General features: G+C 40.9%; 1 protein-coding gene across 1 annotated transcript; it reads left to right on the plus strand.

The window, feature by feature from the left end:
- Positions 1–22,302: 22,302 nt before the first annotated feature.
- wnt7bb (wingless-type MMTV integration site family, member 7Bb) lies at positions 22,303–60,292 on the plus strand. Its single transcript, XM_034684695.1, has 4 exons — positions 22,303–22,597; positions 30,588–30,814; positions 54,180–54,451; positions 59,070–60,292. Exons 1-4 carry the CDS (start codon positions 22,527–22,529, stop codon positions 59,547–59,549), a joined length of 1,050 nt encoding a protein of 349 aa, XP_034540586.1. The 5' UTR covers positions 22,303–22,526; the 3' UTR covers positions 59,550–60,292.
- Positions 60,293–60,948: the final 656 nt, after the last annotated feature.

The raw sequence follows: 60,948 nt of genomic DNA on the forward strand, positions 1-60,948 counted from the left end.
CTTCACCCCTCCTCCTTCTCCACACAGGCTGAATCAGCACACTGCCCCCCCGAATGTCCTTTGCAATGGCATCACCACAAATCTGCTTTGGTGATCCGGCCCATGCATCACTGACAGAGAGCTGTCTCCCCCAATGACAGAGCCAGAAGCGGCCTTGTGGGCGGGAAATTAATTTGAAACTGTGAGAAAAATCACCAATGAGGAGGGAAAAAAAAGTTTTGGTCAACTGAGATTTAAAGGGAAAGGCATAATAAATCAAAGAACTTCTCTGTAATGTTGTTTTGGCTTGTGTTCTCATCTTGACATTTAAAAGACATCTGTATTCAGTTTTTGTGCTGCGAAGACCACAGCACATTTGTCATAATGAAATACATGTCCAAAACGTAAAGCTTAACGCTGCGTAAACATGCAGAGAAGGAAGGAGATCTGAGTAAATTGGCACATGTGAATATTACTCACTGACTTTGTATCTGACCCGTGTGATTAGAAGGAAACTTCAAGCTTACACGTGCAGCGAGTGGAGGAGTCGAGCGGTTTATGGCTCTGGGCTTTGCGCTATTCGTAGGTGCAAATTGGTCCGGACGCAGCAAAGATTGATTGTATACGGCTAGAAAATCTGCTGCACACTCGGTCAGTATAATTTACTGGGTCACTGGATCTTGATTTTTATCTATCTCAAGATCTTTGGAGCATTTGGGGAAAGATAATTTAATTAGTAACAGTATATTTTATGGTAGTTTACATCAGGATGCTTGCTTACAAAGGTTGACAGTTTCTGACACTCTTTACAGAAACACCAGATTGAAACATCCTGAGTAAACTTTAGCATGAAGCACTGGTGGAAAAAATGCTACAAGAACTTGTAGATCTGGACTTAATTTTGATTAGCATAGACTTAGATGATAGTCAGGAGCACATTTTAACATCAGGGGACAGTACCTCGTTTCTTATACAGGCTACTATTGTAAGAAACACAAATCTTCAGACACAGCACAGGTTGCAAACGAGCCAACAGCACGACCAGAATATCTGTTTGCATAGAAATCAGAAATATGCTCTGCTAAAATGTCTAATGATAATAATTTATCCACAGTTGAGCAGAATATGCTCTACAAAAGTAAGCGTGGTACATTGATGAGGAATCACAAAGAGTCCTAACTAAAAGGGATGTTCTTAAGAGGTAAGTTAAATATTGATTTTACATTTTGCCTTAATTTACTTTCTTAATAATTTCTGCTATCCTGTGTGTTCAAACTTAATAGTCTGAGTGTGTTTTTGTGCAGGTGTCTTAATGTTTGCAGATCTCAGAAAGTGATGTTAGTGCAGTTCTATTATTAAGTATGTGTGGGAATGTTGGCCAAATTAAATTATGCATTTATATCTATTTCTATGTCTATACCTATACATCTATCTATTTAAAAAATATATTATTAATCCTCTATTTAACCAGATAAAAAAACCCATTGAGATCAGGATCTCTTTCACAAGGGTGACCTGGCCAAGAGGTCAGCAGCACATGTCATAAAAAAACTGTTACAAGAAAATGACAGTACAAGTTAAAACATACAATTTATAGATGCATTGTGTATCTATATCTATATCTACCCAAAAAATCCAGTGTAAAGACCAAAACCAACAATGTATTTGTCCTGTACTTTCTCACCTTCCTGTCCTTTTTGTGGCACAGGCCCTTTTTCTATAGGTCTCTTTGGAGTCAAATTTGTAAAAACTGGTCATGAAAAAATAACTCAACCATTGAAATCATCATTGAAAACACCAAATAATTCACTTTAGAAGCCAGACTTCATAACTTAAAGCAAAAATGAGTCAAACAGAAATACAATGTATCTTTCTAGGAACTATTTTCTTCTGCTGACTCATCTGTGTGTATGAGGAAATGCAGATGGTGTGTAGTTTTTGGGTGGTTGTCTTTGGATAATAATTTTGGGGGCAGTTTTAGACTTTCATTGGAAATGCTGACAGTAAAATCAAACAAAGCATAGGATGTAGCATCAGGATACATATCCTTTAACATTGCAGTGACCATATCTGACTTGGAAGCAGGGGCATGTCAACATTTTTTTAACAGAGGTGGCTCAATTGAAGAACTGACTTGTACAGGAGGGGGCGTGAAGTCACTGTGTATGAAATAACAGCGTTTACTGTCCTTACCCTTTCTGTCTCCACTGATCATTTCTATTTAACTTCCAGTTCTAAAATATCAATATATCACACAGATTTTATATTCCTGTGTTTAATTTGAACTCTAAGAAGTAAGAGAGGCAACATGTGAATTCTAAGAACTCAAAAAGGTGTTTGTTACAATTACATTTTAAAGTACACTACCAGTCAAAAGTTTGGAAACACCTTCTCATTCAAGGCTTTGAAATTATTTTAATTATTTGAAACACTCTAGATTAATACCAAAGACATCAAAACTATAAAAGAACATATATTGAATTATTAAATTAACAAAAAAAGTGTTAAAACAAACCAGAATATGTTTTATATTTTAGATTGTGTAAAGTAGCCCCCTTTTTCCTTCATGACAGCTTTGCACACTCTTGGTATTCTCTCAGTCTGCTTCATGAAGTGGTCTCCTGGAATGTTTTCTAATTAACACGAGCCTTGTCAAGAGTTCATTTGTAGAATTACTTACCTTCTTAATGTGTTTGAGACCATCAATTGTGTTGTTCAGAGGTAGGGTTAGTGCACAATGGATAGCCCTATTTGATTACAGCTGTAATCCATATTATGGCAAAACCAGATTTTTTTTTATAGTTGTGATGTCTTAAGTATTGAACTACAATGTCAAAAATAGTAACAATGAATAAAACCCATTGAATGAGAAGGTGTGTCCAAACTTTCGAGGACAAAAGTCCTCCATAAGAGCCTGCTAATAAGAGCCTGTAGAAAAAATGTGTTTCAAGGATATCCAAAGACAACTACCAGCACCCTGTTGCACATTTCAGTTAGTTGATTTGAATGCCACTCCTGCCTCTGGCAGCCAATCTTAGTTTGGGATTTTGGGGTGGCACCAGGGATGGCCAATCAGATTTGCAAGGGGCCCACACCACCCCTGGCCACCCCTCTTGATACGCCCCTGTTTGGAAGTACACTCTTTTTTTCCTGCAGGTTGAAGAGCTCTTCAGCAGAGTCCTAATGGTAGGTGGTGACAAACACTCTGTGCTTATGCCGATATAAAAAACATACAGCTGTGCAAGGTTGAAAAAGTTTCTTCCAAGCAATCATGGACATGAATGACATTTCCTCACAGGGGAATAATCATCTCTCAGTGCACTTGTGAGTATTATTCATTTTGTGTAAGTGGCGTACACCTCTATGTATTCCAGACTTTTAACGTCACTCCACGCACAACGAGAGGAGACAGTTTTGATGACTCATTCCGCTCCAGATCGGCCTCAGATTCTACAATTAAACGGAGTATTTACATATGTTTGATGTTTAAGTGCTTTGTGTTACATGCTCAAACAGAACCTGGATGTTGTAATTCACTTTGACTTGGAGCATAGGGCACAACATCTATCTTTGATCAGGCTCTTTTTTGAATCTTAATAGGGGCACCGTTACTGTACGCTGATACGTCTGATGGGACTGTAAGTGCGGGGTGTCCGAGCCAGACACTTTCAATCACACGGCAGGGCTGGAATTGGAGGAGATGTGTTCCTCTGGATCTAGAGGGTGGTGTGCAATCAAGAGTCGAGAACCCCCCTCTTGCAGCCCTTTTACACACTAACTTACTCACACACAGATACACACAATCTAGTCGGCAATTCAATCCAGTGCAGTGTTGGCTGTAGTCAGGAAGTGCTAATGAAGTTATTAATGATATTCATGTGTGCAGTGGCGTGCAAGCAGAGACTGGGCCTCCATTAGCCAGCTGGTAGATCTGTCTCAGCTTTAGTTCATGGTGATTAATAAAGTGGAGGAGAAAAAAGAGAGGGAGAGAGGTTAGTCAAGTAAAAGTGAGTAGAGAAATACTGCAGAAAAACAGATGAAAATTTCAAAATAAAATGCCTTTTCCCAGCATTAAGAGGAATGTGATTAAAAAATAAGGCAATTCTCTGGCAACATGTTTGTGCTTGCATGGCTGTTAACACGCAATATCATGTCATGTGGTTAAAATGAATGAAAGCAATAATAAGTTTAGGTTATCTGTAAATATTTAAATAAAAACTATCATGGGAGACATATCATTTAATATAGCATTATGTGATCAGATTCGATGCACCTGATCTCTATCTGGTCGTGTCTGCAGCAATAAAAGTTTCGTTCCCACAGAGATGATTCTGAGTCGGATGCCGCTCCTGCAAAAGATGGCAGCAATTAAGATGGCGGAGGTACTGGGGGGGGGGGGGGGACAGTCAGACCCCGACTCCATGCAGGCTGGATCCACAACCAGGGGGCTGCTGAAAGTAACAACCTCCTGCACACTGCTGCCTCAATGCTTGTGCAACAACTCCCTCTGCTGGGTGCTCACGTCGCTCAGAGTCAGGAACCAGAGTCGGTTTAATAAAGCCTCTCAAATGTTTTGTGTACACAAAGAAGTGATCCACGATCAGTCTCTCCTTCAGCACCTTTTTTGCTTAAGCCTGTTTCAGAGTTCCTGTCTTGATGAAATATTTGATATAAATTGCAATAAGACTTCTAACTTTACTTACTGTGTAAACATATTTAATGGTGAAATGAGGAGAACAGAAAATAGATGGTCAAAATGCCACAAGCTCATTGTGTTGAATTTGTTCTGCATACTTTGTCTCCATCTACTGGGAGGACTCAGCTGTCACTTCCAAAGTTTATTCAAGTATCTTTACAACAGCAGCTTATTGTGATCCTAGAAGCATCAAAATGTGGCTACTTTACAGTTTAGATCACTTGAGATCTTGATAAATCATGTTGGCAATATTCAGGAATATTACACTCTGCAGCACAATTCAAGTCGAACAAAAGCAGATCTGCAGATCCAACTGGGAGGTAGAGTCCTGCACCAAACTCACATTTTTTAACAGAATGTTTCAGTCAAATCACACATAGATAATAACATGCTGCGCTGATCCTTTGACATATTGCTCTGATTTATCATACCACACACAGATGGGCAGAGATTCCTTAAGACATCATTAGAACGGATTCCTGATGACAGCGGTCAAGTCTGAATACCATGCAGGAGTGCCAGGATCCAACCACCCATTTACCACCAATATATCCCTCAATATATTTAATCGCTTGGTTATGAATGATTTATACGTCCAACTGCGTGCGGCGCCAGCACTGTGCACGTTTGGGAGCAATTATTCCGTTCAAGCCAAATGAAGATAAAGGAAAGACAAATTTACTGCCCTGCCGCACCATTGGATAGAAGTGCATTGTCCGCATTCACTGTGTGCCACTCTCTGTGAGTTTTCTGTACGTCTGCGTCTCTGCCAGCAAGCATTTGCTACAAAATTCCACTAGATTCCAGTAAGTGGTGTCAGACAGCTTTCCTGGGCTTAACGGGAAATCTGTCTTTGGGGTGCAAGATTATAACCTCTGCAAACCGCTGGTCAATGGAAAAGTCTTAATCCACTCAAAGGCCAACCACTCCCGAGTGTAATATTGGCTCCGAGAGATACAGAGGTGGCCGGTTTGACCAAAAACAAATAAATTCTGTGAAGAATAAAATAAATAGTCAGAAGAACAGCATGTGGGGAACGGAAGAACATTGCAGTTTCTGTTTTCTTACAGTCACTTCTGGTTATGTTACGACTGGATTCGGAGACCAGAAAACGCTGAAGATGTGGGTTTTCTGTGTCCCCTCTGAGAGGCCTAAAATCAGTGCAAACTCTTTGACACTGAAGCAGTCATGTGTGTTCATTTACTAATCACAATTTAAAACGGGATCGGGGAATTCTTCAGAGCTAACATCTTCCATATAAATGCCTTTTATGAGACCATTCTCACTTACAGCAGGCTCTCATCAGAAGCCGATAATGACTTTTACTCTCGCACTTGGCCTAAATTTATAAGACAGTCCAAACAAAGGAGATGTCTTTGAATTCTCAGAGAGTATGCATGCAGTAAAAAAGTATTCCACCGCAGCAAAATAAAACCAAATGCGAACCCTTTCATGTCTCTGCAGCTTTGGTTTATGACGGGGTTTACGCTTCGACTGAAAATATAGTTGACATGCTGTTGGAGGCTGAGGTAATGGCTCCTCTTCTCTGTCTGCCAGCCGCTGTTGTCATCTTCACCCAAAGCTCTAACACCAGACAGAACAAGGTGTGGAAGAGGTTATGAAGAAGACAAGCAGAGGGAGAACAAGATGATAAAAGAAGAAGCCAGTAACAGTGGCTATGGTTCCAGAGCAATGGATCCTTCAAATGCCCTTTGACCTCTGTCGTCAAACAACCCAGAATGCTTTCTGTTTGCACTTCCAGTGGAGCTGAGCCTGCCTGCAGGGAGCTCTTGGTTTGGCAGCTCTTGCTGTCACTCTCCTTGTCTCCACGGAAATGTCTTCTTCCTCTTCGCGCCGAGGGGAAGCTCCAGGGCAGACACCCAGACCGACAGACAGACAGACAAACCGCAGGCAACCCAAGCAGCGCTTGCCCTGGAGTTGAAATAGCAGTCACTTCCAACAGGAAGTCATTGCTCACTGGGATGCTTCACCGCTCAGACACAACAAAGTGGGCTTTTACAGACCCAAACGCACAGGGAGGAGAGTGCAGGGTGAACCGGAGGCCAGGAGCAGCATGAGAACTGAAATAGAGTTGGTGTGTTGACTGTGCATGTAAATCGTGTGGGATTCATGTCCTTAAAACAGGCTTGAAAGAGATGAAGCTGAGGTAAATAATCTTCAAAGGTGAATGGCCAACGATGGTGTGTTCATTCAACATTTTCACAAGGCAGCCATTTTTTTCTGACGTCACAGTCATGGAGGGAAGCTCAAAGAATGTCATCATGTTAAACCTGGCTGTAAGTTGAATGAAAGTATCTGATGATGTTCTTGCTTCAGTGTTGATGATGAGAAATGAGTTAGCCAATAATTAACTTCCAAATCAACAAGTTAAAATATAGAAACAGACATCTGTGCTATTTTGAATAGAAATAGCATATGTGATCACTCAATCGCTAGCATTAGACAACAGCTAATGTTAGCATTTAATCACTTCCTTGTACACATTACATTAAAGTCAAACAGCATATTTGATAACCATGTGACAAGAGTTAGCATTCAACCACTGCTAAGCAGTGTTGCCAACTTAGCGACTTTGTTGCTATATTTAGCGAGTTTTCAGACCCTTCTAGCAACTATTTTTCAAAAAAGCGACTAGCGACATTTTCTGGTTTCAAATGAAGACTTTTTGGGGACTGACGTGAAAGCATGTATCGTTCTCAACAAGCAGTGGATGCTGCTGTGAGTCCCTCCTAGGCTGCATTCAAAGCAGGCAGCGTTCATCCCTCAGCATTCAGACTGCAGACGTATAACGCATGTACGAAGACACCGCTGGCTGATCCCACCTACTCTCTCTTTTTGGTCCATTTAGATCGTTAATGTAGATTGTATACAATAAAAATGTGGAAAATGTTATGGTTGAAAAATGTCGTGCTTTACTTTCATTTGTTGTAGGCTCCTAAGTGTAATTATGAACATATTTAGGGTGTTTTTTAACCTCTTTTTGTCTCTCCCTCAACGTTCAATGTCTCTCCTGCAGCGTCCATTATAATTTAAATTATGCAAATTAAGCGATGACGTCATTTAGCAACTTCTAGCGACTTTTAGGACAGCCAATAGATACTCTCCTCAGTGAGGAGTTGGCAACACTGCTGCTAAGCTAACACTATATTAGATAAGAACTACGACTACCAAACTGAATCATAAGCTTGAAGCTACTTCTTAGCCTACAGAGTTATATACTAGTAAGTGGCTAAATGCTAACATTAGCTATTGTCTGGCCATAGCTTTCAGATATTATCAAACATGTTAGCATCAGCTTTTAGTAACTTTCAAATTTTGGCTACAGAAACATAAGCTAGCAAATGGCGGCTGCAAACATTAGCCGTTTTTTGAGTTGCTTTCCCCTTCAGATTTTTACTACTGTTCTTTCAGTTTCTGATCAATCAAGAGGCATTGAAATGATATAAAGTATGAAACTATCACCACTCACTCTATCTCTTATTCTCCTCTATCCCTCTTTCCAGACCCAACTTGGTCAAGGCAGGTGTCTGTCTAACATGAGTCTGGTTCTGCTCAAGGTTTCTGCCTGTTAAAAGGAAGTTTTCCTTGCCGCTGTAACTAGCTAAATACTGCGAGATGCAATAGTCATGGTTGATTAAGGTGGGGTAAGACTGAGTCTTACCCCGTCTTGGTGTTGTGTCTCTGTTCATAATTTGACATATAGTGGTCTACATGTTTGTAAAAGCGTCTTGAGATAACGATTGTTCTGATAAAATAAAGATTGATTGATTGATTTGAGCTCCTACCTTCGACTGATGACGTTAGATGAAATGGTCATTGTGGGAAAACGGTCGATAAGAACTGGAAATATTTAGTTTGGACATAAAAAAATACATAATTGTCTACAGTCTGTTTGTCCTTTTCAACCCATCTTGGTATTTAGAATGATAAGCTGTCAGTGTCCACGTCACCAAGACAACTTCTTTTCCATATATTGTTCTTGACAATTTAAGCTATCCTGACTTTGACCCACCCAACCAGAACAATTTAGCTGTCCTGCTATCATTTCCTCTCCTCTGTCTGCCACCATATCCACTGTCCGACCTCTAAGCCCTACAAGAACCTCCCCGACCCAATTTAGATGTCAGATTACTGTTGTGGAGTCAAACAGGCAAACAAGCGGTGTGTGTGGCTGTGTAACAGATCCATCCAAACATTCCTTTGTGTTCATGAGGCCCCTGCGAGGTTCAGTGTGTAGCTGACACAAACAAAGAGAACCTGTGTTTGACGAGCAGCCTGATGCCAGGCCGACCTGAGGCTGCCAGAGAGGCCCGAGACTCTCTGAACTCACCTGAGGCTGGAGGTCCAGCTCAGAGGATCAGTGCAGGTGCACATGGAACACAAATTCAGAGTACACTCACACATTAGAAAGCATATCCTAGCATTCATTTGCGATTTAATGATGATCTTGTGGCATATGATGTCGGATCCCTTTGAGCATGGTTGACATTAGGTGTTTTATGCCTTCATTTTAAAATTGGATCATATGTTGGTCTGGAAGCAGAAACAGCAGGTATTCCTAACTAGCTTTTAAGACATGAGGTATTTTTATTTCTCTTGCTTATATATGGTTTATAATTCCTTTGTAATTTCAGATGTTGGAATCCTACTTCACCTGACTTGTAAACAAACATTTAATCTCATTATTCTCATTATAAACCTTGTCTCTTAAAGGTTTCCTACCGTAGCTTTAATCACTTGTGAACAGATTGCAGGGAAATGAATTCACTCTCTCTCTAACATAACAACAATCTAATTAATGTGAGATATTTGCATACTGCAGAGCTCAACACAGTAATTACTACAAAGCCCCTGAAGTCCTATACAGTGATCATATCTTGTGCACAAGTCATGAATCTTTGTGAATACAACAGTGGTAATGATACTACTGCCATTAACTGCCATCATTTGTCATTAAATGCCATTATTTGCATGTGATTTCCTTTTTTGATGTGTGTTTATGATGGAATTTCAAGAGTGCTGTACTGGGACTGATACTTTGTGTGTAACATACCCTTCACTGGGAAGAGTTGAGGGGTGCACCCCATGTTGTGTTGATAAAAAAATACATCATATAAGGCATTTTTTATCTGTAAAAGTGTTATTTATCCATCTGATATGTTTACAAGAACCTCTAAATTCAATATCAAACACTGTTATGATGACGTGGAGTTGCAGTAGAGTAACTGAACCTCACCATGTCATGCTTCACTAGCTAAATCATAGCTAATATCTGCTGTATTTCACAGATAGCTTAATTATTGCTTTATGCGTTTAGGCATTTCTTTAGCTTATCACTTCTACAAAGGTGGCTGACGTAATATGATTCTGTTGCTATCGGAGTTAACGGCATGTTGAAGCCAAGAGTAAATGTTTATGCCTAGTATCTTGTAAGCACAGGATGATTAGCTTATGTGCATGATATACAAATTGTTACCTTTTCAGGACTTGGGGAGCTCCAGAAACTATACAGTCATGACAGTTATGGCTGATTGTAGGGGCCATAATGTTGATTTACTGTCTTTGTTAATCATGATTATTTCCTTTTTTATTGCTTACTTGATTTCTGGTTGTGGGTTCATGGGTGTGGTTAACCTTTTAAGTACCTGTTCAGTTGGGTGGCGGGAGTTATACAAAGAGGGTGAGTGGGGTTGAGTATTTTTTGTTGATCGCCACCGTCATCGTCATTGTCATTGTTTATTTCAACCTTTTGAGGTATTGATTTATTTTGAGTGTTTTGTTAATAAATAGAAAACTCACTTTGAATTTTGATTTATGGCAACAACCCCATTTAGTCTCTGCAGCACCTTTCAATCTGGGCCACTTCACTGATATTCAACACTGACTAACTTATTTCTGAGTTTTGCACTGCATCTTCAGTGGATATAAAGTTGGTCACATGTTTTCATTAGGGTTAAGATTTCTTATGTATACCACCTGTTATCACATGAGCTCCATACTTTGGTTAATACCAAAGTATAAAGCTCCATCTACAAAGGAGGTCTGTGAGACGTGGTTATAAGCTCTGGAAAGGAAGCTAACTAGGTGATCCTTCAGTCCAAAATGTTATTTTTTTGTCAGTACTCATTGGTTGTGGTCTGCACATTCCTTCCTCTGCTTTCTCTTGGTTTTGTAGCATGACTGAATGTTGCTTCATCACTGTCATCAAATCAAATGTAAAGAGACAGAAACAACTTCCTCAGCTGTGTTATGCAATTTGCAAAAGTAACATCAAAATAACAAAATGTACCCAATATTTCTTGTGTTCAAAACCTGCAGGGAGAAATATAACCATTGCATAACCCAAAAACTTGGACAGGCTGTGATGTGATTTGAAGGATGATTGGTCGGGCTAATTGCCCCCTTATATCAACAGCAAATCTAGCTTGAATATCAGCCGTCCTGAAAAAGGCAGCACCGTAAGGAAACATTTCTTTATACCACAGTATGTATATGTATCAGGTCGGTGTTATAGGCCTCACCATACAGCTGCCAAGTCATCAGAGAGCAGGAGAGAACGCCACAGATGGCCTTTACATATTACATATCCACTGTTTGATGTCAGGATGGTATATGAAAAGATACTCTGACCGTGCCAAAACAGGAAAACCGCCTTCTTATATCCAAACATATCAGGCCATTGGTATAGAAACCTCAATCTGCCAAACGCAATGCTGAAGATAAACAGCACGGCTGGATGAAGGGGAATGGCAAACGCAGAGACCGAGTAGATTGGGGAGAGGAAAACACGTTTTAAAATGATTTAGGCATTAAGCTGATGCAATCATGCAAAGCGATTTATGCTGGGTTTAGTAACAGAGGACAGAACATGTGAGAATAAAAACCTAACCGTTGTATGGTCGCCTCTTATTTATTCTAAACTGTACAGTGGCTGATGAGAGCAAACGTGCATCAGCAGGCTCAAAAGATTTCCATTCATACAAACAGACTGCAAATTTGGTGGCAATGTTAATTCTAATGCACAGTTTTTTTTCTTCTCAAAAGTGTATGGGCTCTATATTTTTTTCGAAGTTAAATTTTTGTTGCTTTTACACCTTTATTCATAGAGGACAGGACAGTGGATAGTGTAGGAAACCAGGAGAGAGTGGGGGTAAAGTAAATTTAAAATTTAAAATTTGAAGTGAGTTAAAATAAGCTATGAAAGGAAGGCAGTGGCAAATAAAAAAGTCTTAGTCTTTGATTTAAAAGAGGTGAGAGTTGGAGCGGCCCTACAGCTTTCAGGGAGTTCGTTCCAGATACAGTATGTGGTGCATGATGACTAAATCTGCACCGTTATTTATACATTTTTGAAATATTAGCTGTCAAAAAAAATATTTTGGCTTTATCCAGCACATTAAGATAAGATAAGATAAGATAATCCTTTATTTGTCCCACAATGTAATTTAGTTTAACAGCAGCAAAGTGGATGGTGCAAACAGTACAATATTGAGCATTTTAGAATAGTAATTATTAAAATTATTACTAATTAAAAAGGAAATTAATGTATCTTAAGAAAATATATACAGAATTATTAAGTACATTTACAGTATATTTACAGAACCAATGATACAATTAAGAAATATGCACAAAATCTTCCAGAACTAGACCACAATAACTCAACTGTAACATTTTAGAGGTGTTTTTGACTTTGCTGCCAGTTTCTTCTAAGGAACATCTTTTAGGCTGTTGTAGCATGTTTGCCTTTCCTGGCTACTGTAGATTTTGCATAGAAATGACAATGACATGTTATATTACATTTTCTTTAAGACATTTAAAATGTATTGTGCTTTAGAAAAGGCTTTTTGTTCCTTTTATAAAGAGTCTTGAGTTCACTGTCTCTTATTAACCTCGCCATGACTAAGCAGAAAGCAAAACTTTGTCAACCAGCCTCGACCCAACAGCAGGGTTTGTATCTGCAACACCATTGTTAAATGAAATATTGCTTGACCATAATCTATCTGACCCTGATTGGAATGCCAAAACACTATCAACTTCCCCTGCTGAATTTATCAGGTGCATTTCTGTCATTCTGCTTGATTTCTCAATGAACTTGGCCTCTGTTGTCTCAGTGCGACCCGAGGCCAAGCCTTCCCTTTTTGACTGAGTGTGTCTTCACAAAAGCAAGCGTCACAGTGTGCTTGAATGGCGAGGGGACGGAAACGCACGCTGTTTGAGCTGGGAGCAGTGCAAACACAGACAGTGCATGGGTCAATGTGCGAGACGGAGAGGAGAGCCAACAACCCCGCTCACACTGCAAACACTCCCAGCTGTTCAGAGGGAGGTTTGCGTGTGTGCGTGCGTGTGTGTGTGTGCATTTCGTGCACTTGAGCCTGTCCATAGCTGCGGTCACACGCAAATATGGAGCCACACCTTGAGTCAATGCTCTCTGTTTAACTTTCACAGGTATGTAAACTCCAAACGCCAAAGCATGCATTTGATGTGTCCGCAAAGTTTGCCCAAAAAGGAGAGCAAAGTTAATACCTAATTCAGTTTTGCAATGTGTTTTCATTCATACTCCTGCCTATTGAGGCAAGAAAATGCTCCCAACACTCACTAATAGACCTCAGCCAACGGGGTCAGTGATGCAAGATGGTTATTTACAGAACTATAGGCCATGTTGGAGCGCTAAGAGTACTTAAAATGTCATAAAACGAACCTCAAACTTACTGTTTTATGTCATTTATGCTTTATTAATGCTCCTGCTTTGCTCCTTTTTAAAAGCTTTTTTTGAAAACAAAACAGCAATTATCCAGTTGAATTGTTGCTCCTGGACAAAGGAACATTCATGATATTAATATTTCAGATGAAATCTCATCCAAAGTGCCAAACTGACGTGGCCTCTGTGTGTTCTCAGACCTTTTCTTCATATCCTCGGGCTTATTAGAGGCCAGCAAGAGAGTCTTGCTTGTGTTCGCTCCACTGCACTCGAGGTCCGGGGCCTTTGCTGCAGACACAAGCCATATGTCTGTCAGATTTTAATGTGAATGTAAATGCCTGGGTCCCATTCTCTGACCGAGGAGACTGGATGTGGTTTGTGCATTTTTTTTATTGTAACATCAGTCTTTTTTGTTGTTGTTGTTTTTTTGTTGTTTTCTGGTGATGAAATGCATTGTTCTTTCTTTTGGCTATGCCTTCTTCTGAGCTTTGCAAACTTGGCTGTATCCATAAGAAGTTAAAACATCAGTACCATTCAAATACTCCCCAGAAACACCACACATACACCCTTTTCCTGGATATCCCCTTCTTATTGCAACTGACAATTTGCCTTTTCAATCTGTTGCTTGTTTTCTGTTCAAGCATCTGCATACAAATCAACCACACCAGAATCGACAGGCCAGCCAAACAGTCAAATCTGACTGAAGGATGACATGGAAGCATTGTTGTTTTGTTTTTTAATGTCCTCAGTTTTTTTCTCCTGTATGTTGTATTATATTTATGTAAAGCACTTGGTGACATTTAAAAAAAAAAGGCATGGACAAAACGTACCTGAAGTCTTTGGCTACATTATGTTGTTTAAAGCTTTGCCGACATGTTAAAGCCTGGATATTGGTGTTGTGATTTCTGGAAGCAATAAAGCTGTACTTTTAAGCAATCAATCAAATCACAACAAATGCAATCTCAAGACGCTTCACAAACAGAGCAGGTCTATATCATACCCAACAAGACTCAACATCAAGACCGGGTATGATCCAGTCCCATCTTACAGATAAGTAAGTAAGTAAGTAAACTTTATTTAGTATAGCACCTTTCACAGACATAGTCACAAAGTGCTTTACAGAGAATCAATGTCGACAAGACAATACAATGAGCAATAAATAAGATAATAAAGAAAGCAGACAAATAACATCAAATTACGATGGAAGGTCGAAAGCCATAACAAACAAATGTGTCTTAAGCTTCTTTTTAAAAGTCTCAGTCGAATCAGCACAGCGAACTTGGTGTGGAAGACTGTTCCACAGAGATGCAGCCACATGCTCAAAGGCACGGTCACCCTTAGTTTTAAGCCTGACACGAGGCACAGCAAGCAGACCCTGATGCAACTTAACTTGGCCAGGAAAAACGTCCATTTAACAGGTGGAAACCTCGAGCAGAACCAGATTCATTTTAGACAGCCTTCTGCCTGGACTGTGTTGGGAATGGGAAGAGGGATAAAGGGAGATGCAGAAAGAGAGATGAACATGTATCCCTCACACCCTGCCAACCTGAATATTCTATGTTTTTTCGGTCTGTTTGCAAAAGAAAAACAATGGAGGCTTCATTGAGATGAATAGACGAAGTAAACAGATACACTGGTGGTGGCATTAGGCTCTGTTCTAGAGAGATTTGTTCTTGGGATTGAGCTTGTGCTACATGATGCCAGGGGAAATAAACGTTTGCATCTACAGTCATATATACATATATATATATTTACTCATGAGCCAAGTCTAGACACATGGCACAGTAGCTACAAATCCTAATCTTGCTCATTCTCGGGCCTCTCCAACTTGAAACTGGACTCTTTTCTTTCCTTTAAGCCATTTCATTCACTTTACCGAGCAGGCTCTTGAACAGAGCCTACAGCTTTGGCGTTGAGTCCAAGACTGTCAGATTTAGGTAAATTGATCCTGCCTCTCTGTTCTGTCTCGGAGCCCTGGCCTGATCAGGAAAACACCCATGACAGTTTGGCTAGCAGCCTTGCGAAGAAACGAGTCCCTTATTTAAAATGGCAACATCACAAATGAGTGTTTGAGGGTTTTATACATGAAGAAAAAACAAGCTGCTCTTCCTTTGATTTTCAACTCAAACTTAAAACAAACTCACCAAGTGGTAACAGCGGACACTAGTGAGGCCAACCTTCAGAAAAAAAAAACCTGCTTTCCATTGAGAGGGCATGACGCAGAATTTCAGCCTGGGCTAATCAGCCACTAAGAAGCAGACTGGGACACACATGGACTCTCTCTCCCTCTCTCTCTCTCTTTCTCTCACTCTCTCACTCTCTCACACACACATACATAAATGAGTCACCTAGGAACTGATATATCAGCGAGCATGGTGGGGAATTAATCAGATCACACTCTGTTTTCCCATCCACAGCTGTGACCGAACAGGAGAGGGGAAAAAAGGTCAAGCTCATTGGTCAGAACAGAAGGATTGGGAGAGTTGGTTTAACCTCTGACCTCACCGGTTAGATGTACGAGGAGACGTCTGACATCGGGGTCTAGAAGGTCACTTTCTCTCTCCACAGATCCTCCTCCTGAGGGGCTGCATCCTGTTACTGTCATGTTCTCTATCTGAACAGGATTCATGGAAAGAAGAACAGAGACTTCAATGAACCTGCATTTATACTCAGAAGATCACATTGAGACAACAAATAGGATATTATGTGAAGCAGTACTCTAGGATACACAACATGCTACTATATGCTGTATTACAATGTGATGCAAAATGATACGATAAGTGATGCTGCAAACTGAAATGGTAAAATAAGATACAATACATTGCAATGATACAATATGATATGCTGCAAAAAGGAACCGTACCATACAATACAGAATATGATATGATACATTAGAAATCAAAATGATATGATTGCAATATACTACAATACTATATGATTCTTTACATTACGTTAAGTTACGTTACGATATGGTATGATACAGTATCATCCAATACCATATGATACAGTACATTATGAAACAAAACAATACCATACATTTTTAAACTAAACCTTATTAAACAACATGATACCATAAGGTACCATACGTTACAAAATGTTGAAAGAAAACAATACAGTACAATATGTTACGATACGACATGACAGGATACGAAACAATAAAATAAAGATGATACAATATGATACTATTTGTAAAAATATTTTGCGATGTGGGGTGCTGGTGGCCTACCTACCTACCTACAACAGCTTCTACTACTTGTCTCATCACTATCACCTCTCTCTCTTACTCCCCTCTATCTGTCTTTCCTGACCCAACTCGGTCAAGGCATGATGGCTGTCTAACATGAGTCTGGTTCTGCCTGAGGTTTCTGCCTGTTAATAGGAAGTTTTTCCTCTCCACTGTAACAAGCTAAATACTATGATGTGCAATGCTCATGATGGATTAAGGTGGGGTCAGACTGAGTCTTACCCTGTCTTGAAGTTGGGTCTCTGTTCATAATTTGACATAGAGTGGTCAAGACCTCCTATGTTTGTAAAAGCATATTGAGATAACGTTTGTTGTGATTTGGCGCTATACAAATAAAGATTGATTGATTGATTGATACCTGTCTAAGCGCCCCACGTACAGAGGCTACAGTCCTCACAGGGTTCGCCGGTTCCATTCCCGGCCGGTTGACCATTTCCTGCATGTCTTCCCCTGCTCTCTACTCCCCACATTTCCTGTCTCTCTTCAGCTGTCCTATAAAATAAAGACCAAAAAATATAACTTTAAAAAATATAATAATAATTGCAATGTGAAAGGAAAGGAAATGATACGATGCAATACGATACAGCATGCCTCGATATACTTTGTTGTTCCCAGGGGGATATTTGTCATGGATTTGGAAGCTGAATTGACCTGCCTACAATAAAATAATTGAAATAAACAATCAGACAAACAAGTAAATAAACCATCAATAAATAATCTGTATGTACATAGAGAAGCACATACCATTGACAACCACAAACAGCATATATTGCACATTATTACCCACATTGCATATCTTCTGAGTAATCAAGAACATAAATAAGTGAAAAAGATAGGAACACAATGAAGCTACTGCCCAACCCTCACACCCTCATGTAACATTATTGAAGATTTGAATAAAGGTAAGCTCAAATGATTTTTTAAAACGGTACAGTTTGCATTACCAAATGAATGAAAAGACACACAACATGCACTTAAAGACCCAATGATGGATTGATGAAATTCCATGTAACTCACCTAACAGAGGAGATTTTCATACAAAGATAAGACAAATGTGAAATAAAATACAGGAATTTCAGAAAAGGTGATTTTAAGAATAGAAACATTATTTAGTATATTCAACGAGAGCTGAAAGTGATTACAGACAATACTTCTAGAGGCTGATGGAGATGGAGATGGAGAGGGGGACTTTTTTTGAGCGTGTTATAGCCGTTTCCCCCTCTTGCCTGGGGCCCAGTGTAGATGTGGTGGACCCAGCCCCAGACGCCACTCCATGGTTTGGCACACTGTTCATTTCAGCCCTCTCACTGTTTCCAGCTGAACCGGCTCCCATGCAAACACATGGGCAGCCGGTGGGTTTTTCTTATTTAGTTGTCGGTCAAGAGTACTTAATAATATTCAAAAAGACAGTGCGACATATCATCCCCAGCTTGCCAAAATACGATCCCACTTCTTTTTTTTTTTTCTCTTCCCGACATTTTCCCCTCTTGCAGATGAAAAGGAACAGATACACAATGGTGCAATCTTAAAAAAAAATATTTGGCTGACAGCTTTTAAAGTAATGGAGCAGACTGAGTGGAGGGTAAGAGGACAGCGACCGCCTTTCAGGAGGAAATATTTCAAATACAATGGCCTGTACAGCAGCATAAAGCACGAGCGTGATGTGGCGTATGACTTACTCAGATTGATACGTCCTCCCTGACCCAGATGCTCTCATCCCTTCCTCAGCTTTTTGAAGTTAAATAAACAGTGTGTCACAAGATCCTCCACATACCACCCAAGTGCTTCAGTGTGTGTGAGAGCCTCTGTGTGTGTCCGCAGTGCTTGTGTCTACGCTTTGATTTGTGAGTCTGCATGCGTACTTACTGTAAGTGTGGACGCTGAGAGACAGATTTTGTGTGTTAGCGTGCACGAGAATGAGTGTGATGTTTGAGCGTGGATGTGTGTGACATGTCTGTAATGACAATGGCGGGTGACAAATAACGCTGACGCACTCTGTCCCCGGTCTCGATGCTGCTTTAATAAAAAAGATGTTGTCTCTTTGAACATTTTAATTAAACTAAAACAGGACCATCCCCGCCCAGGCCTCCACGATGAGCTCTGTACATTTGAAGACAAACAAGACCATCTGTTGCAGGGTAGACATCAAATACATGTCTCTTTTTATGTCACCATGGGCCTGCATGTTGACTTTCATTATTCCTAAAATCCATCTGGAATTTTGATGGGCATGTTTTGCAGGAAAAGGCCTTGAAACCACAACGCAGGGATGTCTTGAAACAAAAGGTCTCTGCGGTTTTGTCTGTTTCTCGTGGTCCACAACAGCCCGGCAGTCGCTCTCGATCTCTCCCTCTCTCTCTCTGTGCGCTTGGATAGCTCATGTCTGTAATTTTAGTTTATGCCATCATTATTACAACACGTTAGGCGTTTTTCATGCAGTTTCTTGGTAATGTATGTGGTCTTTCAAGAAATTGATCTATGGCTGTTAAATTTAAAGAGAAGAGAATGGATTTCTTTAGGGTTTCTGACTCGTCAGGCAGAGGAGTAAACTGTCCGGATGAGTGTTTTTTAATGCAGGAGGACTTTTTTTCTAATGCAAATTGGAAGGAGAGGAGCAGCTGCATGATTAAAACATTACTTTGATTATATTTTTCCTACAGTAGTGGAATTTCTCCTCACTTTTAATTAAAAAAAACAGATAATGATAAGCAGCAAAAAGCATATTTTTTTTGCAAGGAACCAAACTTGTGATCTTGTTTACAGCCAAGACAGTACATTTTTATGAAGACTGTGTAGGATGGATCATGACTGCCATGTTCTTATTCCTCAGGCTCTGTCAAGAGGGCATAGTCAGGTATGAGATGTCAGGATTATATGGCAACCTTTCTGCACAGCTACAATCTAAGCATGCTCGTTTGGTTCAGACTGCCATGAGGGTTGTGAGGAGGAGTGTTGTCCGACCCATCACACATCCTCCACTCTGTGTATGAGGTCTTCCCTTCAGGCAGACAAACACAGCCCTCCAATGCAAACTGAACTGCTTTAAGAACCTGTTTGTGCCAACTTCGATCAAAATTATAAATCAAGTCTCTGAGGCTGCATGGATGTTCAATAATCTCTTTATGTAATTATCTTTTCATTTTTCTCTCTTGTTTATGTTGTTTTGTTCAGATCTTGTGCAATATGGGTAATGTGCTAGTATATGTTGTTTGTGGCTTCCTTTATTAGGTTGGAGTGTGGATTGATCAGAATCAGAAGACTTTATTGTTATTGTAGGAATACAAAGAAATTAATATTGACACTCAAGTGAGGCATTCCCAGATATAAACTAACGTACATACAGGACGATCAATAAAATAGTAAAAATAGGACATTCCATAAAACAATATTATATTCGTTTTTTGTGTTTTAGTGATTGAGCGTATGGGCTATCACAATAGGGGACAACAGGTACTGTATATCGTATCGTATTGTGTCATAGCAGGGCGTATTACATCCTATTATGATATATTTAATCGCATCGAACCTAGTCGTGTTGTATTGTATTGAATCACATAGTATCGTATCATATCATTTTGCATCCTATTGTTTGGTATAGTACTTTATCTTATCATATTGTATTGTATTGTATCGCATCGTAGTGTGTCGCGTCGTGTCATATCATAAAGTGTTTTATCATAATTCTTGAATTTGCTCTGCATTCAGATGTCTTCTTTTGCTTCTGTTTTTTTTCTTCCCCCTGTTTGCACAATTTTTTATGCTTTTTTAATTCTCTGCTTTTTTGTTGTGAAGCACTTTGTAACCATGTTAAGAAAAGTGCTATATAAATAAAGTTTATTATTATTATTATTGTTATTATTATTATTATTATTATTATTATTATTATTATTATTATTATTATTTATTGTATCGTATTATTCACACCCGAAGGAGTTTGGTTACAAAAATGCTACCCAAGGAAGAAATCTAGTCTGGTTTAATGAAGCTACTGTGAAAAAATCGTTTGAAATTATATTCTAAATAAATAACAAATACAATACAAAAAAAACAAAAAAGTAATATTCCAAAAAAAAATATGCCACTTGGTTAAAAAGATCTCAAAACTTGTTCACAAGTCAATATTTACTCCAAAAAATAAATACTTTGACTCCATAAGTGCAGGAAATATTATTTTCACCACACTGTATAAATTATCAGCCAACCTAACTTCTAAGATATCATTCAAGCACTCAAAAGCTTTGGAAATTCAACATCCAATACATATCTTAACAAGTCAGGATTTAAAACTAAATCCAGGTGGTTTCACAGGTGTGTTGAGAATCCAGTCGCCTTGATTCACCAGAGACCTTAACACACTGACACAGGAAAGAGTAAAAAATATTCAACATCCACCTGTCTTTTTTTTGTTTAGCCTAAAACTGAAAGTAGTGAAACAAAGTTCACTGCACAAAAAGTACCCAAAGAGGAGATTTAATATTATTCTCACTATGCCCAGGGGCGACGTATGGGGGAGGATGATCCTAAGGGCCCACGACTGACAGGGAAATGCTGTTAAATACTTTCATCATATGAAGTTTAGAACTCCCTATCACTGCTATTTATCAACCAAAGTAACATCTCAGGAAATGCTTCAGCCATTGCACTGATCTACTGCACATTACAACATACCAGGTGGTTGGATTTAATTGATAGTGTCTGGAAGGAAAATCCCCTTTATTCCATTGTGATATCTTCTTATGCAGCATCCTATTAATCTAATATCATAATAACCCTCATTAATGCATCGTTATCTCCGTTCAGATGTAATCTTCAAACTGCTCTGCTCTGTTTCACTGAGGATTATGAAAGGCCTGTGATCCTCCTGCAGTGAGGAGGACTGTCTCTGCATGTTGCCACCAGAGGGAGTCTTCTCAGTCAAATAATGGCACCCAAAGGAGTTGACTCTGTATTCTCAACATCTGCACAAAATTCACATCTCTCTGACTCAAGCCTAAGTAATGGGAATATTAATGCTTTGTTTATGTTGTTTTGTTCATGCATCGCACTGTAAATCAAAGTGACTGACAGAATCCCACTGACAGATATTTATCATGACGCCAGTTCAGTATTATTAGTCATTATTAGTCATGCAATGGTAATTTTTATCCATGCAGCTGGAAAGCCATTCCTCGTCTGTTTGGCTTTATGGGGCTTACTGTTGTGGTGAAGCACATCACTGGTGGGGCAATGCCCAGTGTTGCAAGCGACAGGAACCAGTCTAGCCCGGGCTGCAGGCCTATAAAAGGCCATTTCACTTGGTTCATTTTAGTTTTCTGTACAACAACTACACGTGTTGAGCTCTGACTTGAAGCCCGTCCCATTCCCTGCAGATCCATGCTGGAGGAGGAGGAGGCGTTGAGCCCCTTTGTTACCTGTATTAGAGCACCTGGCTGCTTAAAGTTAGTAACACGGACTGAGTTTAAGATGCCTTTAGATAATAGAAACTGTGTTACGCAAAAGCTTTGAACAAAACAGGGTTGGCAGGTCACTACAGTGCAACTTTTTCTACCTGCAAGGCGCAGCGAATGGGAATGTTAATTAGGCTCCATCGTGAAAGTAAGGACGAATAGGAGGCACTTCCTCCAAGAACTCATTCACCTTCCAAGTCCGACCCTCTCTCAAGTTTCATTTTGGACTCCTAATACACCTTTCAGCTCGTCATCAGCATCTCACCTGTGCGGCTGGACCATGGATTTCACACGGTCGAAGATTTCAAACGCGTTTCAGCCCCATGTCGCGGAAAACAGGCGCTCTACGTGCATCTGGAAGGGTTAGGAAAGCTGCCAATGTGAACGGAACGCGTGACCACTTTATGTTACAGTGCATGGCCTCTGGACAAAGTGGGAACGATCATGCACAAACCCCTCCGAAAGCGGAGTCTCTACGTGTTGCTGTGTTTTGGCATCATTTACCTCAGGCTTGGGTGAGTTTTCATTACCTGTGTTTACCTGCGTGCACTGTTTACTTCACATGCGCACACCTGGATGTCTTACTTCGATACTTTGGTTATTTAACTCTTTCCAGGAGAACACTTTCAGCCAACTGACCTCAGACATAAGCATGATGTTAAAAAGCAGTTATCAACAGGTGTATTTAAGAAAAAGTGTACTATTTATTACATCCTGAACTCCTGCACCCGGGAACGCGCGGTGCGTAAAAGCAGCAGATCAGCTCTCATGCCAACACACAACATAATCGATTCGTGTTCGCTGACAGAGGACGTTTCAGTTCACCTCAAGAGACTCCTGCTCCTTTGTGGCGCAAGATAATTTGAGCCGCTGTCTGTGCTGCAGATCCAGCTCAGCCCTGCATACCTTCCTTAATAGCGGCAGACTGAGTTGCATTTCCACATTCCATCGCCGCAGACAGAGTTTTTACCTGTTTTGCAATAGCTCACCTTGATGCATACACACAATCAAGGACCTCAGTGTAGTCTGTGGTGCTCTAGAAAGCAGTGCCTCTTACGCATGATCGTTTCAGGAAGGACAAATTCAGACAAACCAAAATCTATGATACTTTTATCATTTTTATAGTTTGTCTTTTGTGCATTCACAAACAGATCATGCACAGATTTTCTCCAGTACAAAAAAAGAATGCAGCTCTAATGTAGATTCTAATCATCCAAAAAACAAATACATAAACTATAATTTAAACTGGTAACAAGCCTAAGAGGCTTAATGTTTAGCAGGTAAACATACAACTATGAAGAAGAGGCAGAGAACTCAATTGTTTTCCTTTGCAATTAAGTTTTAATTACAAATGTTACAAATAATCTTCTATGCAAACTACTTGTGCATCAATGTGACTATTTCTGAATGATGTAGAAATGTATTATCTGAAATATTTAAAGCCTTTCAACAACAAAAAACCATCTACTCTACAAGCTTCTTTTAAAAGTATAGGAACACAAATGAAACTTGAAGCTCTTGAGCTGATTTTATAGTACTTTAAAAAAAAAAAATCCATAAAGCCACAAAGAGCCACAGAAATCAAAGTGTGAGCCCTCCCTCTAAGGACCTCATGTGGAGTGAAGCGTGGAACTGACAGATGCTCATATCACATGACAGCAGCTCCAGTATGGGGGTGAAAGTCACCCAGCTCTTGTGTTTACTGAGCGCGAGCAGTTAGCTTATTCCTCCCATCCTTTGACTGTGCTCTTCATCTTTCATGGTACCCTCTTCATTTACCCAGACTGCAGCCTGCAGGTGTTGAGTGAGGGTCACGATGCTGAGGCGATAAAAGCTTATCCACTCACTCAAGCCCTGCGACAAAAATCTCCCAAAGTATTTGATTTCCCTGCTCACATGCCGGGCAACAAGGAACGATTTTTTTCCACCTTCACCTTTTGGCAATCCCTCCATCAGAGGAGATTATTATCCAGTGTAACATCAGGGTATCGAAATGAATATTTGGGTATTACAGGATGATTGCTGTGAGATTGTATCAGCAGACAGGCAGACAGAGCAGAAACATTATAGACGCCTATAGGAATATTATAGGGCGACCACAGGAAATAATAAGGCCACTGAAACTCATATATGAATACCACAAACATACTTTATGTCTCATAGGAAATATTATAGGGAAACTTGTTTCCAGAGAACATAATATTTTAAAGATCCCAAGATTTTGACAGGATTATCTCCAGGAATAATCATCATAATTATACATTAAGTTTACTCTCAGATTGACACAAGCACAGAGATATTATGAGAGCCCTATCCGTCTCAATATGAAGGCTTTTGTGCGTAAATCTGACACCAACTTGTTGATCCAGAATGACGCATCCTCCCAGAGAAATGTGCTGATTTTTTACACATGGATGGAAGTGTGATGATGGTGTGAGGCTCGAGCAGCCAGCGTCCCTGTTTGTTTATTTTTGGCTGGAGGGATGGTGGTGCAGAGTGGTGGTGGTGGTGGTGGAAGAGGGGCTGGGTGGGTGATAATGAATGAAAACCTCCTGCACGTCCAACGGGGATCAGATCGGTGTCACCCTATTGTCCCACTGTGGCAAAGTGGGCGGATAGCAGTGTCTCTCGCTGCCCAATGGCAGGCACGACTCTCATGAGAGTGGAGAGAGGCACTTTTCTGCCATGCGAAATCCCTAAAACCATCATCATTCCGGCTCGGGAGCCCACAGTACTGTGTAACAGCCTCCGCCGCTCAGAGATGTCAGAGCCAATCTCAGCGCACACACGGCCCTGGGAGCTTGGAGCTGCGTAGAGACGAGGAGACGCACAGCACATCTTCTTCATTTTGTGCGGAAAAGGGACTTAAAACCAGGAATTAAGGAGTTTTTTTCATCCTGTCCGCGCCGTCGATCGTGGCCATTTGCTCAATGTCATCATGATCATCTTCTCGTCGCGCAGTGTACTGCTGTCAGTCTATTACCCGCAGATCTTCCTCATCCTGACGAGTGGCAGCTACCTGTAAGTTTGAGCCAATTAACGGGGTCCTTAATTAACTTCAGAGAGCGCGCGCGCTTATCCTCTGCAGCACAAAGACGCACGGGTTTGGTTTTGGTTCCGTGCAGCTTTCCTTACCGGACAACGAGCTTTAAACCTCTTTTCCTCATCATTAAACACAGGTTATGAGACAGTTTCATCATTTTGACGCTTCCACAGATTAGGCAGAGATGTAAAGTTATGGTTGCTTATCAGAGAGGGAGCAGTCAGAGCGAAAAGAGCGTAAAACTAACGCTTTAAATGTGATTAAATTCTTGGATCATTTTTCTAAAAACTCCTCCATGTCACACAGGCGTAAAACTCCGCATCAGTGGAAATCAAGCCGGGAAATAATCCACGAGGGAGTTAATTCATTAGGTGAAAACCTGAGCTCGGTAATGTGCTGATGAGGATGTCCTAGTGATGGTTTGTATTTAGCGTGTTGCACATTTTTGGTAGAAAATACTGAAGTATCAGCTACAGAGATTCATTTTGGCCACAGAGTGGCAGAGATGTTCAAGACAATCGGATGCTGAGACTCCTGAGAGAAGAATTTAACACTCTAATCTGGGCACTTTTTACGCATGCAAGCACCGTTAACCTGTCAGAGCGTGTGAAAGATCATCTCTGCGCATTACCTCATCCTTGGTTCATTCTTAGTATTTCGATGTTATCATTTGAACCCACATCTTTAAATATCTGCCAGCAACATGCACGTGATTGACGCTCTAATGCGCTGCGGCTTAGAAATCAAACGAGAATTGCTCTTGCAGGAGAACACTGGCTTTCTGAAAGCTTCCAAAATAATTACTCAGCCATGCTGCCTCGCTCCTTCCTCTGCTGCCCGGAGACCCCAAACCTGATGCTGAAATAGATGTGGTTTTTGGTTTTCTGTTAAAAGTGGCCTACACAGCTAAGTATAGTGATGGCGTGCAGATTAAAACATACCATTGTTTGTTTGGATTATTTAAGTATGTTTTCTGTTCAGCATTAACCACAACATACGTTTCATGGAGCACATCTAGATGTGGAAATAATGCAACAACGCCTTAAAGCTAGCAGGACTGATGTTTTGGATGTTAGACTGTAACGTTTGTGGAGCTGTGGGTGGCAAGTGAGCCGTCAGCAAAAGGATCTGACCATGGAGAGACTTTAGGCTATTGCAAAGCTCAAACTCTATTATTAAATCATTTCACACTTAATGCTCCAAAGGCAATAATCTGACCAGCTTCACTCTGTTGTTGATATCACATTGCTCGCTTGTACGAGTGCAGGAGAAGTCTAAAAAAGAATCTTGTTATGAGCATGACATCTCCACTGCTCATCTAAAGTTCTTGTTTTTTGTAAATGTGCGACAAAGAGGAAAATCATATTCAGCGCTTCAATAACTTAATTTCCTGCTCTTGGAAAAAGAGGCGCGTTTATCCACTTGACTAAGTTAAGTTGTGTCTCAGACATTTTTGTGAGTGCATTCCTTGGTGAGAGATGCATGCCTGGGAGCTTAATGGTGTGTCAGTTAGGTTCAAAGTGTTCCATGTGATGGAGTAGGTGGCTGTCAGCACACTATGCTGTAACACACTACGCTCTCTTTTAAGGCCCAAAATACCATGAGATAGAGTCTAGGCTAATTTATATTTTTTAGTGACATTTCCCCCAAATTCTCAAATTCATTTATTTTATCAATGCAACACACAATTATCCTTTATATTCAATTATTCACTAACATTTGAGGACATGTACTCAAGGTGTCTCTGCAAAACGTCATGCCACCTGTTGCTTGGACCCTCCTCCACCTGTCTCACAGCTGTGTTATCACAGAATGGCATCAGAGGCCAATCAAACACTGCACACTTTGCATCATTTTAAACCTCCATTTATTACTGTGATATGTCATTCATGAATCCTACTTGTTTTTCATGCATGAACTTTTAATAATATCTGGAAACTGCAGCATCTATAAGACATTTTGCTACATTTTAAAGTGCTGTTAGATTTTCTGTGCCGTTCTATCTGATCCTCAATCTGTGACTGTGGGTGATGTGCCCCCAAGCTGCAGCCACACACACACACACACACAAACCTACACACATACACGGCACATGCTAAGCAAACAGAATCGCATTTGTGCACTTTGATGATTTCAGGGATTTAAAAGCTTAGCTGTGGAATTCTCTGTTTGCCGTTGTCTAAGGTTTGCGTTGCTCACAGCAGACTGTGTTTCCATTAATAAGCAGGTGGATGACATGAGAAAGTGCCAGGAGAGGAAGCCTGTTTGTTTAACTTGAAAACATCATTGTGCGGGTGTGTTCACTCTAAAGCGTCGCACTGAAACATCAGAGATATAAATAACTCAAATGCATTTTATTGCCTTTGGATCTAAACACACAAACCAGTTTTGCTCCCCTCTTTTTCATGCATTGTGCAAGACTGAATTTGTCTCCAGTTGCACATTACTCGTCTTAATGAGCCTGACCTTTTTGTTGGTACAGACTTCATGTCATTGTTGCCATGAACAACCGCATATACAGCAGAGGGTCACAGAGGGTCAGAGGAGTTCAAGCTTGTTTAACAGCAGAGAGAGCAAAGAGGGTCTCAGAGCAGCAGCAGACCAGAGTGTTTATTGCAGACACTGAATGCACCTGATGCATTCCGGGTCTTCTTTTTCTGTTGTTTCATATTTTGGGAGTTGACTGAGAAGTGATGCACTAAAAGGTTCTCTGTCTCAGTTTATGGTTCTTCAGTCTTTCAAAAATGCATTTGCAGGTTCATGTTTCCTGCAAAAAGAGTCTTATTTCTGCAAGCTTGTGAAGGAGTTTTGAAAGCAGTGCTTCTAATTCACATATGAACAATGGCACTTTTACTGTAGTATGTTCCCCTGACTGCACTGGGAACATCAGGAGAATGTGTGCGGTCCTCCGTCTGCTGACAGATACTGGACTGGCTGACGTTAGGATTTATTTGAACTTGTTTATTTGAAACTGAGATTTGTTCTTCTGTCTTTGAGGAAGTTAAAAGACTCCCTGAAAAAAAGGAGAACATGGTTTTCTGAGAGCCATTTGTAATCAAAGTTCACATCTTTGTTCTTAGTCTGGGGTCTTCTTCGAAAATCACAGCGATGTACATTCCACAGAAATCATTGTTTCAGTTTCTCATCCTCTGTGTCTCTCTCTTCCTTTTCCTCTTTATTCTGCCATCACTTTTCCTCGAACACAAAACTTGCCGTCGTTAGTTTGCCCCGTTTGTGGTGAAGCCTTTGGAGGTCGACGTCATACTTCAAAGCCAGCGCTCATTTCTGGCTCCCCTTCCCTGACATGTTTGAAAAGTATGTATCTACATGGTTTCCAGGCCCTATAAACAGAGTCATGGAGAAACTTAGCGCTTTGTTTAGCTGTGATCTGTTTTGGCTTTCTCTGTGGTTGCAAAGCCATCTTTAACATTTATTTTGATAAAATCACATGGAGTGATCAGATATGATGAAGCCTCCCTGAGAGGAACCGAGGTAGAAGTGTGTCATTGACTCTGCAGCATGTTAATGCCATACAAATTAAAGTGAGCAGTGTTGGAAAACGTGCATATTTTCCATGCAAACCAATCTTAGGATGTGGTTTGAAAAAAGTAGTCCCTCATGACTTTTACAGGCAGCACTTTACACCCTGAATAACTATAAACACAGTTACGCAAATTATACGGAATAATATTTCGTGTGACATTTGGTTACACAGTGAACCCTGCATTTATATCTCAGAATACTGAGCAAGTGTATTTTCTGTGTGAGCGCATGAGTCAGGTCTGACAACTTTAATCAAGTAACACAAAAAACACTTTTCATTCCTCGAACTCACTCAACCAAACCAATGTGCAAAGGATTGTAAGGTGTCATATTAGCACCTTTTTTTTCTCTGGGGTTGTTTTTAGCAGTTTTCCCTATATTCTTTATGTTTGATTTGTCAAATACAATAAAGCAGAATAAATTAATTAGCTGTAATCTCAACATGTATGTGCAATGGGGGTTTACATTATTTAAAGTTGTATTTTTGTCCTTTTTGCCTTTATTGTAAAGGACAGCTGAAGAGAGACAGGAAATATGGAGAGTAGAGAGTGGGGGAAGACATGCAGGAAATGGTCGACTGGCCAGGAATAGAGCCGGCGACCCCTGCAACGAGGACTATAGCCTCTGTATGTGGGGTGCTTAAAAAGCTAGGCCACCAGCGCCCGGGTTTACATTATTTAATAAAGATATGTGTCACTCTTTTTGATGCAAGATAGTAAAAAATGAAAAAATAGAGAAAACAGGAAACTGTTAATACAGCAGAACTCCTACTTTTGAAATCTTAAAGAGTTAGTTTTTTTAAGTAGGGTTGTACGAGGTACTTGTCAGTAATAAGAACATCACAGTCAGCTCAGTCCATTTGTTGAGAAAGCATTGGTGAACCAGAACACAAGCAAGGCTATCAACTGCTGCAGAAGGGTTCAACACTACCACGTACTTCAACTGATTTTAAGAAACTCTGACTCAAACACTAATATTGGTTTATTGGTAAAATCAATATAGAAAATTCTCAGCGATGTACTCTGCCATCAGTTTTTGCACCATTTACGGCCGCTGCACCAACGTATTCCTCTGTACGCTAATCAGCTGTTTGGGTCTGCGGGGTTTGAAAGAGATAAAACTACACTAAATAAGAAAAAGAGTGATGAAAACATTGATAATGACAATTACAGTGAATAACTTGGCCTTATGTGTATTACAAATGTCAACATCAAATGTTGCCACGGTGCTTTCACAGTTTTGTTTACCATTTGCGTAGGTGCAAAACGAAAAGAAGAAATCGGCATGTAGACCTGCTTTCACTGACTCCATTACTCACTTAGTTGACCAGAATGCCAGAAACGTGCAAGAAATTCATGCAACTGGTTGGGAGCAGCTCATTAGGCTATGATCAGCCCTCTTGTCCCCCGGTACACTGCACAGTAAAGAACACGAAATCAGGCTGAAATTCAACCTGACTGCAAAATCAGTCATGCAACTTAAAAATCAAGACAAAATCAGCCTCAGTGTGCACAGCGTATCGCCGGCTTGAAAGAACTTGTTACAAACACAGGTACTGTGTAAAACAGGCTGAACAGCAGAAAGACAGGAACTGGAAGTTCAACGACATCATTACATATTGAAAACTGTGTCAGATTTTCCTCCTGTCTTACAGGCGAAGCATTAAGTGTTAATATTTTTGATTCACCCCTAATCCGTCCAACAGTAAATCTTAAGTGCAGAGCAGCTTTCACTTCAGAACAGAACATGCATCAATCACTGAACTGAATCCTGTTCTGGAAAGTCTCACATAAGTGACTCAGTCTGACCATCCTGCGGAGGATATAAGTCTGTTTGTGTGTTTGTCTGTGTGCAGCCATGCACACCCGTGTGTTGTTTGCATGCATATGTCGATTGATGTGTTTGTCTTTCGTCTGCAGGGCCCTGTCCTCTGTGGTGGCTCTGGGTGCCAATATCATCTGTAACAAGATTCCCGGGCTGGCACCTCGCCAGCGGGCCATCTGCCAGAGCCGCCCAGACGCCATCATTGTTGTGGGCGAAGGCGCTCAGATGGGCATCAATGAGTGTCAATACCAGTTCCGATACGGACGCTGGAACTGTTCGGCGCTGGGAGAGAGGACAGTCTTCGGTCAGGAGCTGCGAGTAGGTCAGTCTGGGTTCTACCACAAATGGGGAGACCACAGTCCGCACTTACGTGTGTTTTTTGCATGTGTTCTGTACGAGTGCACCTGTGTGGCTGAACTGTGAGGGTATCTTTTAAAAGTGATGCCAGTCCTGACTATAATAACTTCTTTTATTAGCACATGTTATGACATATTAGAGGGTTTTTACAAGGATCCAAATCAGGCTTACGTACAGGTGTTTATATGAGGTTAGATGCTTTGAGTTCTAGTAAACATGTTCAATCCAGCACGTCTCTTTGTATATGCAGGTTGTATAGCAGAGCTTTGTGCAAACTCTTAGACCAATGAAGAGCAAACATTCGGCCTCTTTGTGTTACTTAGGTTAAAATAATTCTATTAAATTGAGCTTGATTTAGAAAAAGCTCTAAATAAACTACAGAACTTTAAAAAATGGAAATCATGAGGCCAGAAATATATTTTGATGCACAACCTGTCATTGATTGATATTTAACTTTGGTGCAAATTCTCAGACAAATCAGAGAAAAAAAGTTAACAATACAAAAAAGTCCATAAACATGCAGAAAATTCTGATTTTTGATAAAAAATGTTCCCAGAGAATTCCAAGAAACAAGAAACAGATGTTGAGAATGTGAAAACCCCTCAATAAATAATAACAGGTTTAACACTGTTGAATTTATAGTGTGATGAGTGCAACGAGCACAGCTAATGGATCCAATCACTAACACCCAGAGTCCTGACTCTGAAATCTCTCACAGTCAAACGTGACTTTAGAGTAAACACACATGGCGGATGATGGAATGGTGTCCAAGCCAGACATTGCTAGCTTCTTAGCGACCTGGTGTACGTATAGTGTGTAGCGATTTCTGTTGAACTCCTCTTCTCGTCTGGTCCATTGCGGTATGTTTAACAGGACACACTGAGCTGTTGTCACAAATCAACAAATTGGTCCTCCGTCTCTGACATCCCTCTAACTTCATGCTTCACGTTTACTTTTGTTGCTGTGGCTGGGTTTGTTGTACTTCCTTCTTCAGACAGCTTGCTTCCTGATTGCCTATTGTTCCAAACAGCGTGATTGTTCAATGAGTGTATTCTTTGGGGTTCTCCCACACAACAGGAAATCAGATGGTAAATATTGAACTTGTTTAATATGTATGATGTCAAATCAGTGCTGCCCTGATCGTCGTCATCAGGCCTTTGTTAACTATTGTCAGGAACAAGGAACTGAGCCCAAAATCTGCTGTTTCCCTGTTTGAATCTCAGGCTGAATAAAATGTGTGTAAAGTGATGCTCAGGATTGTACATTACTAGCTGTAGCTTTAAAATGGCATCTTGGATTAGATAGGGTCTTGACACTTCGGACGTTTTTGTACATGAAGGTCATATATTTTTTAAAGGGAATGGCAAGGTTCATGAGGTGAAAAACTAAAACACTGTTGTTGATTAAGAACATTAATACCGTCAGTAATAGATCTGGACTAGCGTGTGTGTTCTGTCCCAGTCGATCTTTAAATGTAATTGAAGCCAGAAAATGTGGATTCTGTGTGTTTGTGCGATGCAAAACAGAGGATGTTTTTGGTTGTCGTTGGGTTATAATGATGAAGTTGACAATGATAATACCAGTGAATTTCCTAGCGAAGAGGGAACAGCGGTTACGTAACGCGTGTTTGGAGCCATGCTATTGTCTTAGTTTTCAGTAACAGCACAAGGAGGGGTTTAAAGATGTGGTACCAGCACCCGGCCCTCTGAGCCCCATGAAATACGGCTCTTCACAAGCCAAACCCAAGCTGCACACATCACACAGTCAAAACTCAAACCAGCAACAGTCCCTTTGACTCTCTATTGTAGAACTATTTTTGTTGGCATTGATCAAGAGAACTTCATATACTGCTGAGTCCAGCCTGTCTTAGTTGTACTCTTTTCTATCAATATTGTTGTGTTTCTCCAGAATGTTCTGGTTCCTGCTGATAAATGTTCTGCAGTGAGCCCATTAGCATTATTGGTTAATGGAAAAGCATAATGGTGTCACTGCAGAAAATGATGTAAACCAAAATAAGGGACGCATATGTTGTTAATAGGGCGACATTGGTTGTGTCCATGGCTGGCTGTCTCCTCTGTGTGAGCACATACATGCAGAAAAGCAGACAAACATTTACATTTACGATGCTTTTGTTCAACAGACTTGGCATCCCACAAACCTCATTTGCATCGCTTTTGTTTTACGGGGACTTTTATGTATTTCCTTTCATTTAGAAGATGCTTTGTTGCCATTACGTTGCGGTCAGGCTGTGCATTTAATCCAGTGGCTCTGTTAACAATCACCCCTCTTAAGGAGTAGCCGAATTAGCTCCAGCTCCCTCTCCACAAGCTTTTTTCTCTTTGTTGTGAATGTGGCGCTTTCTTTTTGTAATGGAGCTCAAGTTGTTTTTCTCAAAATTCAGCATGCTCTTTACTTCTTTTCTTTCCAGTCTGCTCCTCTATGCCCTTCTGAATGACACAGAGATTAAGAGATGAAATTGTTCATCAAAAGCATCTGTGTGTCTGTTCTATTTTTGAAAACCTGATGCTAATGGTTATACATATTATACCGTCTACTCAAAATACACAGCAGAATGAATCAAACAGCAAGTACAAAGAACTCTACTGGAGGTTTGCAAGCTCATCTTTGTCCATTTAATGTACATGCAAAGTGATTTAGGCCTTACCAATATCTGTGAACCTCCTTGTGTTTGGTTTCCATAGTGGATCTGTTCTAATGAACGCTTACTGTGCCCACACTGAGCACATGACTGCTGGTGACCAGTTCTGGTTAGAGAACGATGACTATATGGCATGCCTTGATTGTCCAATAATGATGGGACTTGGTGGCCCTCTCGTAAAGTATTCCAATGATGACGTCTTCCTTCCTTCCTTCCTCAAAACTTGATTTTGCTCATTTCCCATGACGAGTATCACAAGACATCATTGATTTGGGTTTTTTGATGTATAAAGAAAATAATCAGCGAATAATGACTTCCCTTTTTTTTGCTCTAAATCTTATATTTGCTCCATGTGATCATGACCACAAATCTGCCAATCGTTTGCCATATTTAAATCACACAAGAGGGTATGGTGGAGTACAGAGCAAGCTAAATTTGCACCATATGCAGATGCATATGAAGCTCGTCCTTGTAACTTTTTAAGCCTCATCGCTCTTGTCATTTCTAACCTTTAATCTCGTCCTTGATTGGTTTGTAAAATCTACAAGAATGATCAAATTCCTGCATTAAAAATTCATGCATGGACATCAGTTACTTCCTGCCTTCTTCAAGTCAATAGATTTATTTCTCCGGGAGAAAATGTCGCATCATCTGTGACTTTTGACAGCGCTGGCATGTTTTGTGGAACTCTGGCTGCACACAGCGGTTCTTTGTCTGCTTACTTGGTAAACTGTCTAAACAGAAACTTGTGCACTGGTTTTGTGATTGCACTGAGCTTCATGGAAATACAAAACGGTTGTTTCAGAGTCCCCCCCAAAAAAACTGCGAGTACAATACAAGTTCTTTCTATCAATTAATTCACTGGCGAGGGATGGTTTGAACCAGGAACACACCCTTTCAGATATATGTATCAGGGTCATAAATGTGTTATTGATAAACTGTGGTTTAAAACAAGCCAACTGTTCAAAGATGAACGATAAATTCACTCGCAGGCTGGAACAAGGAGTTGCACAGAAAATAAAGTTGTACTGTTGAATTGAAGTGAACTGAGAAACCTTCTCACCACTACGCACATGCTCGTTCTGGACTGGAAATCTGGACACTTTCAGCAAACTGATAAATCTCCTTTGAGCTGCATTTCATCTCAAATGGATAACTCATTTAACGATTGATTACGACTTTGGAGGAAGAGCACACAGATGTAGAAACTTCAAAGTTACTTCAAAGTTACAAGTAAGCTTGTTTTTATAACTAGTTCAAATGTGAAAATCTGTGAGATGGAACAAATGTCTTTATTTTTGGTGTTGTAGCCATCATCAGTACGGATAATATTGGTGCTGGAGCAATAAACAAATACTATTAATGCTCTTGTGCATTTCATTTGGGAAGGGGAAAGCACCTGAAATGTTGACTATAATCATTTACCATGACATGTCTACATGTAGACAGTTACAGTATGGGTGTTAAATGGTTAAAACAGGGACTTCTTTGAAACTGGTGACTGCTTGTGCTGGACTTGTCTGGTGATGTGCTCTGTTTATTTTATTCCGGGTCTGTTCCCAGCATCTCAAAGGGACCTGTCATAAACTGGTTACACTGTTAACTGTCAGTTGTCTCTCAAATGGAGGGTTGTGGGTTCAAGCTCAGGTCCTACTGTCCATATGCCAGTGTGTCAAGACGCCCCACCTCCAGTGTGTGAATGGGATGTATGAATATTGTGTGAATGGGTGATTGAGACATGTAATGTAAAATGCTTTTAAGACTCGAGAAAGTGCTATATGAAGGCAGCCCATTAGATACCAGCCTTCTTGTAGCAGCATTTGCACTTCCACTTCCTTCAGCCGTGACCTTTGAGTCTGTTTTAAATGCCCTGCATGCTTCATATTTGCGTATGACCACCATTGTCTTTGACAAAGATGATGTCAGACTGTGACAGCCTTTAGTCATACTTCTCACTCAAAGCTTCCCAAATTCCAGTTATTACCTGGCTTATCACAAGTCTGTGTTAAATACTTGATTCTGATTAGTGTAAAACCAAGTGGCAACCTCTGGTCTAAGTACTGAAAACCACATACACACCAATTCAAAAAAGACGATCTTTACAGCAGAAATAAACATGTTTACAGCCTTGTAGAAAAAACGAGTGTACTCTGGATACTTAATTTCTCGATCGGCACACACTAAATGGGGGGCAATTTTTTTTCTAAGGCGGCAATTTCAAAGATATTGAGATTACGAGGTTCCAATGAGAGGCACAGCTGATTTGATTGGCAGGCAGGAACACTGTAGCTGTTGGCTGGGAGGCTCAAAGCCCGCCTCTTTACGTCACAATCGCTCAACAGCAGCAATATGGCTGCCACCGACGATTGGCCTTAAAACATCGCTTCAGAAACAGATGGGTGACGTCACGGATACTACATCCATATTTTATACAGTCTATGTGTAAAACCCATAACCATGGTCATTAGTTCTGAACAGCAAAAGCGTCACCAGGGAAAACCTGATTGAACTTCATAGCACATGCATAGAAGGACCTATGGCACATTTCACTGTCTGCTAACACTGGCAATATTTTTCTGCTCAGGCTGGTGTTGAGAGCTGCAAAATAATGACAGTCGCCATGTGTGCACAGATGTGAGAACAGCCTGAAGAGCTGGACTCAACCATCTCTGATAGAGACAAGAGGAGCAACAACCTGTTCTGCAATTCAGACAACAACCTTCAGGGTGAGACAAGACTCTTCCAATTCACTTCAGAGTCTTCCTCACCCTGTGAGGATTCCAATTCGCATAACCACTGGTTCACTATTGGTCGTCCCTTGCATAATGCTTGCACATGTGTGATTGTCTTTTGCATTTGAGGTCAATAGGATCAAGATCTTTACTGCTGGTGCTGTAGGTTGGGAGCTGACAGTGCTCATTCATTAAAGCAGTGTCTCACTAGTTCATCATGGGAAACCACAGACACCACAGCTACTGCAGAACTCCCTCCGTCAGTCAGACACTGTGGAAAAGTGGGCGATTTATCGTTTTCTCTTAACACCTTATTGTCAGAGTGCCATCAGCTTGAACACAACATTCACAGTTGTGATAGTTTTCCAGAGTCTCATGATTGAAGATGTTTTCTGACCATGTCTGCGTGTATTATGGAATTCTTTAGCATGGCATATGAAATCATGGAATACACCCCTTCAACCAAATGTTCCAATCCCTTCTCCCAATCTGCAAATTCCCACATCATCATAATCAAGTAGTGGGGAGAAGCTATTCCCGTTCCGCTCCCATTTAAGTTTTCTATTCAAATCCCCCAAATTATGAACACTAAACCTTTCCCCCTTGCTCTGTGATCCAGTCTTACTTTTGGACTGCAGGGAGGAGATGTCGGCATTTTTTCAAGAACTAAAGATCAGCCAACCACAAGTCTAATGCATTCTCTCTGTGCTGCCTGAGCTTGGAGGCAGCCTCTCTGTTCTGGAGCTGCTCCATGGTATTACATTTGCTTTCCAAGAGAGCACACATTAATAGCTGGGTTATTGAGCATTACCAAGCCTGAGATATCTTCATTCAGGAGGAGTGATTTTGTTTCACAGGCTGGACATCTCATATTTAATTTAGACTTCTACTGTGAACAGAAAATGTCTTCAGTTCAGACGATGGCTTCTGCTGGCACTGTCATCGCTGTTTGACACTCTGTTGAACAGAAGACCCGAGGAAGGATGGATTGATGGAAAAATTAAAATACCCCCATTTTTGTTTTAGCTGTATCCCTCAACAGTTTCTCTGTTTCGCAAAGAGTGTTGGCTCGCTTGTTACGCTCTAACTGACAAATTGGAGAACAACGCCATAAAATCGCAGTGAGATTTGAAACTGGCAATTTAAGCGTGTCTCTGTTTCCTTTGCAAAAGCAGATTTAGCAGTCCTCCCCCTTTGCCCTGCTCTGGTGTTGGCATGCCTTGGTACCTCCAGCCTGTAAAAATGTGGAATGAATTATCCCGTGCTAACAGAAACGGGTGTTATTGAGTGGCTTGTTGCAGTCTATTAAGAAGTAATAATAAAATTAGAGACAGATCCATCAGTGAGGCAGGAGGGAAGCAGGGGGTTGCATCGTAGTAATCGCGGTCAATGCTCCAATCCTAATACATGGCCTAATTCTGTTAAGACTCATCTCATGCCTCCGACTTTAAGTGTTTTCACCCACTCATGCGTTGAGAGCCTTATGTGGCTCCTAATCTTAAATTATAGGATGACATATTCCCGTCCCATATATTCTGTTATTGCCCAACTGTACTAAATACTTGATTCTGATTGGTCTAAATCCCTAGTACAACAGTGATTCATTCTCAACAACAAAGGGACAACCAGATCACACACGTCTTATCAAATTAATCCTCAAAAATGGGTTCCAACACATTTCCTCTCTGCCTGTTGACACTGTGGCAAAAACGTTAGTTTCCTAGCACAGATGTGAGAGCAGCCTGAGGAGCTCCAGGGCTCAACCGTGTCTGACAGGGATAAGTGGAGAAACATCCTGCAAGATCCAGCAGAGCTGATGAGAGCATCTCTATGTTGCAAATTGGCTTCAAGTAACTTAAAAGACAAGCAGTAGAGTTTAAAGAGACCTACAACCAATCAGAGCAATGCAACATGTGACAGTTCAGTTCTGCAGAGCTAGTTGTCAAATTAAGATGTTACTAAATCCTGTCGGCAGTACAGCAAATACAACTTTCTTACAAATGAACGCTGTAAGTGCTGTTTATTTTGGTTTTTTAACCCTCCTGTTATGTTGCGGGTCAAATTGACCCATTTTAAAGTTAAAAAATCTAAAATAAAATGTTCAAAGTATTTTTTCACTATGAAACTTCTTTTGCTTGGCTGAATTAGCGTGAACAACACATACAATTAAAATAATCATCTCACACATTTGCAACCCCTCCTGCATGTTTATATTACACAGATACTGTTCGTGGGTCAATTTGACCTGGCAGTCAAAGTAGAGGCTAAAAGGGGCCAAAAATGTCAAATACTAAATGTTTTGCAACTGTGTTACATATTTCACCCCAATCACTTTCCAATGTACATAAAAAAGTTTGAACAGGAATTTAAAAAAAGAAAAGAGTAAATTATCCTCATTAAACTATGATCTGTAAGAATTAAAGAACACCAATGCACTAAATATTGATTTAAATTGTAAGTAATTGAGGTAATAATGAGATTTTAAAAATGTAAATTGGGATTTTTTTGGGTTCTGAAACTTGAATCATTAAATATGCCCCGGGTCAAGTTGACCCAGGAACATTATTGCTGTCCCAAAGAAACAAACATAACAGGAGGGTTAATTAAAAATACATCACACAGTCAGTTTAAAACTGTGAATCTTGTAGAACCCGCCCCATTTCTAAATAAAGGACTATGATTGATCCGGTAGATCTGAGATTGGTGGGAAATCGTTTAGAATCACAGCAGTTCCAGATCCACCATCCAGTGTAAATACATATGAGCTGGCTGATGGGTCTGGCGACACTAGGCTAGTCATCTTTTAGTTGGCGCAAAATTTTCAACAACTCTACTGAGAAAAACATTAAATATTAAAACTTCTGACTTGAATCAGTCTCAATGATAGGAGCCTTAGAGTTCTGCCTGCTGATGTGGAACCCTTATTTAAAAGTATTGTATAATTTTCATTTTAGCTGTGAAGCGCACATAACAATGTCTGGTTATCTTTCCCCTTAAGTGTGCCAAAATAAAAGCAACACCAGGAAAATGTCATACATGCTCTCATTTTTTTGACAACTGTAACCCCCTCCTCTTCTGCAGAAACCAAAAAACACTCTCCCTTCCAAAAGGTTCAGAGTTCAGCTTTAACTGATTTTAACTATGGATGTCACATAACCCCAATCTTGGCATCTCTACTCTGGCTTTGTGTTAGACTCAGGATTAATTTCAAAATGGAGATGATCACTTTAAAAGCAGGTCTTGCCTTCTGGAGTATGACAAATGCTTCTTTTTCAAAGTACTTCATAAACGCTTTATTTTTCAAAATGCCTTATATTTAAATGAAGCATTTGAAAGATTTATCATGAGTACAATCCGACATTCCTTTGCCTAACCACCTGTGATATTGATGCCCCTCTCCAAAAAGGCCTGCTTATGAGCACCTCACAGCTCTGTTCAGATTGCGCTGCACTTGATGTTGGCGATTAGGAGCTTGAAAATGGACACCTTTCATCGGCTACACTCAGCATCAAAGGCCCAACACTGGCCCCCTTGTCATGAAACAGCCTGCTCTGGTTACTTTCTGTTTGACTTTCCAGTCAGTTTGTCACCGTCCTGATTCATGCTTTCATCTGAAAGAGGTTTCTTGTTGTGCTGGCAGTGAAATATTACAAAAGTTCAATCATGCTGCCTCTGGCTCATTGCACAAGAATACATGCAACACTTGAGCAGGTAAGCCTTTTGCTGCAGAAGGAATAAAGCTGTGTATTGTTTTAGGACAAAGGATTGAATTTGTCTTTTGTTTGAAGATGATCAGATCGACATGCTTAGGTAGAATCTAAGCAAGACGTTGTTTTGTTCATGTTAAACTGACACAAAAAATCTCTTTAGGAAAAGAAGCAGGATAATGTCTGTACTGCTCTGTGACCTATATCAAACCTGTCTCCATTTTGCCTTCTCTTCAGTTTTCTCCCTTTTTTTAACCTAAGATAGGCACTGAGTGATGGCCTCAAGCTGTGCATGGTTCACGACAAACTTTTAGGATGAGAGAAGGATAACAGGATGGGGAAGTGGGATGAGATGTCTGAACTGTCGGCCAGTTTTCCCTCCCAAGCTCTTCAAAAACAGCAGCATGGTCAGTCGCTCAGTTTGGAAAATATAAAGCCTGTAGCATCCTTTCTGGATGAGCACTCCAGCCAATTTTCTGCTTTGGGTGGCGGTCAGGGTGATTGATAGGAACAGCAGTGTGTCCAGAGGGGTGGTCATGGGTGACCCTCTTTCAAATCTGATTGGCTACCCTTGGTGCCGCCCCAAAATCCTGGAAGTTTGTTGTCTTAGCTTTTAAAGTTCAAAGCTTTTGAACAAATATGCCGACTGTATGATATTTTAATGTCAGACTCTCACGGTGGCTATCTTTTTCTGACATCACACTCAGGGTGTAAAACTCAAATATTGTTATCATGTATTAAAACTGTGTTCCAGGTTGCAAATCGCATAAACCTTGATAATCTGACACTCTGTGGTCATTACTTTGCTCCCTGGTTGATAAGCAGCAACAAAGACAAGATGGTGACAATCAGAAGAGAAATTGGGCCATGATTTAATTTTAAAAATCATAACAGACAGCCAGTAAGCTAACATTAGCATTCAACCATTTTCAATTATATTTAAAAATCATAAGTATGAAAAAAGTTTGACAAAGCAAAATGATTATTTTATGGATGACCGATAAGAATGACCCTGAGCATGACATCACAAGAAGATGGCCACCAGGGAAATAGTGTCTATGGGGGAGAAAGGGTGAATAAAATGCTATTCATTCATGTGTGAGAGCAAAAATACTTCATAACACCCCAGGAAAAACCTCAGTTGGGCGACCCCAGCCCAAAAAGGAGTCAAAAAAAGTCTGGACACACTCTGCTGGATAGACAGACACATACTTGATAGGGAGCTGGAAATGCTGGACTCCTTGGAGCTAAGCTCCCTCACAGAGGAGGGTGAAGGTCACTACAGACAGATATAACACAGTGGTGTAGTTCTTGTGTCTACAGTTGGAACATTGTGCTAGAGTAAGTTCAGAAGGGATTAAGTTGATACAACTTTTCAGAGTTTTATTTATTTTCTATGCAGCTTTTTTCAGGTTGATTTGTTAAGGATAGAAGGTTTTGGAGCCTTTCAGTATTTTGATTCCTGTGTTGCAGATAAATGATGCACTGGTGTGGTCTTGTGCAGTTGTTGAGTATTGTTGTGGTCACTATTGTTAGTTTTACTCTACATTGTTACATCAGAAAAATTTGTGATGGACTTCATCTTTTTTTTTGGATGTCAATCAAATATCCCTGAGCAGTTACCTTATTGAAGGCTACATACCATTTCCCCTCTTGTAAACTGTACGCGTCTCATCGGAGGATCACAAAATACTTGCAGATTATAAATGCACTGGCTGAGCTCCCGTCCCTTCTCGGAATCAGTTGATGGTCATTTGTGGTGAAATCATATCCCCACAGAATGCGAGTACAACATCACAGTCCAACCTAAGGCTAATAATGAACGGACAAGAAAATCTATTCAAATGACCATGTGGTTACATCTGAGCTTTGTTTCCTCATTTTGACAATCGTAACGTAAATGCAAGATGAAATATTAATTTCGACCAGCTGAACTTTTTCAACCGACTCCTTTTAAATCATGCGGTGATGCTGCCCCCCCCCCCAAAAAAAGACGTTTAAGTTAAATATCAACTACAGGATAAACATTCTTTCCTCGGAAACAAATATGTCAGCTGTGCTATGTAACTGGAGCCACCTACATTCTCAAGACAATGACTTTTTAACCTTCGAAAAGAAATAAGTCAACAAAATATTTAAAGGCAATCATCATTACGGAGATTCACAGCCAGATTCTTGATGTAAAAACTGTATTAACCTCTTTGACATATGAGCTTAGTCAGTTATTTATGAGTGTTTATGCTTAATAAAGAAAGACAAAAAGTAATTTTTCAAACTGAGGTTTTACAAGAACACACAGTTGGATAAATTGGATACTTTGACACTGGTGAACTCCCCAAAAATACCATCAATCATCTCACTGCCGCCAAGATTTTCCCCTTTGTGGGATTAATTTCTTGATGGTCGTAACTCTACAGGCAAATTGGGGTTATCGACTAACATAAGTAATGATTCACTATATTCTGTTAACCCAACAAATTTGTTTTAACCATTATCTCTGTAAAAAACTTAAACATGTCTCATTGTTGTGCAGAGCTACCGGCAAAACTGCAGATTCAATCCCAGTACTTGATACCATTTGGATAACAGCCTGGAAATGATGCATGCTTTGTGTTATGGTGGAACGACGGTGGATAAAAGGCCTGTTTTACAGCCCATCACCATGTGGGTAGCTGTAATCCCTCTCTGCCCTCCTCTGTGTGTGTCCAGAGAAAACAGAACAGTCGTGTGTGTGTGTGTATGTGTGTGTGTGTGTGTGTGTGTTGGATCTTTCCTCTAACTTTATCTGATAGGGGATTCTGATGTGTTGTTGTTCTACAGTGTGTGGGCTGTGGTCATCACGGCTCGGTAAAGGTCATCTCTTACTCCTTTTCTCCCAATGTTTCGCCTCACTTCCCCTGCCCACAACATGTGTCGGTATCTAGGGTGGGGCCTCCCGTCCTACGCAACAGTGCTATCATCGCTGGGCCCTCTTCGCTTGTTCATTCATCAGCTCTGCCTCTGTCTCAGACTGTGTGGGTGTGGCGGGAGCTGGGCCGGGGTCCCTGTCCTCTACTTTCTCTCGCTCCGTTCTCTCCAGCCTGTTTGACACATGAATTTCTCACAATTTGGTTAATGGACTTGGACTTTCAAGACCATTTTAGGACATTTAGGTCCTGACTTTTATTCCGGAAGTGATGCTCTCACATGTCCTACATGGCGGGATATTTTATTACCAAATGTGAACTCAAAAGTTGAAATCCTCTGTTGGTTTAGAAGAGGATGGTGCCTAGGTAGCGTTTACAGGAGACAGAGGAGTCAAGCCTCGGGTCCACAGGATGTGTGGCAATATGTTCCCATTCTAGTCAATGCTTTAGGGTCCACAGGGCGCGCAGCGGGGCGTCTCAGCTCTGTCTCGGGAGCATGCCCCCGCTCCGCCAGAGATACGGTTCGAGTCTACCTTCAACGGAGCACGCACCAAGCACGCGTCAATATGCACAGAAAAGAACGACCTGGACAGGAAGCCAGGCATGAGGATCGCATGCAACATTCGGCAATCTCAAAATAAAACATCATACACGGACTCCGGACCGTTTAAAGATCGTATAGATCAGAAATACTCATTGATTATGGATGTAAGCTACAAACAGCAACATATCAGTGATCCAGGTCGACTACAACAGGACTTTAAGATGATAACTGTGTTAGAAGGTAACAGGAGAACAAAGTAGAGCAGTTCTGCAGCATACTCAGTGACGATTAAAGCACAAAAGTAATGGAATACTGTCCAAATGAGCAGAAATTCAACCACAGAAAGACTCTGTGACCTGTTGTTTGTATGTGATTCTCTCTATGCTGGACCCAGCTGATCCTGCCTGCTCTGAGCTGGCACTACGCTCCCAACACGCGTCCTGTGGACCAGGGCGCGAGCCTTCAGACGGAGCAAAGCCGTGTCGCAGCCGTAACGCAGGGCACACGCATCCTATGGACTCTCCAGGGTAACAAGCTGGCTGTAAAAGCCCCGGAAGCCACACAAGCTGATATAGGCTTCAAGACTCTGCTTCAGAAACCAATAGATGACCATGTCCGTGTTTTACACAGGCTATGGTCTAAGCTGTAGCGTAACCACCATTAGCTGGCTGGTGCCATACCTCCAGTTAATGGCTACAGCCATAATGCTCAACTACCCACATGAAATACAGATGACAGATGTCAACTCATAGCACATGGTTGGTCAGTATGTTGATCTAGTAAATTGTTATAAAGTTGTATGTAGGCTGTGTTTGGTTAAACCAGCAAATAGCCAGTCAACCACAGCCATGTGTAACTAGCACAGGCATGTGGATGTTTACCTGCAAGGAGGACTGAAGGCTGGTGGTGCTAGCTCTGCTAATGTTAGCCAAACTCTGCAAACCAATTTGACGTAGTTAATCCACAGGCTCTGTGATCTCGTACTTCACCATGTTCCAAATATTGAGCTGAATTTGACTCTTTACTACGTGTTTTTTTACCTTTAGACTACTTTTTTAGTCAGAATTAAAATGTCCTTATGAAGGACTATGAAATTGGTTGCTTCTGAACATCCCTATATATCACTACAGCATGTTAAGGTTGTTTCTGAAGACAAACACAGTGGTAGAAAACCTAATACTAGCCACTGAGGTAAGCAGTAAAGAGTAGAAAGTACTGTAGCAAAACAAGAACATCATTTCTACTTGGCTCACTTTTGGGCAGTGAATGTTTCAGTCCATTACTTGCTGCACTGGCACATGCAGCTAACTTCATGCAAGCAGTTTCCGACATTCACACATGCAGCCCACTAGGACAATATTAAGACATTTTCACAAGTGAAGTGCATGAGTCAAAGTGGGATTTCTCTCCCTCATTTTCATTCCTGCCCACCCACCGTCTGTCTGCTGACGTGGCCCCGGGGTCGTTCTGGGCTCTGGCCCTCAGGCCCCAAATGTTCGCCCCTCCCCCCCATCACATCAACGCTGTGTTATCGGTGGGATCTGCGTCTGTCTGTGTCTGCCGGTGCTGCCAGACGCAGGAGGAAACAGGATGCGAGAGGATCAACTGTAATCTCACAGCGCGCTTTGTTCCACACAATCCCAGGCCGATCACTGTATTCTCTACACGCAGGGCCGCCACTGGACATTTACATGTGCCAACAATCACACCGCTACTGGCCCTCGTAGGTGAGAGCACACAGAGAGGGAGAGTTAGTGGTTTAGAGACACTCATAGGATGGAGAGGATGTGAAGAGACTGTTGGCTTTTGTTTGAGAGGTTTGGTGAATATCAACGAATATGGAAATGTTAGGTCTGGAGGTTTCTTTTGTAATGAGAGCAGAAACATGTCATCAGTGGCATATTTGACTCGCTGATTATAGTCATGATGATAATGATAAGTTGAATGATATGATGTGGGATTGATATGCATCTCAGTAAATATGTTTCCGTTCAAGATGAAAGAAAGTCAAATGAGATCGAAATTGAGGAAAATCCTCAACATTGTCCTGAGATGAACTTGCTGATTACCACATACAGGCCTTGTTTTCCAGATCTGAGCAGGTGAGGTCCTGATTCGGTCTCATTATTAGGATGAAAGGGTGGGAGGAAGGATTTGTGCCTGTTTAAGCAAGTCTCGGTATTCAGTCAAAAAGCTTTATCTCCACCTCGGGGAGATCAGGGGAGAAAAAGGATGCTTTTGAGATGCTTCTGTCAGACCAATTTTCTATGCCTGGGAGGCAGCTTACTTAGATTCTCCGCATTTAAAACCAGTAACGTTAAACACCCTCATAATTGTTTTAGCTTTACTGCTCAAATCCCTCCTTATTATACGAATCAAACCTCGGGACCCTACAGTGAGCTGCTGTACCAAAGCGTGTCACTTCCCAAAGCTCCATGATGTGAGTACACTGAGAATGTGGAGTCTAGTTCTGGTAAAACAATATTATTTTATTGTACAGGAACATGGCTGTGCTAATTCCTCAAGCTGCAAACCTCACAGACCACAACTTTGTCTATAATTTGCCGGGAGCATATGTTCATAGCAACAGTACATAAAGCGGAACGGAAAACAGTAGTAGAGAGCGCATTAGTCAGTTCAGTGATTGGTATACAAAGCGAGGGGTTTTCCTCCAACTTTCTTCCCCTTTCATGGGGCCCTGGAGTCACAGCTCCAGCACCAGCCAGCACGGCATTGGTTAGAGCTTGTTTTCAGTATTTTGGGTGTCATAACTTCATTCAAGATGTGCCGTGTGGGAAAACAGTGGAGTGTGCGTGAATTTATACAAACAGAGTGTTAAAAAACTTAAATTCTGTCAGATGTCTATTTAACTCCATGTATCGGAGACATTTTGGAGGTTATGTTACATATTTCATGTACATTGTGCGACACGTTTTTGGTTTTGCAATTCTTTTTTGAATGAAGTGACTACTGTCTGGGGGTTTTCTGCCTTGTTTTGGGAGTGAAAGTGCAGTAGGGTAGAGAGAGAACATCTCAGCTGGATCTTGTGTCAGTGAATTGTCATATAAAGAAAGAGTAACTTCTTTAGTCGTCTCACCTTCCACCTTAAAATGCTGTTTTCTGGGGAGCCGATTTAGCCCGGTGGATAAAACGTTTACCCCAAATACAGAGTCTAAAGTCCTCATGCAGCAGTTGCTGTTTCGATTCCTGGCCAGGACCCTTTGCTGCATGTCTCCCCCCTTTCTCTCTCTTCCCCCACATGTCCTGTGTATCTTCAGCTGTCCTATCAATAAAGGCAAAAAGCCTCAAAAGTTAACTTTATCAACAAATGCTGTTGGCTGGTATTTAAGGCAAAGTGACAGGTGAGTTATTAAGAGAAAAACAAGTTTCCTCTCTGGTTTAGAACTTACTGTCACCACAAGTGTAAAGACTCCTGACCACCAGCAGGTGACACTTTCCCCTTTGTTCACTGTGGTGCCATTTACCCCATGACAGCATGCTCTTATGCTTAATGGATATGAAGCTCTAAAACCCACAGTGTATCGTTGTGCTGTTGAGATGTAATTCTTATGCAATCCAATCCTCCTCCCTCTGTCCCCGGGATGTGAGTGCATGTCCGGGGATGAGGGGGCCTTTAAAAAGCTTTCCCCTTCACTGCTTCACCGACAGGCTTGTCTTGCGTAGAGAAGCCATTCATCTGCACTGCTGGGCTCTGCCGGTGTGTGTGTGTGTGTTTGTGCATGTGTGTGTTTTTCTCTTGCATGGAAAGATCGCTGACAGTAGTACAGCCTAAACTACTTCTTACCAGTCCTGTTTTATCTGCTGCAATTCATCTCTTATCTTTTTAGTCATGCTTATATAACCCCAATTCCAAAAAAAAAAAAGATGGAGCACTGTGTAAAAAGTTCCTAAATAGATAATCTGATGGTTTGCAAGTCATTTAAACCCGATATTGAATCGATAACAGTCCAAAGACAACAAATCAAATGTTGAAACTTAAAAATTCCAATGTTTTATGAAAAATTCTGGTTTTTGAACTGTGTGCTGGTAACAAGCATGGTGGTCCCTCTCCTCTTTAGAGCGGAGGACATTGCGTCCACAATTCCAAAAAAAAAGAATGTCTCATTTTGATTTGTCAGACCACAGGACAGTTTTCCACTTCGCCTCAGTCCATCTTAAATAAAGCGTGGACCTGAGAAGTTGATCCAGCATTTCTGGATCATGTTTATATATGGTTTCCTCTTTGCATGGTGCAGTTTTAACCTGCACTTGCCAATGCAGTGATGTACTGCGTTCAAAGACAATGGTCCTCGGAAGTGATTTTGAGCCCATGCAGTGATTTCTACTACAGAGTCTATTTTGTTTTTAATGCAGTGCTGCCTGAGGGCTTGAAGATCACGTCTATTCAGTCTCATGCTCTGTTGTCCCTCTACAAACTTTGTTGTAGCATAAAATGTACATACATTTTGAATAAAGATTCAACATTTGATTTGTTGTCTTTGCACTATTTGTATTTAAATAGAAGGTTGAGATGATTTGCAAACCATCAAAATCTGTTTTATCAATATTTTACACAGCATCCCAACTTATTTGGAATCAGTTGTTATAGTGCATGTCTCTGTAACTATCTGTCTGTCTGTATCCACCCTCTCTTTCTGCATCTCCCATTTTTTTTAGCCCACCTGGTCGTTGCAGATGGCAGACCAACATTCAGTCTGTTTCTGTCCGAGATTTCTGCCTGTGAAAAGGAACTTTTTCCTTTCAACCGTTGTCATCAAAGTTCTTCCTGAGACAGTGTAATACCACTACCCTAACATTTTCTTATTATTTTTTGACCATGAAAACCAATCACACATGTGCACACAGCACCTGTTGCTCTGTTATGTCACACCAGAGTTTGTTCAACAGGTTTGCATCATCAGCTCAAAAAAAAAAGACTCTTGCCAGAATCAAAAGTTAGGTAAACATTTGTCAATGGCTGATGTCCGTCCTGCCAGTATCAGTCATCACCATAATAAACCGATACACGTCTAGTGCATCCTTAAAGTCCAGACCTGTCATGAATGATACATGCCATCTTTCCAGGGATTTACATCTTTTTGCTAAAGCTATACATTTGCATGCTTCACTGCAGCTTTTGTTGTTGCTTGTGCAACTCTGTAAGGAACAGAATGATATTTTGTGAGGTTGTTTGGTTGAGGTGAGTTGAGTTTAGTCACCTAGAAATATAAGAACGCATTGAGGAAGTACTGTATACCATGCAGTGTGGTGCCTATTTTCAATAAAACAGATTCCTCCTGTTTAAATTTCAACCCCTTGATTTTTGGATCAAGCAGTGGACTCAACAGCCACTTGTCCATGTCCCTTTGGTACGTCTTTTTCCTGTCTTCACTTGTCAGCATCATGACCTAACCATTGATTATGAGTGGTGAAATAAGCAAGGCTTGTTGAGGTCAGCGGCTGTGTTACTACATCAGCTATAGCCTATACTACATCAGCGCGGCCTGTACAGTGTCGTCGGTTGTAAATCTCCGGTGCTGTGTCATGTGAAATTTGTCTAGTGGTGTGCCTGCCTCCGGCTTTAAACACAGATTGCCGTCTTAGCGGCGAGCCACTACATCCAGAGATTTCTTTTTGTGTCCCAGCTTTCGGCAGATGGTCAAAAGACACGGCCGGGCACTGCAGCAGGGGCTGCTGTCCAAAGTGGTGTGGTCAGTGAATGTGAAGGCCAAGGCATCCTGAGTCAGTAGCCTGTGATACATCTTTGGTTTTAGTCTCTGACGCAGGGATACAACAGGATATTTTCTGTTTGTTTATGACGTTGGTACCTGTTCTAAAAGAAGCCCGCCTGATCCTCTTCCTCCCTTCTTTCTTGGACAGTGCAGCAGACACTTGCCACTAAACTCCATTAGACATCTGGTTTAATATTCCCCCATTCTTCTCCCCTGGATGTTTCCAAGTTCATTGAGGTTTTTCTGGTCACTCCAATTTTCCACTGGCAGCTAGCGAGGCTATCCCAGGGTGGTTCCTCCTGGAGGGCTGTCAGGACTCTGGGGCCAGCCTGTGCAGGGCTTTCTGCTGCTGTTATGGGTGCTTTTTCCCCTCCGCATTTCATCAACTGCTCGGCTGTTAAGCAAAGCAGGCCTTTCCTTTCCTGAGGGTACGGGAGTGAAATGATGTCCATGCAACTCGTGATAACAGAGCTTTGTGTTAAAACGTAAAGCGTCCTTATTGTGGTTATTGACATTTGTTGTCGTTTTACAGACAAGTGAACCTTTGGGTCTCTGATTTGTCTTTCTATGTCATCAAAATGTATTTTCTTTTCCACATGCATTTCATAAAGCTGGAAATAAGTTTAACTTCAGTTCAAGCCAAACTCTGGATGTATGTATTGTGTTTTTTGAGTTAAAGAATTGTCTGAATTCCCCACACACAGCATTTTTAAGTGCTAAACATTGAATTTCGGATGTCTTCTTTGGTTCAGTGCACGAAGAAAAAAAAGGGTCTTTATCACCACTGTTCCATGGCTTGTGTAATTGGCTTTCATCATGGCCAGGCTGAGCCTTGGCAGTGCCAGACCCACCAGGGGGTGACAACCAGTACAAGCCCCATCATCATCATCATTTTCCCCATGAGCAGCCCGACTCAATGGGCCCAGAAATGGGCATGCATCTATGGCCCGGGGAAACACCCTTTCTCTGGAAACTGCCTTTATCCTGTTTTAAACATTACAGTGACGCTCTGTTTGTGCGTCCGAGTGCAAATGTGTTTTTACCAGCGTGTGTGAGGGAGGGTGGAGGGAAGTGTGAGTGTGTTGTGTATTTTTATTATGTGGTGGGTAACAGCAGTTGCGTCCGTATGTATGCATGTGAACGTACGTACATCCCGGTTGTGCGCCTACTTGTGTGAGGTGGGGGCAGCTGAATGTTACCACAAGCTGGTGGGGCACAGCTCTCCAGCTAACCAAAGAAGCAAGTGGTTGTGAGTCAGTCCCCATCGGGAAAACTTGTGGCCGTGGAATTAGCTCTGCAGCACCGGTGCCAAGATAGGAAATTAACAGTGGCTTTGGGTGAAAACGTCTCTGAGAGTTCAGAGACCAGAATAAGAGGTGCAAAAACTCCCTCTGAGGTAAGAAAAGGAAACGGATTAAAAAAACAGCTGCATGGCTGCATGTGAGCAGTCCAGATACACTTGATGCAAAGTACTCTAAAATACCAAAAAGGGCATCATTAAATTAAGAAACAGGCAAATAAAAAAGCAAACACATGAGTACATTGTTCTCTCCTGCTTTATGCAAACAAGACCTACTTAGGGTTATCTCCAGCTGATGCTAGCAGCCTTGGCTGTAAATGACTGTTCTGTCTGTAGTTTCAAGAAATTGTAAGAAACTATTTTGCACGTATTGACTTCTAAAACGTTTCAAAGTTATCACTCTATGTTTCCTGTAGTTTCCCTTAAATGTCCTCTTTAATATGGTACTGTGTCTGCATTAGGGATGCACCAATCCAACCTGATCCATCAATCCAATCCTGCTATAGAACTATAAATGTGTACCTGCAGTTTGGTGAGTAAATCTCCAAAACTAACAGGAATTACAAATTCAACTATAAACAACTAATTGCAATAGTTGAAAAGTGAGGAATCAAATGCATACAATGAGAAAAGTGAACGTGAAATCAAAGTAATGTCACAAAATAGTGCAGACTTGCACTTTATTCAACAGAATATGCCACTGGTGAAGCATTTCCTCGATGGCTTTCAAAGCAACATCTTTTGACTCTACAAGAAAGTGTGCAAACACTTATCAACAGAGTTCAGGCAGATTGGCATCAGAAATGTATTTAAGTGATGGTAAACTGTAGCTGGCTGCCCTCATTTTCAACAAGTGATGTATCCAAGAACCTTCTCTTTTATTTTTCACACTTTACATCCATCACTGGAATTTTTCTTGCGACTCTGCAATACAGCTGATGACATTTAGTGTCTCATTTCAGCTTCCATATTTTAAGATTAGATAGGATAAGATACTCCTTTATTCATCCCACAACGGGGAAATTCATGGAGTTACAGCAGCAAACAAAAAGGTGTACAGTACAAGAATTTCAACAAGAATATATATAGAAAGGAAATGTTCATCAGAGACGACAGCTTGGCCATAATTCTCCTGTCAGCCACCACCTCCACAGGGTCCAAGACTGAGCTGGCCTTCTTCACCAGTTAGTTCAGTCTTGCTCTCCTGTATCCTGTCCGTGGCTATTTATTGGTTGGACTTGTATTCATCGACGTGATTATTCCTGAGATGCTTGATTAAATTGGTCTGGTTATAGTTTGCTATGCTAACCCTTCAAAACATTAACCTTGCACATACTGCAAGTTGTCGTCAGAGTTGTTGGTGAAGCAATCATGAAATTCTTCCAAACTGGTGAGCCTTGGCTTCCTCCATGCTATAATAGCTCTCTGCCTAGCGCAATGCACAGACCTACTGACTCAACGATGACGTAGAACACGCACATAATTGTTGTAAACACAGAAAATCATCAAACTGAGTCAATTAGATCTGCCCCAGGGATCAGGTCCAAGGATTGGCCCTTTATCACGTTACCTGATCTAGCTTCATATCCATATCCGACTGATACCAGATACCAGGATCTGATCATTGCACCCTTAGTATGCATACATATATACCTCCTTCATTTGCTCATTTAGCATATTATTTCTGTGTATATCTACCAGTGTATTTGTTGTAGGTACTAAATGTTTCCAGAATTGAATGTTTCAATTGAAGTTGAGTGTTTGTGCATTTGTTCATTCTACAGTTTTTGGAGACCGTGTTATAAACATGTAAAATGTATGAAAAATCAAACACTGTGGAATATGATTTAACTGGTTGGATCACTATCCACCAATAACTCATTATAAGAAAAATAAAACTATAAATTAGCCTCTAATGTGTGACCTCACATGGTCCTGCATGGCCTTTGATTGTCTGCAGGGTGCAGTGACATCAAGTCACAATGTCCAGAACCCTGGAGTTGGTGCTCAGATCAGAAGAAACAGAATCTGTTTTTTGCCAAACTAATCTGACGGACTCCTTGGCTGTTTCTCTTAAAGCCATTGAGGAAATTATACGTCAACAAGGGAGCTTTATGCTCTATTAAATACAAAAAGTTTTTACCTAGAGAATTTCAAATAATTGCATCTGAGTACATTACACAACATACATCAGAAGACTTACAAAACATTCCTCTGTGCATTGTGGTTAGCCTTGTTTCTGCTTCTCGGCCTCTCACAGATTACTGCCAGTTGAAGGGAGACTTGGGTTGTAATAGCCCACAGTCTGTTGAGAAGCAGGGGAGCGTTTTTAAGTCAGCCCTCTGCAGCCATTAGGAGAGGAGTACTAGAGGACTCTGAAAATTTTAGGAAGGGAAAGGAAGAGGCATTGAGGTTGTTGTCAACCTTTTGGCTACAGGACTACCGTGGCCATTTGGATCCATTTTCATCTCGAATACGTCACTGGTACTCTAAAAAATGGGCTATTTGTTAATGACGACTTGACTTGTTTGTATCCTGAGACTTGTGTCAACCAAGAGAAAGAAAAAGAAAATAAAAAAAGGCATGTATCACCCCATCAAATGTGACTTTTTTCATTTCAGGTTATTATAAATAATATTTGTTTGAGGTGAGGAAAGTTTTCCCAACAAACCAGAGAATTTTCCAGATGTAACTTTGAGCTTTTGTGTTTCCTGAGAAACATTTTTCATTGTTTCGAACAGTTTGTACACTAAATAATCAAACAACACATGCATCAACTTATCAATCATCCATAAAACACAGTTGTTTGCAGATTGAGTTTGTTAGATGGACTTTGTTCAGTAGGTGTGATATATCTAACTTTTCAGAACCCTAAAACTGCATCATGTTTTTGCTTGAGTTTTCATAGTTCCCTGTGAATTAAGCAGTTCCTCTGTTTGAGTGTGATCTGGTTAAATGAAGCCTATGTTTAACAAAACTTGGAATTTAAAGCATAAAACTTAGCACTTCTAAAGTAAATCAAACTGCACAGGTAAAATAATCTCTCATCCAGGACACAAGTGCTCTTATTACCTTGATATGCTCTGTCCTGTCTGGCTCAGAGAGTCTCCTTCCTTGTCAGTGAGCGGAGCGGTGAGACCTGCAGACCCCAGCTGTTTGCAGTGTGGGCAGCAGCACAAGGTGCTCCTGTAGAGGAATTCAGCACTTTGGACAGCACCTAGACCAACTCTCCTCACTCTGGAATTCCAACACTGCACTCTTTCAGATGAGGTCCAAGGACTTTGCGGTTTTGAAATGTGACCACATTTCCACCAAGGTGCAGGAGGGAAGCTGTTTAGAGAGGGGAGGGAAAATATACAAACGCTTATCAAGGAGATGCAGCCAACAAGGAAGTCCTGTGCTTTTTATAGATGTCAGAATCTTACTCGCCGAAAATGATTGTGTTCACTAATAAACCACAAAATGATAATAAAAATCAAAGATCTTTGCGAAATTCTTCCAAAAATAACTTTTGAGTGAAAGATATAGAGGAAATGATGGGTCTCTTTTGTCAGAAGATCATTTTTCTCACACACACTGAATGTCTAAATTGGTTTTCAGTGCTTCAAGTTGGGGCTAAAGAAGTTCTGTGTGCCAGGCTGTCAATGAGAAATGAAATAAAATGAAAGATGTACAGCATCTAAAACAAAGCATTTAATATCTCATCATGTGTGAGAATATCTCAAGACGGATCTCCTTTTCTTCTTTCAGGCAGTCGGGAAGCAGCATTCACCTACGCCATCACAGCAGCAGGGGTGGCTCACGCCATCACTGCAGCATGCAGCCAGGGCAACCTGAGCCAGTGCGGCTGCGACCGGGAAAAGCAGGGCTACTACAATCAGGAGGAGGGCTGGAAGTGGGGAGGCTGCTCGGCTGACATCAAGTATGGGATCGAGTTCTCTCGTCGCTTCGTGGATGCCCGCGAGATTAAAAAGACTCCACGCCGCCTGATGAACTTACATAACAATGAGGCGGGGAGAAAGGTAAAGAGGTCTTTCATATCCTCATATGTTTTTTTCCATTAGTTTTCCAGAGGAAGAAGGAAATCAGTTGAAGTCTATCTGCGTTAGTATTGGCCATTATATCTATCCCCAATAAAAATATTGTACTTAGTTTGCTGCAAAGATACAAGAATGTGTTGAAACAGGGATGCATTGCTGTATCTCTAATGTGTTGCTTTGCAGAGGAGCAAACAGTCCCAGCGAAAGAGCTAAAAGTCAAAGGACTGTGATTGACTAAGTTGCCGAGTGATTGATCACCCTGATTTCCTTTCAGCAGCTTGTTTTGCTGCAGCCCATTATTGACATTTCTATACACTCTGAAAGGCCGCCTCTTATTCTTCAGAGAGTGTGTTGGCGAACCTCATTACAGCCCCGTTTGTTTGTTATTTGTCATCCCAGAACAGTCATGGAGGAAAGAAAGGGAGAAAGAGAAAGAGTATGAGAGGTAAATAAAAGGAAAAAAAAATGGTGTTATGTCGACAAATGGATCTCATTAATAACTTGGGCTTTATTGCGTCCACTGGGGAAATGGGGCCTTGCCAATGGTTGCCAGATGGAGGACTGCCATCTCCTCTTTCCAGTTCCTTTCATGGAATTATGAAGTGTAAAGTCAGGAACAGGATATTATTGCAGTTCTCTACACAGTACCAAAACATGTCACTGCCATTTGACTGCGCCTATTCAGGGTGAGGAAGCAGGGCAACAATGCGGGTGTTAACACAGCAGACTGATAGGGTCTGATCTGCATGCCAGTTGGACTCTCAGGGTTGGGGTTGGCACTGTGGCTGTGGAAGTCAGAGTCAGGTTTCCTGTTCGCTGAAACAGTAGATGGCAAAACTTATTTTTAAATTTAAAAAGTTGTAAAGGATTTTGGCCAAGCTTACTTCTGGTTAATTTGACCTAACTTCCTTTTAGTCTCTTTAGCTAGCTTCATGGGTGGCTAGCTATTTGATATTAAAATACTCCTTTGTATGCTCTTAAGAGGTATTTGAGATAGATTTAAATCTGATTGTTTAAAACACCTTGGTTAATACAACTAGCCATATTTGTGTTTGGCAACAGACAGTTTTACAAGCTTGCTAATGTTGCTGACTCTTTACTGTTGTAGCTTAACTGCTGGCATGCAGATTTAGTTGATTTTCATGTATACTTTTCTAGCCTGGTACTGCTATTTTTGTTTTTCTACCAGTGTTATCAATGGGCAACCGCCAGTGTGCCTCTAGATGTTGCAACCAATCCGAGCAACAACATTTGTGACATTGTTGTACGCTGCTAGGCTAGGACGGACATCCATTTCTTTCCTTATAATTTCTGCAACAAAGGCAGTTCTGGATTTAGGGCCTGTGTCCACTAACAGCATCTTTTTTTTTGCACTGACCTCAATCTTAAAGTACTTCACACCACTGCTTACTGTTGGTAGGTCACAAAAGTTGTCCCGTGGCTTTTCCCCTTATTGTAATAATGACCATAAAGTATTTTTTTAAATGCTCTGTATGATTCATTTTTGCTTTTTTTCCAATGGAATTTTAAAGAGAAAACATAAAAACAATTGATAAGAACTCATGTCCTGGCTTTGGCAGCAACATTAGACTGAGTAATTGTTCCTTGGAAAACCAAGTGTGGTTAATTTCTCTTCGAATCACATGCCATTGTTGACAGTAAACACCTGAAAATGCTACATTGCAATGGTTTTGTGAAGAAAAGTAGATGTTACCAGCTCCCAGCAAAATGCTGTAAGTAGATACAGCCCCTTATTTGGGGGTACAGCACTCTTGACAAACATATGGCATGTTTTAATGGGTCCTTTGTTAAAGTTTTCATATAACTTGTTTATATTCTGTGTTCATTGCAGATTACATTGCTGACAGCACATGTCATTAAGTTTTGACCTAAAGAAGGGTGTCGTCAGTGAGTCCCTCTAAGTCTAATAAGCTTAATACAATGACTGTTATTCTGGTATGAGAGTTGTTCCACCAGTGAGTCTGTGTTTTGTTTCCTAATGACTGATGATAAGCAATCTGAAAAAGAAAACTGCAATAACAATAAAATCTATGACCAAATCAAATGTAAAAGAAGACAAGGTCACTAGATCTTTTCATCTTGCTTTGGGGCTTTGTGCTTGACGAGTGATCTTTGGATGGGAAACTGCTCATATTGAGCTAATTACTAACAGATCAGAGGCTTTGATCGACACACTTTAAGTAAATGTTTCCATGCATCTGTCAGACCCCTTATGCCTGGAATTTCTTGTGGTTTTTGTGCTCTACATTTTTGGAAATCCTCTATCTGAGTCAACATTTGAGGCACGATTGACAGCTTACCCCGTTTTATGAAGTCGCATAGTTCATGTTTTTCCAATCAACTGTCCTCAATTCAAAACTGGGACAACTTGAGTCCATGCACAAGACAGACATTGATAATGAACAACTCTTGTGTACATTTGGTTAGTGTCTGATAGAAATGAAGACTTGCGCCGCTGGCAAGGCATGGTGCCAGGAAAAAGCTGCACTGGAAAAATGCCCTGCCAACCAAACTCAAATCTTATACAACAATGACACGTGCTTCGTAGAAGCAAGTCTGGGGTTCTTAGAGTTGTGGTAGTCATGCCAGGGCTATTACGGAAGTGTTAATATGATCTAATCAAACTCCACCCACTCTTTGCTTTTCTTGCATGAGCAGAAAATGAAAAAGGTTCAGTTATTATTTTGAAGTTTTGCATTCTCTTGGTCCACCTTACAGAGGATCAACACTTGAATGCTGACGACAGTGCACAACATTTCCCATGAGCCCCAGGATTAGGCAGCAAAGAGAGGACATTCCTCCCTGTTTGCCATATGTTGGAGATAACCTCGAAGGCGAATAAAATCCATTTCTGAATGACAGAATAAACTTCATCTACAATAACACTTTGACTTTAAACATCTGAATCTATAACTATGATCCACTTTCAAGCATGAGGCACCATTGCTTTAATCTATTTATCACAATAATGTTTAAGCAGTCAAATAAACGTCAAGTCCAGCTGTTAACAATTATAGGAGTTTGTCTTTGTTTTGTACTACATGTGCAACACATTTAACAACACAATAATCCTGATTCATATTCCCCGAGATGATTGATAGTATGGGGTTCATGTTTACTTTATTTTCTTTGATGTGGTAAAAGGAAGGTAGAAAAAAAAAAACAGGGCTGAATATTACCAGTAAGTGTATTTATCTTTTCCATCAGGACATGCAATTGCTTGCCCTCATGACCAAAAATTCCAATGTTCTTCTATTCTTCAAAGAGACGTGTCACTCAGCACTCCAGCCAGATTAGCCAATTCCTGGATGCCAAATTGAAGTATCTGCAGCACAAATGAACTGAGTTTGAAGGAAAAGTCGTCAGCAAAATCTAAACCTGCCAGGAGCATAGGTCCAGATAAAGAGTGCCCCATTGTTTTCACTCAAAGCTTTGTTGATCTGATACATTTGTATGTGATCCCAATTGCTGAAAAAACAAAACCCTGCTTTCAAAAAGTGGTAATTCATAGCTTGTCATTAATATGTTAGAGAGATGTGCAGTGGCGTAGCCAGTGGTGGAATCTGACCACCCCAGTGGCCACCCTGAAATCTTAGCCATGATTGGCTATTTGGCATATCAGAGGCGGCAGTCCCCTTGATGATAACTATTTGGGTTGTGTTCCAACAAGCTGCTAGTAGAGCCATCATACGCAGATCACGCACTATAACACTGGACCCCCAACACCCCCTCTACTCAGTCTTCACACTACTCCCATCTGGTCACAGATACAGATCCCCATACTGTAGGCGAGCCCGGTTTGGCAGAAGCTTTGTCCCGTCAGCCATAGTACTGCTAAATAAAACGCCCCTGTAATGTGTCCGGTGTGCATATATGTGTCCGGTGTGTTCATATGTGTCCAGTGTGTATATATGTGGGATGATGTTCACCATTGTTGTGAGGCTGGGTGGATGTTTATGTTTACTTGTGTTTTATACATGTATTCTTGTACAGATGGTGACAACAAATCTCCTTCTTAAGGACAAATAAAGATCTATCTATCCATCTTTACATCTACAATAATAATGCATCTGTTATTTTTACATTTAATAGTATCAAAGTATCTACAGTCATGTTTTAAACCAGAAGCTGCTGAAAGTGCCTGATTTGGTTTGTTTGCTGTTGAAACTGAGCTTCTTCCTGTCCACTGTGTGTCTCTGCTCTGCACTCTGTCACAGCAACTACATCACTAACTCATTCTAAGTCAAATACTGATGTTTTGTTAAGTCCCTTTAGCATCTCTTTTAAAGATGCACATGGTACGTTTATGCCTGTTGCAGATAGACAGAGAGTAGAGGAGAGAGACAGCAATATCACCCGGTCCCTTTTATGTTTTCCATTAGTCCTGAACTGCAGACCTTTGACAGAAGGTTTCCAATGCATGATCACTGACTCCCATAAAAATGAACAGATAACTTATCAGAAAATACAGACATGGAGCAATCTCTCTGCAGATACACACACCATCATACTAGTACTATACTAGGATTGTATCGGAGTTGGTATTCATACTTGTTTTGTTTTCTCTACTACTCTCCAGGTACTAGAAGAAAGGATGAAGCTAGAGTGCAAGTGCCATGGCGTCTCGGGCTCCTGCACCACCAAGACCTGTTGGACTACACTCCCCAAATTCCGTGAGATTGGCTACGTACTCAAAGACAAGTACAACGAAGCAGTGCATGTGGAGGTAGTCCGGGCTAGCCGACTGCGCCAGCCCACCCACCTCAAGGTTAAGCAGACTCAGGGCTACCGTAAGCCCATGGAGACAGACCTCGTCTACATCGAGAGGTCGCCCAACTACTGCGAGGAGGACGCAGCCACGGGGAGCGTGGGCACCCAGGGACGCCTGTGCAACCGCACATCGCCACACACAGATGGCTGCGACCTAATGTGCTGTGGGCGTGGCTACAATACACACCAGTACACCAAAGTGTGGCAGTGTAATTGTAAGTTCCAGTGGTGCTGCTTCGTCAAGTGCAACACGTGCAGTGAGAGGACTGAGGTGTTCACCTGCAAATAAAGGACACGAGAAACTCAGCGCCAGGAAGTGTGGCGCCAAGGACTATCTGAGGAAGACTCGAGCAAGGGAGATAATAGTGTGATGTGGACCAGCAAATGATTTTGAAACTAAAGAATGGAATTTACACTATCAGCTCTTCATGGCAATGTTTTGCACAGCAGAATCTATCTAATTTCTTTTCAGAAAATAAATGCCAAGTTTCAGTAGATGATACCCCAGAACTGTACTATCACATAGAGATTGTGCTCATGTACTGATTTATCTACAGTGAAGTTGGGACTACAGATGATGAATGAAACCCTCGGTGGGAACTGTGCTTTGCACTCCTGGATTTGTAACTCTAAATTCTCAAGAGACTGGTGCATGGAAAGGAAATGCAGTAACCTGGGAGTTGATGAAAATGACAGCAGCTGATGAGGTTGTGACTGGCAGAGCTTGGTCAAGTCTTTGAATGAAAACCTTTAAAGGTTTTATTGTATTTTCACTAAAGTGGAGAAAAGGTGAATTTTTACATGAATGACTCCCAAACTGGCAGGGGCTCATGTTGGATGTTGTAGAAATGAAGAACATTTTGTAATATTGGTGCGCTTGGGTGCGCCAAAATCTGAGTGGAGAACTCTGTTAAACCCTCTGCTGGCAACTGGAATATGGTGGAGTTTGTTAGCTTTCCAGTCACACTGGAACTGTCTGTTCTGAACACTGAAAATAAATTGTTTATTTATGTTATAGTATCTTAAAACGAAGCACTAACGGGTAGAGATGTCTTTTTTTTGTACTAAGTGTAAAGAAAAATACTTTTTAGAAACTCTGACTGAAATTGTGTGTCTCTTAGAAAATGACCCCCAATCCCTCAAACACCTCATTTTTTCTTAAAAAGAAAAACAGCTTCTATGCTACTGGTGTGTGACATCAAAAACATCAATACAGTGTGTTTCACATTCAAACACTTTGGTTCTTTCATTGTAGCATAGATTGCTTCCAGTCCTTTCCCCCTCAAGTAGTATCATTATTTGGATTCTTTTGCAATTACAGACAGTAGACATAGACAGTAGTAAAAAATGCATTTAACTGCAAAGGTCCTTCCTCAATTCATTTAACATTAAACTGATATGTTGCTGGAGATGTTGAGTGCTGCACTGATATTTTCTACTCAGCTACAACTCATGAAAAAGGAAATAAACTCCCATTTGACTCAGTTTGGCGGTAAAATCTTGGATGGAGTTGAACCTTAAGTCTGCTTTAAATTTATTTCAATATATCTGTAAATGTATCAGTGTAGTAATGGAGGATGACAGCACACACTCAGAAATACTGTACAAGAACAAAGGTAACAAAACCTATAGTAATGAATATTTTTGTTATTGATCCTTTCATGCTGCTAGTCAAAAGTTTCAAAGTA

This window comes from Notolabrus celidotus, chromosome 6 (assembly GCF_009762535.1).
Source record: "Notolabrus celidotus isolate fNotCel1 chromosome 6, fNotCel1.pri, whole genome shotgun sequence".
Taxonomy (NCBI): domain Eukaryota; kingdom Metazoa; phylum Chordata; class Actinopteri; order Labriformes; family Labridae; genus Notolabrus; species Notolabrus celidotus.

Bases quoted from the DNA above. Each gene is read 5' to 3' on its own strand.
- wnt7bb (XM_034684695.1), top strand. From the start codon at position 22,527: ATGCACAAACCCCTCCGAAAGCGGAGTCTCTACGTGTTGCTGTGTTTT. The intron at 30,815-54,179 runs GTCAGTCTGGGT...TTCTTCTTTCAG, and splicing joins CGGTCAGGAGCTGCGAGTAG to GCAGTCGGGAAGCAGCATTC. The intron at 54,452-59,069 runs GTAAAGAGGTCT...ACTACTCTCCAG, and splicing joins ACAATGAGGCGGGGAGAAAG to GTACTAGAAGAAAGGATGAA.